Source organism: Megalobrama amblycephala, linkage group LG17, assembly GCF_018812025.1.
Source record: "Megalobrama amblycephala isolate DHTTF-2021 linkage group LG17, ASM1881202v1, whole genome shotgun sequence".
Lineage (NCBI taxonomy): Eukaryota > Metazoa > Chordata > Actinopteri > Cypriniformes > Xenocyprididae > Megalobrama > Megalobrama amblycephala.
In genome coordinates, this window is record NC_063060.1 from 48483084 (window position 1) to 48555172 (window position 72089).

Consider the following 72089-nt stretch of genomic DNA (forward strand, 5'->3'; position numbering starts at 1 on the left):
CTGAAAGTGATTCCAACCATAGTTTCTCTGTGCTGTTGTCTTTATAGTTGTGGTGTAGACTCTGCTATTCTTTTATATTTAGAACAATTTTTAGAACCATCTCTTGTACATTAAGGCAATTCTCACCTGTCCTTGGTCCATATTTACATTTTCCAAAGTTTAGAGTTCTTTGAAAGATTTTTAATATATAATGTTTTGTTTATCTTTTGATTAAGCAAATGCAATTAATTACAAAATAATTCAATGCAGCAGTTATAGCGTCATTTACGCTCCAGGATTTGCAAGGACAGATGGCAGAGCAGAGACCATTCACACTGACCAATTGGGGCCTTAATGCTGAAAGATTTGGTACTGTCTGATGACATAAATATAATGTTATGACAGCTGTTAGTATATAGCAGATACTTTCTGTGATTATACTACATTATCACATTGTCAACAAGCAAGCTTGCATGCTACTTTTTTTTTTCAAGTCAGCACCAACCTTTATAATACACCCTTAATGCAAAGCTGTTACACTGCACCTCACCATTGTAGATACTGAGTTGAACAAATGCACTGTAACACTGAAATTTTTATTGGCCAAGTGCTTTTCTGAAAGGGCTTGATTATTTTGCTTCTTTTGGAACAAGTTTTGTTGGTAGAGAAATAAAACTTATAAACTAGCTCGACAAATTTTGTCAGAAAAGTTACTCAATATTAACTTTGTTAAAGTTGTTGTATAAAAGCATATACATATTTAACCAGTACAATAATAGCACAATTTCTTGCGTGATACTGTTTCCATTTATATCTTTTCATGTGCAACAACATAGAAGTGATCCTAAAATGTCTTAAAACACCATTAAAGAGAGAGAACACACACAGCACAGATGTCTCAGCCCCTGCGAATGAGTGAAGCTGTAGAAACACTGTTTCTGGGACAGGATGAGCACTAATCCTATGCAGACCATGCTTTGAGAAACAAGCACTCACTACAAAAAAAAAAGTACAGAAAGGATTGAGACAGATGAGAGAAATGGGAATCTAAAGAATGAGAAGTGAGCAAAGACCTTTGAGGAAAGGTTGGATATGGTTCTGTATCCAATAATGCCCTTAAAACTTGTTTGAAAAATCAGTTTTATAGGGATGTAAACTTTATCATGAATGTTTAAGGTTTTAAAAATAGTTCCTGCAGATAAGTAGGCCTACCTTACAGATACAGATAGATTCATGTATGTCAGAAGGATCATGCCCATTCATAAGATGCGTGCCAGCATATAATAATGCATGGGAAATAGTTTTTACTCAGGTAATTTAATATAATTTTGACCAATCTACTACAATGTTGTACAATTTTAATCAAACAAACTTTATACTGTACTGTTAGAATCTGTATACTAATACTGTAAGAAGGTTTTAAAGTGCTTGGGCCAAACATTTGATTTTACATTCGATTTGTTTTAACCATCAACTTTTCATGCTACATTAATTTTATGAAATATAACTATACAATAATAAGTCTCACAAAAAAAAAGGGAAAAAGGTGGAATGGAACACAATTAACTCTTAAAGTATAGGCTACAATTCCTTTTCTGGAATCTGGCCATTAATAGAGTGATTAGATTTAAATAGCATGTCTAAAACGAAACTCGAGTCACCCATTTGTTCTTCTATGTAAAGATTCTGAATGCTCCTAAATTCATTTTCAAGAATTACAAACCCCTTTCACTTCCTAAATACAGTATAATACTATTTACAATGACAAAAACATGATTGAGCTCTTCCAACTTGACTAGAAATCTACATACCTTGAGTGACAGCCGTGATTATCGTTGCCAATAATATCTGCAGAATCCGCCATAGGTGAGAATAGACGCTCATTTTGGCCACAGGGGTTATCTATGATATGTCCCATTAACGTTTCTGACATTTATGAACCCTACACAGAAGAGACAGAGGAGCGCGTTTGGTCCGTCGGCATCATGATGCTGTTTTACCTGTGGAATCTTCACCTGTGCACGCGCTCCACAGACTATGAAGAGCTTCACACTTCTGAAAGATTCTTTCCAGTTGGAAGGGCGGCACGTGTGTCAAAACCTAACTGGGTATCTTTAGCGAGATGTATTAGTTTAGAACACATTTTGTTGATCTTCTGTAAATTAATGCACAGCTTTCCGTTATAATCCAGTGAAATAAAGGTAACATTTCAGTTTTCTCTTGTTTGAAAACTGTCGCTGACTTCATACGTCCTGTTGTGGTCTCGTCCGTGTAGAAACTAGTGTCCTGACAGCGCGAAACACTCCGATAATCTGTCCACCAGTCACCCATTGCGAGCTCTAGATCCTCAGCAGTTCAGAGCACGAGCGACAGGATTTACCGCTAACAGTGAATTAAACACGAGACAGGCAGTGACAGTCATGCGATTAACTGCTCAACACAGTGAGTCTACAACCAGAAAGAGGTTAAATATGTTTTTGTTATTCATATCATATTACATGACAAAATGTGTAGTGTAACAGTGTGAAATTGTACACGTAAAAACACCAAAAGTTTCTCTTAAATCACCAAATCTCTCATTAAGTCAGCCTGTGCTGTGGTTGTAGAATGACAGTGACATCCAGTGGTCATGTTTGAGACTACATTTTGTTCAGGTTTTTTTTGTTTGTTTGTTTCACGAGTTCACACTTACAAATAAGTCAGGTAAATTAATTGGTAAACGTATTTGGCGTGCTGTCCGGGGAGAGGGCTCCGAGCTCGGTAATCGGCCCGAACACAGAGTACCCCCCCCCCTCCTTTTAGATTATATGAAGTAATCCAGAGAGTGTGAGGAGACGGGGTGGTGGAGGGATTCTGGAAACTGTCGAGGATCCTTGGGTGAGTTTGACTGTGATTATATACATGCCTGAACTCATGCTGATTGGGTAGATATGTTGATTACAGATTGTTGACAGCTGGTTGAGATGACGTAATGATTAAGATGTTGTAATGATTGGGTATCTTATTTGACTTGTTCCTCCTGAACTACGTTTATAAAACATCATTTGTTGGTTTTTTGTTTAGTTTAGTTTTTTTTTTTTTTTTTTTTTTTTTACAGAAGACCTCCTAAATTAGGTTAACAAAAACATTTTGCAGCCCTGCGCTGGCAATTTGAAATCAATCCTAATAGTCCGATAAAGTTGACATTGAATTACAGAACCAGCACCACATGCAAATTTCTGGACAGATCTTTTCTGTGTGAAATTGTATCTTGGAATTGTGTTTTGTTCAATTTTGTCCTCTTTACCTACCTACTGTATATCTAATTTAATTGACAGTTTATGAGATATTCATTGATAATGTTAGACAAGGTGCTATAATGTGGTGATTTTCAGAAATAAGGGTTAAGATCTAAATGAGCTTTAAGCGGCTCTTATTCACTCATCAAAAGTGAATGTGGATGGAAGCCATATACTTACTATATAGATTTTTAGAAGCAATACAACAGTATCGTGATGAACAGAGAAAAATTAAATGTTATTCCATGAAAATCCTTCTCCTGCTGCAGCTCTCAAATGTCAAATTTACGTTATTGTCAAGTGATTCCTCAATATTTTGCAAGATTCTCAGTGTGCAGAACTCAACCTTAGAAAAGATGGCCCACTATGAGAAGAAATCAACTGGACTTCACTCACTGATCACACTTTCGCCTTTTTTCCTTTTTTTATTTAGAAAGTGTGATGCAGCGTTCATTCAGTCAGTCAGGTGAAAACCATTAAACAAATACAAACATCACTTTAAGAGCACAAGTAGATGCAGTCAAGTACAAAGTGAAGTTCACAACGTAATTTCGGGAGGAGTGAACCCATCTAATCTTTCAATTAGTGAAATTCAAACATAATTTCAAGAGGAGGGAACCCTAATCTTTCAATTACGACCAGAGCATATAAGCAGCTACTCACCCTGCTCTGGCATCAGTTGTTTCGATATCCCTCCACCTCCCCAACTCCACCACATAATTTAGGCATCTCATCTATCGTACTCCTCTTCCAGGCACTAGTAGTCCCTGGGGGGTATATCCAAGCTCGAGTTGAAGCTGCTTCCTCGAGCCCCTCCACAGCGGACAGCAAGCCAAATACGCTTAACCTTATTAGCTTAAAGATTTTATGAGGAAACGAACTCGTGAAANACAAAGGAGCACGTGACAGTCAATAACAAACAGGACGAGACGGTGAATGTAACATTAGCTCCCCCTCCGGCAAGGCACGTCCTCGCGCCGTAAAGGAACATCATAGGGGTGGCCTGAGGGGGCTCTGGAGGTGGACGGAGTGAAGGTGACGGAGTGATAAAGGGAGAACAATGATCCCCTGGTGGTGTTGATGGTGGTATACCGCTGGCACAGACCCAGAGCTCCCCAGATCCGACAGTCCACGGCTGAGTTGATGAAGGGTGGTGTCCAGATGATGTAGAGTGGACTGACGGCATCTGGGGGACGACCGACGGAGACTCAGCAGGTGGATTCAGGGGCGCAGGCGGAGAGCTTGACGAATTTCTGCAACGTCGCTGGCCTTGGAGACTGCGGCAATGTACCGGCGACGACCCGCGTAGGTGGAGATCCCGATGGCTGCAGTGATGTCGGCTCGACTGAGGACAGAGGCGACTCCGAGGGGAAGGAGGAGCCCTCTGTAACCGAAGGGGTGGAGGGACGGAGAGTAATCGACGTCTCGGTCGTGGGGAAGATACGGGCTCTGGGTCTGGCTGTGCCCTGGATCGGGGACGAACACTCCTAAACACCTGATGATGTATTCCATCCAGCTGAGTCGGAAGTGTCGGAGGTCCACGGGACGATGGTAGTTGGCCCCGATCCAGAACAACGACTTCAGCGTTTTGTCGTCGTAGGGGCAGGCAAGTGCAACACTGATGAATGAGCGTGAACATGTCTGCAAAATCCATTTTCGGTTTAGGTCCGGTATTCTGTTACGGAAGCTCTCCAGGGAAGACGAGGAAGGCAGGTCAAGGAAGATAACATAGTTTAATCTCAAGGAATAGGTAGGTAACATAGAACACATGTAACATACAACAATACCGGTTAAATAAGTACTTAAATACACAATACTAATAACAAACAGCTGTGGGTGTAATCAGTGTCCATGGTGAGTGATAAGTGGCAGGAACAGAACACAAAGGAGCATGTGACAGTCAATAACAAACAGGATGAGACGGTGAATGTAACAACGGGCAGCAGAAAGTGTGGCTTCAGTGCATATTGACTTCTTACCAAGCAGCAAATCTCGCCGATCTGTAACGTTTCTTTGAGATCTGCCAAACACCTCGCCTTGAATTTACATTAAATTAGGCGACTACAGTCATCCTCTAACCACATTTGTGGCATATGTACAACTATTGAGTGCACTTAATTCGAGCGGTGCTAGTATTCCACTATGCTGACGGAAGTGGGGATCCACTGTATCGAGTCCAAACAGAAGCTGTGTGACGTCATGTGAAAAGGGTCTATTGCAAGGACTAGAAATCAATTATTGTTTTGCTGAAACTTCCTCACTGTGGAGAGGTAACCAAGATGATGCTATTGGTTCCTCTCCCTCTGTTGCTGGCCCTTCTGATGTTGCTGGCGGAAAAAGAAAGAGAGGGTCAGGAGAGAGTGATCTTTTAATCTATCCATTATATCTTTTTTTTAATTATAATGGCATAAGTATTCGGATATAGCCTCTATCACATTCCTCCATAGTTAATATCAGTAAATTATTGTCCATTCCAATGAAAGCAGGATCTGAAAAGGTTAATATATAAATAGTATATATATTGATTGGCTCTGTATTCAGATGCTGACAATTGATAGTATGTTTTTTGTTTTTTTTTTCCCCACAACTCATTAGGAGAACCAGCCATGTGGGGTGCGTTTCTTAAAAGCATCGTTAGCCAACTAACATCACAAGTTCCGTTGTTACTTACATAGTTCAACGATTTGGTGTTTCCCGAAACCATATTTCAAATGAACATTCGCAAACTGCATTGCAAACTTGTGTGGATGGATCGCCAGCTCTCGAGCTGTAGTTAGAAGCATAGTTTCCTGTTTTTATGACATGTGGACTTAATAAATCGTTATCTTGAGCAAAATAAGCAATTGGCTGACATTAAGTACAATGTATATTTTTTTATTTCGAATATATACAAATGTCATTTATATACTTTAGTTTGTCAAGAGATTTAAAGCACCATTTTTGAAGAGTGCGCATGGTGCATACGTGCTCTAGTACATCAGAATAAGCATTTAATTTCATCTGGAAGTTAAAGCAAAGGTTAACTGAGGAAAATGAGAATTAGTCCTCTAATGCCATGTCCGTAATTTATAGCAGTAATTCTAGCATTAATTTGATCTCAAACAGATTCATTTAAAGAAGCTATTACTCCACCACATGCATGACGTCATTCACCAACATGGTTGAACGACAAGTTTGCAACAACACGGTTTCGGGAAACAGTCGTGACTAGCTAGTTGATTTGTTCAAAGGCACCCCAGGACAGGAGGAGGTAATGATTATTTGTGTTTTGCAATAATTTCTTTTTTAATACAGTCTTCCCACTTCCATAGGATTTCATGTTTCTGCCCTCAGCTATAATTTTGCAAATTTTAGAGCTATAACCAGATGTAAACCAGTGTTACTATGATATAATGAAAACCCATGACAAATTGTATGTTGATTTGAATATTTTTAATAATGCCAGAAAAATTACTATGACCATTAGTTAATATATTATGAATTTGTTTAACTGGGGGTGTGATTTATATTAGAACAGAACATTTATAGAACTTTGTAACATGTTTCTAAACATAATCATGTTCTATTAGTGCAGTATGTGGACGTGGATATCTGGTGCCGAAACTGCTGTTGCCAGACGGTTCCTAAAGGTATCCCCACACACTACTTCTCTGGCTTCGCCGTTGTCCTCGTTGACATAATCGTCATTGACTTCTGCATTCAATTATGTCACCGGTTGCAAAGCACATGTTGTTTAGAATTACACAACATGTAATGACGATGGGAGAGAAGTCTGGGCTCACCTCTAGAGTTTTAAAAAAGATGGACCTCCAGCGGGTCTTCAGCATCCCGAAGGCCCTGGAATGATACCTGTTGTAGCGGGCCTCAACTGGAGAGGCAACAGGCTCACGGTAAGGGTGTCATGATGGTAATTGGGTGATGTCAGGCAGGGGTACCCACCATCTCCCAAGATGCACCTGGCCCTCAGGTTGGATACAACTGCCTGCTGTAAATGGTACTGTTCTTGAAGGGTCCTCACGTCATGGACAGACCCAGGAAAGCCGACACAGATGTCCAGAAACTTCCCTCTGTGGTCACATACAGCCTGGAGCTGCACAGAATGGAACAGTTTCCTGTTAAAATAACAGGCTGCATTGATGGCAGGGTGCTTTATTTCGGATGTGGCATCCGTTCGATGGCTCCTGACTGCCATGTGAAAAGCAGGAGATCCTGCCAGCCTGGCAAACCCTGCACCAATCTCCTCCAGCTCTTCACCCTGAGGGAGACGCACCATATTTTTTAGCAGGGCAAGGACAGCCCTGCTGACTTTGTGCACAACCCTGTGCACTGGTTGACTTGGAGATCCCAAAGGTTAAGGCAACAACCCGATAGAATGCAGCATGGTGCCAGCCATAAAAGAAACATGACCACCTTCGATGTCTTTTGACCATCCAGGGTCAACCTCATAAGGAAGTGCAGCTATGAGGTTGACTATGGATTGTCTGGTCAGGTGCAAGATAGGGGCGGAGGTCAGATTCTCTGTCCAGAAACAGCCTCAGGATGGGTACTGTTGCATTCAGCTGACAGTATTGTGTGACATTGTCAGTCTACAAATAAATAAAAAGGCTCCAGTACAGTGTTTCCTGTCTTTTTCTTTCTGTATTATAATTATATTTCTGTTCTATATTTATGCCTATATATATATCGTGCATACTCTTTTGCTACACACTTAAATGTATGTACTTCTCATTTACAGTGTACTCTTCAGTGTTATCAATTCTCTCCCCTGCTCACTCTGTTGTGTTAATAATATCTCAGAATTTAAATCATTACTCAAAACTCACCTGTTTTCTGAATGTTATACCTCTGATTTGATTAATTGATTGCTCTGTATTATTACTAATATTTCTCTGAATGTTATGTTATGCCTCTTAAGTCCTGTTTTGTATTTTTGTACTTGACTCTATTCTTCTGTTTGCTTCTCTGTCCATTATTGTCTTTCATCATTGTCTACTTGTATTATCTCTTCCTTGATAATTGTACATTGCAAAGCGTCCTTGAGCCCTGGAATGCCACTATATAAATAACACTTATTATTATTATTATTACAAAAAAGATTATGTGACATGATATGTGAATGGCAAAATTCCACAAGAGGTCCAGTCAACACCATAAAAACAGAGACTGTCAGTGTATCAACCTATATCCTCCACATACTACTAAAACAAAGCACAGTTGTATGAGACGGTCCCAACTAGAGTAAGAACTCCTACAACATTGTCAAATTTAGGCAGTTAACCCAAGACAAATGGGTTCAAAGATGGCACAATGCTACTCTTGTAAGAAAAACATCTCAGGTTACATATATAACCATGGTTCCCTGAGAACAGGGAACAAGACACTGCGTCTAACACGCTATGGAGAACGCCTCGACAGGAACCGGTGTCTGAAACGCTATCAAATCACGGCAATCATATTGGCCGGCAACAGCCTATGACATCACTACTAGTGCGACCCGAATGCACATAAGGGGTGCCTAGAGAACAAGTCATCCATTTATCATCTAAAGGGACTATTTAGCAGGTGGCCCTGAGGCATAGCTGTGAGACGCAGTGTCTCGTTCCCTATTTGGAAGCGCTGTACTCTAAAGAATGACCCTCAAAGAGAGGAGAGTACCAACTAGACTCAACCGAGACGAGTATTAACCAAGCTCAATGCAAGTACCAGAAAGGCTCCTGAAGAGCCTACACTCTGATATGACTCTAGGGAGTCAGGATACTAACTTAGCTGGAAGTGTTAAGGACCTACTCAATGCAGAGGATCACCTTCAAGGTGGCCCGATCAAGGGCCAATTACTTGGTAGCAGATCTAGAATTCTAGGGCTAGTATCAAGGAGACTCCACTGGAGCCTGAGCTACCTGATAACTGTCTGCTCAACTTTAATGAACTTGGACACTCAGGAACCTAGCTTAACCCAGAGGATAGCTCTCAAGGAGACCCAAGGAGGATCAACTACTTGGTAGTAAATCTAACTCCAGCAGAAACAGCCACTAGAGGTATTGCAGGCTAGGAATACACGTTTGTGTTGCCATTACAAGCCGTGTACTTAGCATATCACTTTCTACCCTTAAAACAATTGGAGTACAAATCTATGTGATCGGGCCTACGAGGAGGCCTAAGTTAGGGCCTACTACTTTAGTATAACATGGCCACAGGCCTTGGGCTAATGCTCAAGCTCTAAGGGTGCGTGCTCAACTCACCCTGAAAAGAGGGAGTACTCAATACGCTCGACCTGAGTATCACTGGTGATGGGCACATATGGGGCACAGAGCTCTGGGAGCAAGGTGAGCTAAACCCGAGAAAGGGCTCAAGGGTGAAAGCCTGAGGAAAAACTCTTGCTCCAAGACAAGAACAACCATCTGAACTCAGTTCTAGAGGAATGGAGGCCTCAACAGGAAGAAATTCTACAGGAGGGCCTTGCAACACTTGACCCCGTGACTTAATAATGATGGAGCTTTTGGTGGAAAGATTGCTCTAAGCTTGAACTAGATAAAGCTACGAAAGCCTACAACACCTGGCTATTTGTATGTGTCTAACACCACTAGGGAACTTAAGCTCAGCATGTTATTTTTACTCTAAAATCAAGAGGAGTCTCAGCTCAACCTAGACTAATTGAGGAGGCCGTAAAGGCTGCTACTCACATTAACCCTCTGAGGCTGATTTGGGGCCTGGAGAAGTTTTGACATGCCCAGACATTTGTGCTTTTTTCATTTGTTCATAAACACATTAATGACACAAGTGTCATTACACTGTATTCAGCACAAACTAGGCTACCATAATATGTGAGGAACATGTATGTACATGTTTGTGTTTTTGAAGGAATAATGTTTATGCGTGGTCACTGAAATAAGGCCAAAAAAGTATATTAAATCTGTGTCCACAAGACTTCTGGGTATTGGAGGTTGTAGACCAGAGTTTTTGCTTCAGAATTATGTAAACATTATGCTGCCTACTCCTTCATATAAAACAATATATTGATTTAGTTTTTGTAAGACACTTTTTGTCAGGAAACACAGTATGCGTGGAGGCGTGAAATCATCATGAATAATGGGTCATTTACACCTGAGAAGACAAAAGAATCACATAATAATGACCTGAAATGACTTGCATATTAACCCTCTGGAGTCTGAGGCTGATTTGGGGCCTGGAGAAGTTTTGACATGCCCTGACATTTGTGCTTTTTTCAGTTGTTCATAAACATATTAATGGAAAAAGTGTCATTACACTGTATTCAGCACAAACTAGGCTACAATAATATGTGAGGAACATGTATGTACATGTTTGTGTTTTTGAAGGAATAACATTTATGCGTGGTTATTGAAAAAACAAAAAACTTAAGTCACTGAAATAAGGCCAAAAAAAGTATAGTAAATCTGTGTTTACAATACTTTAGGGTTTTGGAGGTTGTAGACTAGAGTTTTTGCTTCAAAATTATGTAAAAATTATGCTGCCTACTCCTTCATATAAAACAATATATTGATTTAGTTTTTGTAAGACACTTTTTGTCAAGAAACACAGTATGCGTGGAGGCGTGAATCACCACTGAATAATGGGCCATTCTCACCTGAGAAGACAAAAGAATTGCACAGTAATGAGCTGAAATGACTTGCATATTAATGAGGCATTTCAGTCAGGTAGGCTGTGAAAAAAACCTTCTGTGATGTCTCAAGCTCATCATGATATATGAAACATACAGAAAAATATTATTACAATATAAAGTAATGGTTTTATATTATACTTTAAAATATAATGTATTTCTGTGATGCAAAGAGTCTGAATATAGGCTTTTAGTTTAAAAGCATGCACATTTGGAGAAATATTGGATTCTCATATGCTTATGTCAATTTTCTATACAGAGGAGTTATATTTAATATTCATTGTCATTACTATGAGCGCTGGTGTTTTCAATTCATCCTTGAAGTCGGAGGGCGCTCTCTGTGCATTTTTAGTCCACAAATTCATCTAAAAGAAGAAGAGGCTATTCCATGAATGGAGTTTCCAATTCATACTGCAGCCGGAGGGCGCTAAAGAAACAAAAACTAATCTAAAATTCATCTATAGAAGAAAAGAAAACAGGAACTAACTGCATGTCTTCTAGAGCTCGCTAACCATGACTTTTACATCCAGATAAACACTTTTCAAGACAATAAATAAACGATTGAGACGATGAATGCATGTATTGCCTCTGAATTTGCGTCTGAATAGCGCTGGCTCCGTGGGCGTGGCCGCATTAGCGGATAATGAGCTGAATCACGGACTTCTGACATGTGTCTCTTTTCATACAGATTACATAAACACAGAAGGTTTGTTTTCGATTTGACTTGCACGATTTAAAACCTGACATTTCAACATTTCTTTAGACGTAAGTGTCATTTTTTTTGTCATTAGTATTCATAAGTTACAGTTCATTTTCTGAGAACTATCAGATTGGACTTCGTTCAGAGGGAGAGGAGAGATCACGCATCATGTTAGTTTTCTTTATTTTACAAAAGCACAACATTTTGTTTTTACTCTGAGTGTACACAAATAAAAGAAGATATTCTATAGTTTCAATTGATATATTACTTATGTCTCTATGACAAAAAATGACGGAGTATTTTAAGTCTGTTTTGCTGCAATGTGAAAAAAAACCTGCAAAACGCGCCGGCGCGTTTTCAGACCTCAGAGTGTTAATGAATGAATGACATTAGCAACAAGCTACTGTTTAGCTAACTTGAGCAGACCGTTTTGTAAACACTGTATTTTGAAGTCAATACCTACCATCCTTTCCAAGCTTCTCTGCTATCGTCAGCCTCTTTGTACTCTATATCTTTATAATCTGCACTTTGCTTTTCGTACAGTGCTTTATGCTGCAAGACTAAAAATATAAGCTTTTCAGACTCCATTTTCGATTTTGCCGTTCGCTTACGGTGGCTCTGAGTTATCAAAAAGTCTCTCAAAATGCGTTTTTATGGATGCGAAAAACGCAGAAAATCGAACCTGTTCCGAATTTTTTTTTTGACGGATGAAAGTTTCGGAGGCAGTGTGCAAGCGTGATTGACATAACGTGGGGTCGAATTTATTTTTTGACGTACGAAAGTTTCGCATGCGAATTTCGGACTCAGTGTGCAATGACCTTGAATCTTCATTTTCCTCCTCCAACGAGACTGGCTTATTCTCGCGTATCTTTCACTAAATGTGAATTAAATGTCACATATATCGCACACCCCTACATGTATAAGTTTGTTTGAGATGCATCTGCGCTGAGCAGACCAATCAGCGTTTGACATCAGTACTTTGATGTCATACATCGTCTGCGCAACGAACAAACCTATTATCATTCAAAATACCAGGTAGGAGTCTTATGGCGTGACATCACTAATAGTCGAACGCTGAACATGATGTCACGCCTGAGAGTATTTAAAGGCTTGAAACTCACTTGTTCATTTTGTAGGTTGAAGTTTCAGAGTATTCTGATTTCAGCATGAGTGTTATCATGGGACAACTAAGTTCGCGACCAAAGAAAGCGAGTTGTGTGGAGCATGTACATGAACAGAAACCCTGTGTACTGCTCAAATACACCACCGCCACAGCAGAAAACCATCCTCATCGGCTTCGATGAGACGGAGATTGATGAAGGGAGAAAGGAGGCATGGAGAGAGGAGAGAAAGAAGATGTCTGAGAAATTCCACCTTTATCGCAAAGGAGCTGGAAAATACGACCTGGCTGAGGCGGGATCATACCGGAAAATTACTAATCACACATGATGATATGAGAATTGATTATAGAAGATCCTTCAGTTAGCTCTACTTTTGATGTTCTTGTGGACAAGATAAATATAAATTATATATCGGTCCTGATATGGTCCTGGAACGCCCCTTGTCTTGCATGAACATTTCAAGCTTCATGAAGCTTCAAGGATGAAGTCTCGATAAGAGGACAGCAAGGCAGGTTATGCAGCAGGTCATTCACGTCACTAACATTTACTGTGAGTGTAGCAGATCCGATTCTGCACATAAGGAATTTTACTCTGGAGACAACAGGCCAGCTCCGAAACAGTATTTATTGATCTGGAAAAACATGGGACACTTGATCAGTGAAACATCAGTTGCGCTAACTTCTTCCGTTAACCGCAACTATGACTGGAAGAAGGGAGAGAGAAAAATGCGTCCTGCCTCGTCAGCGTCCACTCGCACTCTCAGGCTGCCATTACAACAATTTGTTTAACATTGAGTAATGCATTTAAACCCATAAAATAAAGAATTCAAAATAAAAAGACATAATATATCACTGTGTCAATTGTTGTCTCAATTTGTATTATTAACAATGAATGATGCATAAAATTAATGTAAACATTCTCCCAAAGCATCACACACATTCACAATGACACTATAGAAGTGAAATCAGTGCATTACACAATGCAAAGCAATTAAATGCATTATAGAAAAAGGGGATAGGAAAATAGTATTGATAATATATTCAAATTTAGTCTATAACATTATAAACCAAATTACACAAATTCTATAATTTTATACAATGAGTTAACATACCTGAAAACATACGGAACATACCTGGAAAACATGGGACACTTGATCAGTGAAACATCAGTTGCGCTAAATTCTTCCGTTAACCGCTGTGCACAAACCATGAGTTAATTAGCTCCATGTGCTTCAGGCAAGAGTGCATAAACTCGCATAAATTGATCAATGCACAAAATACATTTGTAAAACAAATCAGAACACATTTCGTTTTATATTTCATGAACTTTGACCAAATAAATAACTTTAAACATACCAACTATGACTGGAAGAAGGGAGAGAGAAAAATGCGTAGTGCCTCGTCAGCGTCCACTCGCGCTCTCAGGCTGACGCAACTCACGTACTCCCAATAGAGACAGAGCGACACGCGTCATAATCTGAAAACCACGCCCACCGGGGGGAAAACAATCCAGCCGTCTCCATTGACTTTGTATTGCGTGAGGCTGCCTCCTTGTCTTTTCTGACTTATTACAAAAACAGAACAATGTCTAAAAGCTGCTGTGTGACAAGGTGTACAGCTAACAAACTTTAAAAACCCAGAAATAAGTTTTTATAAGCTGTCGACCCCAAAAAACAAATGTTTAAGGACACAAAAGTGGAAACAGGCAGTGAGACAGAGCGCAACGGGTCATATTACTAAATGCATTGGAGGGGAACGTAATCGGCGACAGGTGAAATAATTCTTTGACATAGTTAAAAATAATGAATGGTTTGTTTTTGTTGGTTTGTTTAGCATATGTTGTCGCCGATTACGACCCCCTCCAGTGTATGTCTTATAGTAATATGACCCGTTGCGCTCTGTCTCACTGCCTGTATCCACTTTTGTGTCCTTAAACATTCGTTTTTTGGGTCGACAGCTTATAAAAACTTATTTCTGGGTTTTTTTAGTTTGTTAGCTGTACACCTTGTCACACAGCAGCTTTTAGACATTGTTCTATTTTTTGTAATAAGTCAGAAAAGACAAGGAGGCAGCCTCACGCAATACAAATAAGTCAATGGAGACGGTTGGATTGTTTTCCCCCCCGGTGGGCGTGGTTTTCAGATTAACATAATGGAATAGTGCGCAACACAGACAAGCGTCCCATACGAACAAACACTACAATGTATGGTTCCCACTCACAACAATACATGACCCATGCAGGAATCCAACACTCAGTGAAATTAATTGACTTAAAATAATTAGAAAAATAGTTTTGGGAAGTTCACTGCATAAAAATAAAATATGATAAAATAAAATAAAATAATCTTTTCTCAACAGGCTACATGAGCGCAGAGGCTTCCATCGAGATATAAACCTGGAGAACCTGCTGATAAACCAGGACACGTTGGAAGTCAAATTGATTGAGTTCGGGTGCGGTGCGCTCATTAAGGAGTCGTGCCTACATGACCTTCCTTTGTATGTATTTTGAACTATTAATTAGCTCACTGAAATAGTCATATATAGGATATGTATGACTATATATACACTACCGTTCAAAAGTTTGGGGTCAGTAAGATTTTTTTAATGTTTTAAAAGAAGTATCATCTGCTCACCAAGCCTGCATTTGTTTGATTAAAAATACAAACAAAAACAGTGACATTGTGGAATATTATTCCAATTTAAAACAGCTGTTTTCTATGTCAGTATACAGTGAAGTGTAATTTATTCCTGTGACCAAAGCTGAATTTTCAGCATCATTACTTTAGTCTTCAACTGCCCTTTCATGAGGGTGAGTAATTAATGACAGAATTTTCATTTTTGGGTGAACTATCCCTTCATCCTGATCCTTTAATAATGGCTTTCAAAGGATAGTTTGAGTTTTTGCCTTGTCCTTCTGTTCATGTGAGTGCTGTTTCTTTCTCTTTTTTCTCCCCAACTGTAGTTTGTCATGAACTGTGGCAAATTTCATGGATGGACACCAGTTGAGAAATCAAAGCTGAAAAAAGCCCTTATATATAAAAATGTTGCATGAGATCAACTTAATAGCTTAAAGATGGTTTGTTTCTTGTTGTTGTTACTTTAATACTTTTGTGTGCCCTTTAATGGCCTTTTTTGTGAGGTTTTTCTCTATTTTCAGATGTATACAGTAGCAAGACCACACTCTAGCCATTGCATTCATTTATTTATTTTTGTTCATTTCATTTATTTATTTTTGTATGATGTGTGTGTTGGGGCTTTTCCATGAGTGAGAGCCTATAATGTTCCTGATGTTAATCAAACAGACTTCACTACAAAATAAATAAATAAAAAATCAATCCGCTCTTGTCTGAATCACTTATATAGATTCATCCTTACTAAATTTACAAGTTAGTTGTTTTTATTTGTACTATTGCGTGTAGTTCGATTATGTTCGTATTTTATTACAGACTGTTTACTTTGAATACTGTTTCAAAGTTATATTTTATATTTAGGCAACAAATGGCATGGCAGTGTGTAAACCAGTACCAAACACCAAGAAAATCTCTCACTTTCATGTCAGGGTCTCTTCCAAGATCCTCACATCATGGCCAGTGGTGAGAAACTGCAAGACAAACGCCCAAAACCAGGCATTTGCGAATTGCTTCACAGGCTTGAGGGCTTTAATTTTGTGGACTTTTTGTCTGTGATCTCTTACCAGTGTCCTCCTGAGATAAGTAGAGACATTATTAAACACCCTGGTGCTGCTGAATTTCCTCAGTTGCCTGATGAAGGTTGAACAACTTGAAATTTAAAATCCAATTTTGATCTCAACTACAATCAGCAATGCCACTTACAGAGCCTTAAGATGTCAAGGGACATCTCTGCTGCTATTGAGGCAAAAACAACTCTCATTCTGTGAGAAACAGCTGCTATGAACAGCGGGCTGGACCTGGAAGTCTTTAACGCTGATATCAGGTTGGCAGAGGTAAAGAGTTGGAGATGTTTCTCAATTTATACACCTGATCACATTTCTGAAAGCATGTGAAGGCAGCATTAGGCTCACTCAAGAAAGGAAACACTTCAGACTCGTTCGTCCCCTTTGATATCAAGAGGTCCCTACAACATTTGACCCTCAGCTGACTGACTGAACCTACCATAGAAAGAGGAACAATTAAAATTCTCATACGGGCCATAGCCTGGGTGTCTTCTGTGTGTCCTTCAAGGCTGAGCTGACTGTATTTCTTCAGTGGAGGGATGATGAGCGCCACCCACAGGCTCTGCCTCCTCTGTGATGTCTCCTGGGACAGGCATCTCCTGAGATTTATCAAGGACAGCAGCCCTAAAATGCTTCCTCGCTCTCTGGTAAACATTAGAGTAGTTGTGTTTTAGGCCAAACATAATGGTGACTGAGTGTGACCTGGATGCATCAGTGAATGGTGAGATATTGAGCACTGTAAGTGAACTTCACACCTTATACCACTGCGAGTATCACTGCAAAAAACTGCTTTTCTTATTTAGTATTTTTTGTTGTTTTCAGTCCAAATATCTAAAAATTCTTAAATCCAGATGCTTTTACTAAATACGTAAAATGAATTAAGATATTTTTCTTGTAATCTGGGGGAAAAAAATCAAAACGAAGTGAGTTTTTGATTAAAACAAGCAAAATTGATCTGCTTATGGGGTAAGAAAAATAATCTTGTTTTTGTTTGAGACTGAAACAAGGAACAAGATTTCAGACAGAAACAAGATTATTTTTCTTACCCTATTGGCAGATCATTTTTCTTGTCTTAAGCAAAAAGAAAACAAAAATACTAAGTAAGAAAAGCATTTATTTATTTGCAGTGAGCTTCCTCATTCCTGGTCCTGAAGAGCCTCATTCCTGCTATGTTTTTAGTTTCCGTGTGCGTGTTCCCACACACACATTGTGTAATCAGTCTCAGACAAACACTCAAAGAATACAAGTTACAGAGAAGCAAGACAACACCCTTAAAAGTTCAGCAATTCTGTATCCTAAATACTACACTGGTACTGCAGGACTGAAAACTGTGTGCAGTTTCTTAAAGTCACCATGAAATCAAAATGGCCAAATCTTGTTTTTATTGAATATTGCAGTATCCTGAGCTCTGCACAGAAAAAAATAGTGTCCATGAATTAAAAATTGTTGATCACTTTTAATTAAATCGTTTCTTTGTAAATTAGTTAATAAATTGATCACTTTTTATTATATCATTCTTTGCCTATAAGTTAAAACTTGAGAAAATTGTATTAATTTGTTATAATCTGAAAAATAGGGTGAATAATCTGAAGAATTGAATAATAATGTTAAAAGGTGGCCACAATTTTACTACAACAAAGAATTAAAATGCAATGACGAATTCACATAATAAAACAGGATTGTGCGGTTCTTTTCCGTAAATTTGGTTATATTTTTTAAAAAATCTTATTGATTAGTATTTTTCTTTTTGCAGCTGACAGCTAATTGCGATGGTATTATAAATTTTGTGTACTTTTTCATGTGTATCAATCTATTTCACATCTCTAGGAAGAGGCTCACAAGCTTGGCAGTCAGTTTTACTGGAGGACAGCAATTCTGAGTAAATTATCTGTCATCTTTACAGAGTTGCAATATGAGGAGTGTGCAAAGTAACATATTTAGCAACGGTACAATATGCATCATAATAATGAATAATTCCTTACATTTATATAGCGCTTTTCTGGGCACATTCTTTACATATTGAAGGGGGAATCTCCTCAACCACCACCAATGTGCAGTGTGAACTGTGAACGGAAACACTAGCCATGTAGAGATGACCTGGAGGGCAGGGACTGATTTTTCTATATAGGAATCCTATCAAAATCTCAAAATGCTCACATCTCATATGCTTTGCATCGTTTATGGTTGCTCAAATCAATCCAACCCGAGAACCCACAAGGAGCTTTTATCGTTTACATAACTTATAGCGTTTTGCGTCTGCTGATATTGAAATTAATATGGATACCTTCTCACCTTAATTTGTTTTTGACTTGGTTAAATATTCACATTCTTCATGGTATCGTTTGCAGGGAAGAGAAGATATTTTATCCCATTGCATGATCATTTGGTGTTGATCTAGTTACCCTGGAAACAGTGTCACAAGCTGCTGCTTCAGCCATCATATGGTAGAAAATGTCCAAATAAATAAACAAGCTGTCAGAAGTCAATCCATTTCTTTGTTGAAAGGGAGTAAATGTAACGGTAGTTTTAAAGGTCCCGTTTTTCGTGGTTTTTTGAAGCTTTGATTGTGTTTATAGTGTGCAATATAACATGTGTTCATGTTTCGCGTGTAAAAAAACACAGTATTTTTCACCTAATTTACTTATCTGTATACCGCTGTTTCCACTGTCATAAAAACGGGCTGATGACTTACTTGTTCTATGAAGTCCCTCCTTCAGAAATACGTAACGAGTTCTGATTGTGCCAGCGGTTCCTGTGTTGTGATTCGACAGCTCTTAGTGCACCGTGCCCGGAAAGGTCACGCCTCTTACCATAACGTGGAGATGCACGCGCTCAGTGTTATTGTAAACATGTCTTTAATTTTACCCTATCAATTTGAGCGGGAATCAGACCCGGTGATTGGACTGCGGGATGAAAATAACAGCGTTTCGACGACATGGCGACAAACACACTCTACAAACGCAACTCTTGTGTATTCCTGTGGGCGGAGGTTAGTCAAAAAACTGTTTTAGTGACGTCATTAAAGAAGGAAGTAGAGGGATGTAGTCCAAACTGGCCGTTCGATGTAGGCGACTTCTGTTAAATAAAATATCTCGCTTGGCATTGAACTTTGAGCTTTAAAATTTTACAGATTTTATTTATACTCTAACAACAACATTACACACTAACTAAAGTTTGAAACATGGGATCACGAAGAACGGGACCTTTAATGTTGTCTTTATACTTACATTCCGATATGACCACGGAGGAGAATTCAGAGGGTCACATTCAGTGGACAGACACCTGATACACTGTATTTTTTAATTTTAACAAATAACAACCAAAGTCAAACCTATAGAAGCTCGTGAACAGTTTTGAAGTGGCTGTGTGCAAGTTATGCTTATTCATAAGCCGAGTGAGAGTCATACTGGCAAATGTAATGTTAATTATTACACCAAAACAAAATACAAAACTTTTGGGGTTTGAAATAAAAATGATAAATGTTGTGTTTGTGGTATGCGTCCACGGATTGGTTGCACACTGCAAACACAGCAAATGTGAAAGCACACGAGCGTGTGCTGCTCCTGCACCACATACGCACTGCAAGCGTAAGGCTGGCGTAAAGCCTAAAGTATAGTTCACTTTTTACTCATACTAAAGGGTCAGCGTACAGAGTGTGTAACGCAAATTTCGTGATCAGAAGAGTACACATGTGTACTCTACGCTTACTACCAGATTTTTGTAACTGTGCGTACTTGTATGCGCAGGTCACACATGCATTTAATATTTTTGCAGTAATTAGTTTATCAACAGGGTGGCCACCGTTTTGCCGCATCTCTTTTTTTCTGTTCTTGTTGTTCCTCTTTCCTTCAGTGATTCTGCTTGTTAACAGCAGGTGTCTTTCATAATTGTCTTCATTACTTAATGAATCACTTAATTAATTAACTGCAACATTAGGCTCATTTGAGATAAGCAAATTCTGTGCAGAACCGATCACCAGTGATCACTGCAAGATGCATGCCAGTTAGAAATGTGTCTGAGTGTGGACCGCCTTGCTCTGATGTCATGACGCTGATCTTCCAGAGCAACTTCACATCTCCACTGTTCTTCCAGAACCACGTCATGTCTCCATTAATCTTCCAGAACCGCGTCACGTCTCCACTGTTCTTCCAGAACCACGTCACGTCTCCATTGATCTTCCAGAACCACGTCACGTCTCCACTGTTCTTCCAGAACCACGTCACATCTCCACTGTTCTTCCAGAACCACGTCACGTCTCCATTGATCTTCCAGAACCACGTCATGTCTCCACTGTTCTTCCAGAACCACGTCACGTCTCCGCTGATCTTCCAGATTCTCATCCCATAATGGCCATCAAACTAGCATCTACGGACAAGATGGCCGCTCCGCCAGTGTCTCCGGACTACACTCCAGTGCCCGAGTTGTCTCCAGCCTCTGCTCCAATCGCAGAGTCATCTCCAGACTTCGCTCCAGTTGCTGACATTGCTCCAGACTCTGCTCCAGTCGCTGACATTGCTCCAGACTCTGCTCCAGACTCTGCTCCAGTCGCTGACATTGCTCCAGACTCTGCTCCAGTTGCTGACATTGCTCCAGACTCTGCTCCAGTCGCTGACATTGCTCCAGACTCTGCTCCAGTCGCTGACATTGCTCCAGACTCTGCTCCAGTCGCTGACATTGCTCCAGACTCTGCTCCAGTCGCTGACATTGCTCCAGACTCCGCTCCAGACTCCGCTCCAGTCGCTGACATTGCTCCAGACTCTGCTCCAGTCGCTGACATTGCTCCAGACTCTGCTCCAGACGCTGACATTGCTCCAGACTCTGCTCCAGTCGCTGACATTGCTCCAGACTCTGCTCCAATCGCTGACATTGCTCCAGACTCTGCTCCAGACGCTGACATTGCTCCAGACTCTGCTCCAGTCGCTGACATTGCTCCAGACTCTGCTCCAGTCGCTGACATTGCTCCAGACTCTGCTCCAGTCGCTGACATTGCTCCAGACTCCGCTCCTGACTCTGCTCGTCGCTGACATTGCTCCAGACTCTGCTCCAGTCGCTGACATTGCTCCAGACTCTGCTCCAGTCGCTGACATTGCTCCAGACTCCGCTCCTGACTCTGTTCCAGTCGCTGACATTGCTCCAGACTCTGCTCCAGTCGCTGACATTGCTCCAGACTCTGCTCCAGTCGCTGACATTGCTCCAGACTCTGCTCCAGACTCTGCTCCAGTTGCTGACATTGCTCCAGACTCTGCTCCAGACTCTGCTCCAGTCGCGGACATTGCTCCAGACTCTGCTCCAGTCGCTGACATTGCTCCAGACTCTGCTCCAGGCGCCGAGCCCGTTCCACTCCACGAGCCCGCTCCAATCCATGAGCCTGCTCCATTCCACTATCCGGCTTCAGAATCCGCTCCAGCCCAAAGAAGTGCAGACCCTCCCAAAGAAATTTCGGAGAATCTCTCCGAGGCACCCAACCCACCGTGGCTCTCTGAGGCTCCCGAACTGCCATGGCACCTAGAGTCCTTGGACCCGCCCTGGAGACCTCTGTATGAGCCTGCACCACCCTGGCCACCTACCCAGCCAACACCACCTTGGCCACTTGCTCCGCCCTGGCCAACTGCTAAGCTTCCGTTGGCAGGCCCTCTTCCACTCCATGGGCCTGGTCCTCCACTCTGCCCCCTTGTTCACCTCTGCCCTGCCTCTTGGGATTTGTTAGGAGCATCTGGAAGCTGCTCCTTGGGCATATCCTGCACCTGCTGTTTCCTGCTACTCCCCACCAGAGGTCACCAGTTCACCATTATCACCTTTTCATGGCACACGTAGTCACACATCACTCTGGACTACATTTCCCACAATTCCCCATCTAGGAACCAAAAACACACTCACACTCCCATCAGTGACACTAAACACACACACATTGCTGAGTATTGTTTAGACTTGTTTTCACCCTTGTCTCCGTGTTCCTTGTTCCCTGCCTTGCCTGTGTTTTTGACCCTGGACTGTTTCTTTGTTTGATGATTGTTTGCTGCCTGTCTTGAACTTTGCCTGTGTTTTGGATTACTCTTTTGCCTTGCCCTCCTGTATCTGTTTGCTGGTGTTTGACCTCTACCTGTACGACTACACTCATTTTAATAAAGCCTGCACATCGATCTCCGACTCCGACATCCAGTTCCCTTCGTTACACCTGCAAACTCACAAGAGATGAAAAAGGTGATGTCTACGAATATAATCCCTGTAGGGGGTTCTGGGAGAAAACATTGAGGAAGTGTCTTTCAACGGGACAAGAAGGTAAAGCTTATGGGGCTCATTACTAAAATATAATATTCTAATATAGATAACGTAATCTCATTGTGCATGCTGCTCATTGAAATGCTCATTTTTCTTTTGTGAATTAATTCCAGTTAATCATTTTTGGTCTGGAAAAATTACTACTCTACTTTAATCTCCTTGGCCAAAAATACATAATTTTCCTTAACGACATAAGCAAATGTTTATGTGAAAGACAAAGCAAATATACTTTCTATAAGGTTTTGTAAAAATTATGAAGTGCAGGCATGACTTCCCTTTTTTAACATAAAGGGTAAAGAATTTTTAGGCAAAATATTGTAAAAATTAAAATTATTATAAATATTAAAATGTGCATTTACAAATATTTATAACAAAAAAAAACAATACAATTTATATAAATGTTTTTATTTATTATGTATGAGATATATACATGATTATATGTGAGATTGAAAAAAAAATTAAAAGAATAAAGTGTTAAAGTGCTCATTATGCATGTAAACTACAAATATAATTAGCTTCTTTAAAAAAAAAAAAAAAAAAAACATTCTCATTTAGTCCATGACGAATGCAGAAAATGTACACATACTTTATAAGAAATAAACTAAATAAACAGAAGTAATACATTCTCAAGATAATGACATGTGTTCAGGCCAGCTAGGAGTTAATAGATTGTGTCCAGCCCAGCTAATTTTCTGATCTCTCCAGCAGTTTTTGCCAGTTCATTTACTCCTTCTCTCAAGAGGTACTGAGTAGAAGCAAAGGACAATCCTGCAGCCAAACCACTGCCCACACCTGGAAGGAGACTCACCAAATCTGCACAGCAAGACATTGTTACAACTGAAGCACCAACATGTATTGTGGTCACTGCTTTTTTTTGGATGGCATTAGCAAACTTTGATTTGGCCCGATATTCCAGCAAGGACATGTTCACCTTTTCTGAAAGCCTTTTCAGTGATCTGTCATCCAAACCAAATGCATAATAGCACCTTGAAAGGAAAACCAGCGCAATGGCTGCATCACATGCTACTGATGTGCCAGGAATAGGGATCACTGCTACACCAACAGAAGCAAGAGATGCAGCCCAGGTCAGTCCTTTAAATAACTTGATCTTCTTCTCAAGAGTTGCAGCAGAGCACATTGGCCAAGCTTGAAGAAGAGCAGATTGCTTATGGTCCGGAAGATCATCTGTTAGTGTGTTTTGAAGCTTCTCAAAATCATATTTCTGCCAATCAACAGACGATATCAAGAAAACTTCAGGGTTTCCCAGTTCATTCAAGTTTCTCACACAGTAATCTCTTATTGTGTCAAGAACTTTCTGCTCATTAAATCTTGCTTTCCTTTGCTCTGAAGAGATGTCGATGTCAATCTTGGAACGAACAAAGTAAAAATGTTTCTTCTGCTTTCTTATTTCTTTAGCCAGCATGATGTCATTCTCTGTGAACCTCTCTGAGTTCAGGATAATGAAAAAATCATAGATTTTAAATTGAACATCTTTAAGGTATTTCTTTGCTCTGAAATTCGGACTTCCTATTCCAGGCAGGTCCCAGATTTTCACATTTGGCATTGTAGGATGCACATATTTGGTGGGCTTCGTTGTAATTTCTATGACACCAGTAGGTGCTGCTCCCTCATCATCGTCACTTAGGCCTCGGATACTATTTACAAAGGAGGATTTCCCAGATCCGGTCTTTCCAGTCACAGCGATGTCCAGTGTGACATTAAAAAACTGGCCAATTGTTTCATTCGCTTTTGCTTTAGCCCTTTTCAGGGTGGACTTGCCTGATGCTTTTACTGCCTCAACAACAGCACGGTCTTCAGTTGCCATGTTTTAAACTGCAAAAATTATAGAAGTACCTTAAGCATTACTTTATTCTTGAAGGGTGAAGAATGTAAATCATTTCTGTTAATACAGAAACTATTGATTACTGTAATGTGATCCACATTCAACCCTGAGGCTCTTTGTTCAACAAATGGAGTCAACAGAAAGTTACATTTAAAGGCAGATAGTGTTTCGCCTAAAGGCCCACGTAACTTTATTAGGATGTATATTACAATTAAAATGATCAAATAGACATTGCATTTGATGGTTACAGTGTTTTATACTGACCTTTTGAGTGGAGAGCTTTCAACCTTTTCTTTCTTTTTGTGTTCCTCTTTCCTGTCAGTTGACATAAAACCATGTTTCATAAATAAGACAACATTGATAACTGGGGTTAATTTACTTTAACAACATAAAACTACAAATAACAAAGTTTAGGGATACAGGTGAACTGTAGTAAACCAACAATACTTTACAGAATCAGCTAAGGGTCCTGATCCCCCTGCCAGTTTAGTTTTACAACAGTTTTTTCTTTCTTTTTCTTTTCATTTTTGTGTATTCAGAAACTATCCATCCTGCTTTAAATTATATATTGGTTAACTGTAATGCGGTGTCAAATATTGCCTACATAAAGAAATGTTGAAACTGACAAATCATACAATTATTTTTATTTATTTATTTTTTTGCTATTACATTTAATAAACTAAAATAGTGTAAATTTAAAGATACTTGGTTGATACACTTGACAAGAGATATAATACTTATTAAAATAATGTAATTCAATAATGAAGTTTTTTTAAAAAGATTTATAATTACCTTAAATTCTTGGATCCAGCAGGAGTAGCGCTGACTGCTATTTTTCAGTGATTTCAATTTCTTTTCAGTGAGGTTTGAGAAAACAAGTTTATAAGGAAATATATAAGGAGTCTGACAATCCGTTTAATTGAGCTATGAGCTGCTGGAAAAGTATTAAAAGACAGAACATAAGTATGAACCAATATGGAAAAGAAAAAGAATTATATATATTTAAGATTATACAACATATGTTGGTTATATATTATAATCAAGTCATACGGTCTGGTCCATTTTGAACATACCTTAAACTTTTTCAAAACATATAGTTGATATCCATAAACGTGTCCTGTAACAATTCAAATGTAATAATGACTTTTTTAGTTCCTGCTGCTGATTTTTACCATTCAGGTACAGCTGGAAATCTTTAAAAAGGGGGCAGGCCATCCACCAACAGCCCATATGACATATACAACATATACAGCAACCAAATATCTTCCTTGCTTAAATCGACCAGAAGTACCTTCTGTGTTTCATTAAAGTCCAATACATGTCATATAAAAAATCAGACCGATTATGGCCACTTTCATACTAAAAAGCACACATACAACTTGTTGGGGATTTTTAGATCATATATGAAAACTGTAAAAAGTGTTATATGAGTTTTACATGACAACATTATGCAATGGTGTTGGGTATTTGTAGAAAATATTGGAAATAACTGATATTCATACAAATCATTTAAAGTTCTTAGATTGAATCATATGCTAGTCATAGGATTTAAATTTTGCATCATTTGTTTATATGAATTTTATGCAGATTTTATGTTTTTAATAGGGAAATGGTGTGCCTGTTCAAGCTTTATATGTTTCCACCTAATTTCTCATATTACAGCAATAATATTATATATATATAATATATATAATTATATCTCTGTATATAATTATCATACATGATCAGTCAATATTACAATATCTCTGTATATACTAATCATATAATTTCAGTCAATGATTTAAATTTGCATCAGAAACACTTTATTTCAACACAAAGAGACACAATAAAATTATACTCCACAAGAGCAACTTGATATCAAACTGAACTTTGCTGAGACAAAACACAGTCAACAGAAACTACACGCACACAACAAAATACCTTGAACGCACTGGCATGGCTATCAATCATCAAAGAGCATTAGGTTTCCGGATGTTTTTGTGTTTTCTTCTTTCTAATTTCAGTAAGTTTGGCACCAGTGCTGGAGGGCATCGCATGAGGACACTTTTGTAACGTTGTTTCTGTGAGACAAACGAATAAGAGGCAAAACTTTGCTGTTGTCAGGAAGCAAAGTGGCCCACAGTCCAGGACTACATGTCAAGTTACTATAAAGGTACAAATACTATCAAGGTTTTGGTGCAAAACAGCTGTAACAGTGGGATTTGTAGTAGTAGAGAACAGCCACACATGTGTATCAGTAAATTTGAGGTCACAGAGAAACATGTTTTAAGAGTTCCAAACACAACACAACCTGTTACACCTTCTTAAATTCTTCATTGCAGGTGCACAAATCCTGTTCTACAAAACACAAATGAATAAACTTGTAGGATCACATTTTTGTTAGTTGACGAAGTGAACTCCCCCGCATCAAAAATGTGAAGGCACAGACAAATTTTGCTCATCCGCAAATCAGTATGCGAATTCATCAAATTACAGCTGCACACTTGTAGAATTTTCTCTCACAAATGTCTTCTTTTTTCTTGGATATTTTTATGGCACAAACACAAGTACTTAAACTACCTGAACCTGCTGCGACGAGTCTCAAACACTCTTTTTTGCGTTAAAGTGACAAGTCTCCCTTTTGCACCAAATTCTATGAAAATGTGGAGCAAAATTCATCTGTGCATTGGTAATTGCTGCAGAGCCAAATGGGAGGAGCTAGAGCTCCAGCTCCAGAGATATCTGTGATCGTATAAAACCAAGTACAGGTCTCTGCGGAACAAAAGAGCGGTGTCTCCCAATTTTGGCGTGTTTTCTAACTGGGAGAGGTGTTTTTAACGATCCAACCAAAAAAGTACAGAAGCAGGGATAGGCCATTCATTATTATTTTATTTTTTTCTTGTTTTCTCATGATCACAATTACTTTTTTAATGTTTAGATCATGAGAAACAACTTATGTCGAGATAATGATGAATAAAATATTGCTGCATGCTTGACTTCCATAACAGGGAAATTATGCGTTTTCCCTGAGTGCCTGCCTAGATATGAAAACATTTTACCATAATATGAACATATTTTGAAGAGTATGAACTATTGCACAAGACCTATAGCTTATAGCTCGAGAAGGCGAGATATATGATTTATGAAAGTGTAACCGGCCCAATTCTGGCTACTGCTACGGTCTGCGTTGTGTGACAGAAGACAAGGAGACACTGGAAGTGCTGCTGCTGCTGCGTAGTTTATTATGGGCCTCTGGATGGATTAAAGAGCAGAGTGTTAGAGAGATACAGTCTGTCTGTGATTTTTTACCTCCTCTCAGCGCACTCAACGCGATCTCAGGACACACTACAGTGATAAAAAAAATGCACAAAATATATAAATGACATCAAGTGCAAAATTAATAGTTACAAACATTCAAAATAAACTCCTGCAGCTAGTTTTCAATCAATTATACATTGGAAAGAGAACAAATTAATACAAAATGAATACATTGAAAAATGAGAACAAATGTAAATTGTACCTGGATGGATTAAAGAGCAGAGTGTGAAAGATACAGTCTGTCTGTGATTTTTTTACCTGCACAAATTAAAGGCAGTTATTTAATTTGTTAAAATCACCACGTTCTGCTGGAGCACACAAACATATACGCAAATACATACTCAAACCACTGTTCTCGGTAATAAACTATTAAATCCAATCCATCCATACGTAAAACAATTCTTAATACATTTATAACACTGTGAACAACTATATTAATGCATATTATTGACTTAATCAAACTTTTAGAACTTTTACAATCCTATATTGGAAGAGCACCGCTAACTGCTTACCTCCTCTCAGCGCGCTCAATGCGATCTGAGGACGCAGCGCGGGCTGAACAGAAATGACGTCACGACGTAATAGAAATATAAATCTTTTTCCAAAAATAGTAAAAATAAGATACAAAACAAAATGATGAGGTTTTTGTGGACAAATTAATACTAAGTAAATAAATAAAAATTGAAAGAAAGGATGATTAGTGAAATACATTAAAGTACAAGTACATACTCATTAACATCGTCACACAAGTTTTAAGATTAGGCTACTCCATTTTTTGATTGCTTAATTATTTATTTATTTTATTATTATTATTTTTATTATTTTACATAATATAATGACACGGGATGTAACTTTGTCACAATATGGCTAGTACTGCAGTCTATTTTACATAGGCTACACATTTCGTCATTTATCTGAACTTATCCAATCGGCCTCTTTTGAGGTTGGACATGGCCCAGGTGAAAAAATACTATAGTAACTGATAGTAGATGTGTTTTTGAACCATATTGTAAATTGTAGTACTGTATATATTATAGTATTTACAACACTTTGTTAATGAATGCTACAGCATAGGTTTTTACTACAGTAAACTGCGTATATTGTAGTATAATATACCCTATAGTTTAAAGAAAAGGGTATTGGGCAACGTAATTTGTTTATATAGTTGTTATATTTCCACAGCAACTACTACAGTATTTTTTTCACCTGGAGGGCTACAAGAATTATCATTAGTCGATAGTTTAAGGCTAGATATTTCGCCTTCTTGTGCTACAAGTCTTGTATAATAATTGCTCTTCAATATGAATAACGCAGAAGAATACAACAAATGGCACGCGATCAACAGCCTATTTTATTTAAATCTCTTGCATGCCAAATTTCACGTGATAGTGTAAACCTTCGTCATTGTTACGAACTTTTAAAGGTCTAGGGTTAGAACGTAACAGTTATTAGTTATTAGTATTTGTGTGAATGGAGCGGGCAGCAGGAAAGACCAGACACACAAAAGCAGGTATAGCCAATTATTTTATTGGTACGAAAAGCCGAAACCAGTATATGTGTGCACTATAATACAATGCAGTTTTAGAGAAATATGAATAAATAAAGGTACAATTAACTAATGGGGAAAAGGTACTATAGGGTGGCGCCAAATTAAAGAAAAGAATAAAACAAAATAACTCATTAACTAAGTTCCCCAAAACCCTCTAAACTTGCTAACCAAAGAAAAATGTGAAAAGTAAAACCGAAATCTACGGCGCATCCGACGCCATAACTAAACCTACCCTAAATAAGAACAAAAATACAAGGAGGGTGCTCACCTCTTACCTGAGATGTCTAACACTTGATAACTGCGGGCAGTATGTATATCGCGCGACCTGCTTACCTGTTCTGTTTCCCCAAAAGGTAATAAGTTACTCTTAACTCTCAACATCTCAACATAATACAAAGTCAAGTGTTGGATTCACACGCCAAAGAAAACGAAAGAGACTTTAAGCTTTATAATCATTTTATTGACCACAGAAACTGTAGCCTCAACCTGATGGCAAAAAAAAAAAAAAAAAATCAAGTGACCAACAGATCCCAGATATTACACGTACGTCTGCAAGATGTCTGATAAAGATCACTTCATCTGGAAAGCATCTGCTGTTGACAAACATCTGATAGACGTCTTTAAGATGTCAGTTTTACATACATTCTAAATCATAAACATCTTAGAGACATCTTCTAAATGTCTATTTGACATCTGACAGGAAACATCCTATAGATGTATTGCAGATGAGCAAACACTAAAAAATACATCTTCCAGACGTAAACACACACATCAAATAGACGTCTCCGAGATGTACGTGTGCTATCAAGGATTCATCAAATAGAATAGCGAATAGCTAATAATAGTTATCGCTAGAAGTGAGTGAAAAAGTAGATTGCTTGGAGCTTTTTACAACGGGCTAGCAAGCATATTCACGCAAAGGAAACGTTAAACAACTGCTAGTTTACAACAATACACTTACATTCATATACAATATCTCTCGTTTTACCGGAAATCTCCCACTCGATTTGAGCAGATCAGGTAAAGAGGTTGAAAAACACCTATTCCCATGTGACAACACCCCAAAATTGGGAAACGCCCCTTTTTGTTCCTCCGTCTCCATAAAACAGTAGCATCTTCTCAGTTTAACTATGTGTAATGCATTCAGGTGACATGTCAGATGATTTTAACACGTCAATCATACAACAGTAGTTTGAATAGCCACAGGGACATTGCACGTGTTCGATGTTTTCATCCTCACTCATTTTGCGCTCTGGCTCAAATTAAAAAGGCTGATCGTGTTTTAAAAGGAACCCCGCGGATATTAAGACTTGTATTCGTTACTATATTACCGTCTAATCAAAATATACAGATAAAAAGACTCAGGGCTAAAGTGCTGCATTAAACGACGACACTGACACAAGCCTTGTACAATGCAACTTTACTGTGTACTGGTAAACAGATGACGTTCAGTGCATACTAAGCATGCATCATAAAAAAAGAGCATCAGTACGGGGTGTCGTAAGGACAAAATGTACTAGATTTTCTGAGTCTGGGATTCTGGAATTTAATGTAAATCTACAATGTAAAAATAAAACTTTAAATAGAGGAGAAAAGAATTTTGCAATAATAAACTTCCTAAAGATCCGTGTTTTTGTACTCTTCTCTTGTACAAAGCTTGAAATGCATACACAACATACTCCTCCCCTTTTACTTTCAACATCAACCTCAACAACGAAACTTTTTTTTTTTTACATCATACATATTTTCTTTTTTTTTTTTTTTTTACTTTAGGAACATTAACGATATAAACTACGGAAGATGATTAGGGCCAAGCAATAATAAAAAAAATAAAACCATCTCGAGATTAAAGTTGTTAAATTTCAAGAAAAAACTCGTTAAATTTCGAGAAAAAAGTCAAAATAAAATGTTGAGAATAAACTTGTTAAATTACGAGAATAAACTCATTAAATTACGAGAATAAACATTAAATTACGAGAATAAACTCATTAAATTGCGAGAAAAAAGTAGTTAAATTACGAGAAATTCGTTAATTTAATGACTTTATTTGCAACATTTTATCTTGACTTTTTTCTCGAAATTTAACAACATTTTTCTCATAATTTAACGACTTTTTCCTCGTAATTTAATGACTTTATTCTCAACATTTTATTTTGACTTTTTTCTCGAAATTTAACAACTTTAATCTCGAGATGGTTTTATTTTTTTTATTATTGCTTGGCCCTAATCCTCTTCCGTAATAAACACTTTTGAATATATATATGTGTGTGTATATATGCACATAACTTCTAACTCTAGGGAAAGAGGGTAGACTGCCTCGTTTCCCTGGCTGAACCCTGTGGATTATTCTGCCCCAACAATGTGGGTTAGCCACTAACTACAGATCAGATTGCTTTTGCATAGGAGCCTTTTTTTAATTGTCTCACTACGCAGTCCACAGATAAGGTCTCTTATTGTGTCGTTCAGTGCTGTGCCAAATTCACAATGTTCTGACAATCACTTCAATACCGCAACAAATTGTGCAATCACAATTTCACGTTTATGAAAGCGAAATCTTTCAGCATGAGGGGTTTTGGTGCATAATGTTCTTGGAGCAATGCTACAATGTCCTTAAATAAGCAATCACTGGGCTTATTGGGCTGGACCAGGCTGCACAGTAGATTACACGTCTTCCTGCCCATTACACTGAGGAACATTGGTACTAAAACCTCATCTTTTATTTCATTAGCTTTGACAAAATAATCAAACTGCTCAGTATAAAGGCAGGAACACACCAAGCTGACAGCCAGCCATCTGGCAGTTTTTGTTTTCTCAGTGTGTTCTGCACTGTCAGATGAATTTGGTCCTTGTCACCTTTTTTTCGGCAGATTCGAAATGTTGAATCGGCGTCGGAGCTCGTCGGTCTGTCAGGCCATCTAATCATTCTGATTGGCTGACCCGTCCGACCAGCACCCAACACATAAACATTATTCCACCCGTTACATAAAATTTGGCGGGGTACCCACCCGCGTCCAGGACTCTTATTTTGTTAAATTCATATGTGCTTGTTATCTTTAATCAAAATAAATTCCATAATAAATTGGACATGTTTTCACACATTTCATCAAAGTTTGGAGTCACTGATTATCATCTCTGATACATCAGAAAATTTACAGTGAACGCAATATACATTTTTAAGTGATGAACGAGGAAATAAGAATGATTCTTTCTGGTTGTTGTTGACAACTTGCCATAAAATAGAGCACACCTTCATGTAAGGTGTTACATGTGCCCGGGGTCTGTGTTCTGTTTTATTATATGGACTCCATTTCCCACAATTCCCCATCTAGGAACCAATCATGCACTCGCACCTGTTTTCCATCAATGACCCTTTATAAGCTGCACACGCACGCACATGCACACACGTGTCTGGTTCACTATCTTTGTGGGGACTCTCAATATACGTAATGGTTTTTATACTTAACAAACTTTATATTCTTTGCCCTTGCACTGACCCTTCCCCTAAACCTACCCATCACACAAAACTTTCTGCAATTTTACATTAAAAAAAAAAAAAATTCTGTATGATTTATAAATTGGTTTCTCATGGGGAACTCAATTTAGATTTCCACCGTGACACGAGTCCCCATGAGTCAGTGTGCATTAAGGTTGAAGTCCCCATCAGCATAGAAAAACATGAACACACACACACACACACACGTGTTTTATGTGTTTTTTTTTTTGTTTTTGTTTATGGGGACCCACCTTTCCCACTATCCAGTCAACTTAAAAGGCATGCCAAATGTTTAATTTAATCCACAGAAGACAAATCTCAGTTCAAAAAGATCATTTCACTTTCACAACATTCAGATTTCAAATATGTGGCATTTCACAGGGTTATGGGGGACAACAGTGTTTATGAGGTTTATGTAAAGAAAAAGTACATATTGATGCTAATTTTATTTGTTATTTGCTGGTTTTCTACATAAAACTTGGTGAATTGATTTCAATGTGTAGCATTAGGACTTTTTGAACAGGATTCTGTGATAACCGTGATCATTTTGGTCACTATAATCATGAAATGAAATTTTCATACCATTTCATCTCTAGTTATGATCAACTATGATAAACTAAAATCAACTATAATTATGTGTTTTTATAGTATAATATGCAAAGTACAATTTTCTATAAGAAAAAATTAATCTCTGATTCTGTTCTTTTCTCTGACATTTAAGGGTAACATAGGCCTACAAAGACTCTTTTAGGTCTAAAACAGTTTGGATAGTTGTTAATACAGCGTTCCCACAGCTTGGTTAACCCTCTGGGGTCTGAGGCTGATTTGGGGCCTGGAGAAGTTTTGACATGCTCTGACATTTGTGCTTTTTTTCAGTTGTTCATAAACATATTAATGGAAAAAGTGTCATTACACTGTATTCAGCACAAACTAGGCTACAATAATATGTGAGGAACATGTATGTACATGTTTGTGTTTTTGAAGGAATAATGTTTATGCGTGGTTATTGAAAAAACAAAAAACTTAAGTCACTGAAATAAGGCCAAAAAAAGTATAGTAAATCTGTGTTCATAAGACTTCTGGGTACTGGAGGTTGTAAACTAGAATTTTTGCTTCAAAATTATGTAAAAATTATGCTGCCTACTCCTTCATATAAAACAATATATTGATTTAGTTTTTGTAAGACACCTTTTGCCAAGAAACACAGTATGCGAGGAGGCGTGAATCACCACTGAATAATGGGCCATTCTCACCTGAGAAGACAAAAGAATTGGATAGTAATGAGCTGAAATGACTTGCATATTAATGAGGCCTTTCAGTCAGGTAGGCTGTGAAAAAAACCTTCTGTGATGTCTCAAGCTCATCATGATATATGAAACATACAGAAAAATATTATTACAATATAAAGTAATGGTTTTATATTATACTTTAAAATATAATGTATTTCTGTGATGCAAAGAGTCTGAATATAGGCTTTTAGTTTAAAAGCATGTACATTTGGAGAAATATTGGATTCTCATATGCTTATGTCAATTTTCTATACAGAGGAGTTATATTTATTTAAAATTCATTGTCATTACTATGAGCGCTGGTGTTTTCAATTCATCCTTGAAGTCGGAGGGCGCTCTGTGCATTTTTAGTCCACAAATTCATCTAAAAGAAGAAGAGGCTATTCCATGAATGGAGTTTCCAATTCATACTGCAGCCGGAGGGCGCTAAAGAAACAAAAACTAATCTGAAATTAATCTATAGAAGAAAAGAAAACAGGAACTAACTGTATGTCTTCTAGAGCTCCCTAACCATGACTTTTACATCCAGATAAACACTTTTCAAGACAATAAATACACGATTGAGATGATGAATGCATGTATTGCCTCTGAATTTGCGTCTGAATAGCGCTGGCTCCGTGGGCGTGGCCCCATTAGTGGATAATGAGCTGAATCATGGACTTCTGACATGGCTCTCTTTTCATACAGATTACATAAACACAGAAGGTTTGTTTTCGATTTGACTTACATGATTTAAAACCTGACATCTTAACGTTTTTTTAGACATAAGTTTAATTTTTCTGTGATTAGTATTCACTAAGTTACAGTTCATTTTCTGAGAACTATCAGATTGGACTTCGTTCAGAGGGAGAGGAGAAATCACGCATCATGTTAGTTTTCTTTATTTTACAAAAAGCACAACATTGTGTTTTTACTCTGAGTGTATACAAATAAAAGAAGATATTCTATAGTTTCAATTGATATATTACTTATGTCTCTATGACAAAAAATGACGGAGTATTTTAAGTCTGTTTTGCTGCAATGTGAAAAAAAACCTGCAAAACGCGCCGCCGCGTTTTCAGACCTCAGAGTGTTAACTTCAAATTCAAGAACCTTTCAAGGACTTCCCAGGTCCAATACCGTCTCAGGTTACGTATGTAACCATGGTTCCCTGAGAACAGGGAACGAGACTCTGCGCTGACTGCGCTAGGGGAATGTCCTCCGTGACCCGTGCTCAAAATGCCAAAAATCACCACACTCCAATCCTATTGGCCGGCGACAGCCTATCACGTCAAACGGCGCGCACCGTGACGTATAAAGGGAGCGCCTGGGGAAACAGCCGGCATCTTCTTGTCTTTGAGCGACTGTAGCAGGCATCCCGCAGCATGGCATGAAAGCGCAGAGTCTCGTTCCCTGTTCTCAGGGAACCATGGTTGCATACGTAACCTGAGACGTTCCCTTTCGAAAGGGAACTTCTACTCTGCGCTGACTGCGCTAGGGGAACGATATACCCACGCCGCCATGCTAGAGGAGAATGCCAGTCCAAATGTCTGGACACACATCCGGCAGTTCCAGGGAAAAACCGGGGGCAGAACTCCAAGGCTGTCGGTGACAGCATTCCCTACGGCCAACAGCCCAAGCTGAGCCTAAAAGAGGCCTTCCGAAAAAAGCCTACCAAGGCTGCTCGAGCATCTGGAACCAACAGCCCGAGAGGTGGTGGTCCCTTTAAGGGAATGTGGCCAAGGAACCACAGGAACCTCGGCCAGTCACTCGGGGGGAAAAATCCATCCCGCTGCCACCAAGGAGGCCTAGCCAGATCCAGCGAAGTTAAATCCGGCCTAGACAACCTTGTCTGATATACAGAATCTCCAAGCGCAAACTCCAGAGAGGAGAGCAGGAAAGAGCGACTGCGCAAGGGCAGTAAGCAACTCAAACCCACACGCAGAGATGGGCATCCTGGAGAGTGGAACTCAGCTAAACGCTCTGGACCCTCGTATGAGGGGAGTACAACCACTCATCCAAGGATCTACTCAGCTGTTAACAAGGTGCTGAGGAGGCTGTGTGCTAAAGACCCCTGACCTAGGGGAGCACAAACCAGCCTGGGGGCTGGTCTAACGGGAGACTTCATAGAAGTCTACAACCATACCAGCTTAGGGAGCTAAGCACAATTACGCAGTTAATCCCGAAGGGAAGTACAAAGCTCAACCTAACAGACAGACCGTAAAGCGGGCACATAGTCATGGAGGCCGTGAAAAGGGCCTACAACATAACCAGAGTTCATTAGAGAACTAGAACTGAAAGCAGACGGCGGTAGCCACACCCTATTGGGCCACACCCTATTGCATATCAAGGTGGAGCAAACACCAAGACATAACAGCTGCAAGTGCCCACGAGACGGCCCGTCCAACACAAACCAATGAGCAGTGCACTTGGTGAAGTACCTTCTTCTCTTTAAGCAAGAGGAGTACAACATACGCCATCATGCGCTAAGGAAAGGCCCGATGGGCCTATAATCCCAGCAGGCACGTGGCATCAGCTCGTGGCAGTGTTATTTGCTGTCAAAGGTCAGCACGCTCCACAGGAGGCCTTTACGGCCTACCTGTCACACGCGACATCAGCCAGCGGCCACTAAAGTTCTAGGAGCAAAAATAGAACCTGTTAAATAGACAGAGAAACTATTTTAGCTCGACTAGAGCTAAAGGGAATAAACGCACAAAATACTCAGTAAAAACATCTTTTACTCTCAGCGAGAGGAGTACCAAGCTAAACTCCGACATGCTAGCAAAGGAAGGCCTGAAACGGCCTGTAACCTTAAAAATGCGCGGCGATAGCTAGTGCATTAATACAACACCCAAGGGGTATGAGACATACAGAAACCCATACAAGCAGTGCCAACATGCTAGATAAAACATGAAAGGAGGCCCCAACGGGGGCCAACAACTTCCATAAACACCTGGCAGCAACAGAGTGACGTATGACTCATCATGGAATGATGCCCGTACATGACCAGCGTAGCTGGGCCAACAGGAAGCTATAAAAGAGGCCTGGAGAGGCCTGGCATTTAAAGAACCATGTGGCACTAGCCCATGGTCATGACAGGGCCCTAGCTACCAGGAAGGGCCAGTATAACCTAAAATGACAAATTTAAGGGAACTAGCTACACAACCTGAGTCTAGGCATACACATTCCAGCAGGCAATGTTAAACATGCTAAACAGCGTGAGCGTAACGAGCATTGTAAACCAACAGCACTGTATCCAAACAAGCTGCATACAGAGAGGCTAAAAACAAATAGCCAACAATAAAACAGCAACGAATCCCAGATGCTGTGGTGCGAACGACCGTGAGAAGTCGGGTAAACAAAACTGCCAACACTCATACTGAGTGTGCGATCCAACAGGTGATGCACTCAGTGGAACACAAACCCTAACCGGGGAGCACAACAACAACACCGTATTCATAAATAGAGGCCGGAAAAGCCTGCTATCATAGAGAACAGGTGTAACCTGTGGCAGCACAAACACGCTCACATAACACGCCTGCATATACTTATGAAGGGGAAATATGGGCAAAAATACAGCCAGCAACTTCCTCAGAAGGAGGCCAGAACTAGGAACTATACAACCACAGGGGAATAGTCATGACGGGGGATGTAAACAAACATACACCTAACCTAGTTCTAGCCTAGCCGCTAGCTAAGGACTGTATGTAGACCACGCTACACTCGGGCTACAAATTCCTAGACACACGGAGAAAGCAGCGCGAGCGACAGCATTAGGCGGCCGAAAAACTGGCCAACACATAACTGACAATAGTGAAAGCTAGTTCAAGCTATACACAGTATCAGCCGAGAAACTACATCAACGCTAAAACAACAAAGCGGCCATAAAGGGCCTGCCTGTCACAGTCAGCCTAACATACAGTTATTTGCCCAAATAACCCCATAAAACATGAACAGATGACAACTATATGCACGGGAAGCTATACAGGCAAAGCAAGGTCTACATAAAGAATGAAAAATGGACCTGGCTTACCTCCTGCGGCTCGTAGAATGCAGATTCCTCCCCGATACGTCACACGGAGGGGAAAATCCAAAGTTCCAAAGCCCAAAAGCACTTTCACTATCAAGCCAGACGGCGGGCCGTCAGAAAAATATTCATCATAGGCCCACTACATCAGCCCGACTGTAAAGCCCGCAGCATATAGATGTCACAAAACGCTACCGGGAGGCGAAGGAAGAGCGAGGACGAAAAAAAGCCCTCGCGAGAGAGGGGATCGATTACCGGCGCTGCTGGCGCCGCTCCTCGATCACCTCCCTCAGATCTTGCTTCTTCCTTCTAGCGTCTCGCCGTCTCTGCGACTTACTCCGAGAAGGAGGAGGCGCACGAGCGGCGACACTTTCCCTCTGGGCCTGCCTCTGAGCCTCGGCTCGAGAAGGCCCGGGACCTCCCGGCTGTCTGGGCCCAGAGCTGGATCTGTACGCCGCGGAGCGCGTCTTCGCCTCCCTGAACCTCTCAACCACCGCCTGCACGGAGGTGCCAAAAAGTTCAGTGGGCGAAACCGGGGCATCGAGGAGAAAATGTTTCTCTTTCTCCCCGATGTCCACACAGTTCACGCTCAGTGGCCACCATGCCCGCCATAGATCAACCGATCGAAGCGGCAGTTTGTTTGGTGGCCCTCAGAGCGAGATCCGTGGTCCGACGCAACTCCGTGACCGCCTCAGCGGAAAGACCTTGACCCTGATCAAAATCCGTAAGCAGATCAGCCTGATACACCAGAAGCACTGACATAGTGTGCAACGCCGCACCAGCCTGACCTGCAGCGGCGTAAGCCCTGCCATTCAAACGTGACTTCACCTTCAACGCTTTGGATGGCAGTGCCGGAGCTTTCAGTGTCGGTGCACTCCCTGTAGCGAGTTCGCAAACGTCTCTTCCACAGGAGGCATCGACACATACCCATGCTGGCCCAATCCCTCAACATCAGCGAAGTCAGCTCGCTGATACTGATGCTGATGGATTCGGGCCGAGTACGGGTTCTTCCATGCCTTCTTGATCTCAGCATGAAGATCGGGAAGGAATGGAAGGCTCGCTGGAGTTGCCGGGTTATGAGTAGAGAGAAAATGATCGTCTAACCTGCTGCGAGCGGGTTCCCTCCTCACGCGCTCCCAGGGCAGCTGCAGTCTGCTCGAGGCGCGTTCCATAACCTCCAGCAACTCAGAAAACCGCTCGCCCGCTTCTTCCACCTCGGCCATCTCCTGCTCCCCGGGGCCTTGAGCCAAGAGAGCACTTGCTCCTGTGTCTGAGGATGTTAAGGATACAACATCATCGTCATCCGCCAGAAGCACGTCCTCGTCAGCCGCTTCAGCTTGAGAAAGATTGACACCCCTCTCAAATTCCTCAGCGAGCTCCACCTGCGAGCCCCATGATTTCAATCGCCGCTGAGCCTCAGCACGAGCGGGGCCGGAACCACCAGGCAGCGGTGATGACACCTCTCCCCTCGAGAAGAGGGCCAAACGAGAACGGAGCGTTCTCATAGGAAAACGCTCACAGTTAGCACAGGCAGCACCCTCGAGTACTGTCCGTGCATGCTCCTCGCCCAGACAGAAAATGCACAAGTTGTGTGTGTCCTCCGGTGTCAGAAACCTGGGACAAGGATCAGCACACTTCCTGAACGATTTAGCAGACATACTAACTTTGGCAGAGTGAAAAAGGCACGAGCAAAAGCAGTTGCGATAAGACAAGAGGATGCCGGCTGTTTCCCCAGGCGCTCCCTTTATACGTCATGGTTCGCGCCGTTTGACGTGATTGGCTGTCGCCGGCCAATAGGATTGGAGTGTGGTGATTTTTGGCATTTCGAGCACGGGTCACGGAGGACGTTCCCCTAGCGCAGTCAGCGCAGAGTATAAGTTCCCTTTCGAAAGGGAACCTCAAATTCAAGGACTTAATGTGGGGACACATTTCGAATTAGAGCAAGGTTACATCATGTTACCTTGTAAAATACATTGTTACAGTTTTGTTACGGTCTCCAGCTTGGGATTCGGGCGCTCTAAAGGCCGGAACACACCAAGCCAACACCGACGAACCAGTGGTGACGAAAGCAAACTGTGGGGTTGGCTCACGTCGGCAGCATCTGTGTCCAAAGTTACCCTGACACCCCAAACCGACGCTCGACAGCCGACGGCCAATCGGAATGATCAGATGGCCCGATGGACCGACGAGCTCCGACGTCGATTCAACATTTCGAATCCGGGTATCCGGCGTGGGATTCGGGTGCTCTAACAAGGAAGATAAAAACTGCCTCTTGACATCAAGGGAGTGAGGTTTACTTGCACAGCTCTCACTAACTTTACTCTGTTACTCAGGCTTGTTTGATTCCTTGTCTGAAGCCTGGTTTGAGACTTTAAAATGAGCTTTTGGTAAGAACAAGGGGCTTGTGACAGAAAAAAAATATCCTCCTGCCAGACCAAAGTCTCACATAGACAACATCTCCAACCTCCAGGATCAACACAACTCCATTTGAGGAGTTTAAATCATCCTGAGCCTGATGATGTCACGATCACTAGTGAGAGTGCCCTAATCAGTCACTAGAGGGCACTCCATCCAGTTTGTAGAGGACACAGCTGTGTGCAATGACGTGGGATAATCAGTCCGGGAAGTGTGTTATGGGTAATGTAGTTCATGGGGTGAAAACAAGAGTCCAGGATGGAGTGCCCTCTAGTGGCTGATTAGGGCACTCTCACTAGTGATCGTGACAGATGATCATGTGCTATAACCACACGCTGTCCATTCTTAACAATGGATGCAGTTGATGTAGTTGAGCCATAATTATATACAGTGAATTTGAACATGTACGCTCCTTTCAGTGGGGCTGTGAAAACACTTAAACCAAATAACAAGAGACACAGAATCAGCTGTTTCCTGTATGATTGCTGAATTACCAAACACACTGTGTAATAGTTTTGAAAGATGGCAGATCATTTAATTCTCTTATACACATTACACAACTGCAGAGAGGTCTGAATGGAGCAGAAGGTTTTCATTACTATAAACTGAGTTTTATGACTCCATTTCATTGATAATTACCTGTAATTGGGTTGTAGGCATTCCCTATGTTTGTGAAGACGTTCTTGTAGGTTAGTGTGATTTCAGTGGTAAAAGGACCAACATGTCCAGTGCCAGATTCCCTCAGTGCAGCAGAAAAAGCTATTTCTCTGTCTGTTATTGAAAAACATAAGCAATATTGTGATATATTACTGTATTACACTGAGAATGAATACACTGAATTTAACATCATTCAAGCACACTTTCACCTCTATTTTCCTTTCTCAACTCCACTTGACTCAGAGTAAGATTTGAAATTTCTGTGAAGGAATAAAGATTCTGTTAAATGACATTTACACTGATTATTGTAATAGATAACACAATTTACACAGTATACACTCAACTTTACACTAACATTTACACTATACAATGTATTGCATTGGTGTTTTACTTTGAGGATCATTAATAATAGAGTGAATGTTTTGGTGAAGTACCTTCATTTTTCTTCTTCATCTCATCCCTCAGTTCTGTAATGGTGGCGGTCAGTTCTCTGATGTTTTCTTTCTGCTCTGTAACGGTGGCGGTCAGTTCTCTCAGTGCTGCATGGATGTCAGGGATGCCCAGATCACAGTATTGTTGTCTGTCAGTTGAAGCTTCAGCTCTCAAAGTGTCTGTTTGAGGTGGATTCTGTCTTCCGTCCTCAGAGCTGATCTGTTGACTGATCTCATTCTCATTGAGTCCTCCATCTACCTGCTGCTGGACGACAAACACAAAGGTTTCCAACAGCAGCAGTATACATACTAAAGCCTTCATTCTTCACTGATGTTTGTTTCCAGCTCTTGCTCTGTCATCCTCACAGCCTCTCATGTTCCTTTTATAGTGTCCTGATTTACTGTCTTTTGTACTTGATTTATATTGCTTCAGATAAATACATAGTTCAAGTTAATTGTTAATAAAAATTAAAGGAATTTTCCAGCCTCAGTAGATGTTAATCTCTATTGACAATATTTGTGGCACTATGTTGATCTGAACAAAAATAACTTTGACTCGTCTCTTAAAAAAAAGGTAATAATACAAAAATGATTTTCACACCACTTTCTGACATGTTTATATCTTACAGTAGTTACCAGGTTTATGTTATGACAAAAAAGAAAGAAAAAAAGAAGAAAGAAACACTGGTTGTAAATGTACGCAAACAAAATTATTAAGTGACATTTGCACACATAATGTTTAAGCCTTGTGGCTATACTGTTGAAACAGTGTGTAGCCTATTTTAATGTTTACTGCTTTGCCTATTTACTTCCATTGTAAGTTCCTGACATTTTTTTTAACTAAAGAAAGAGTTGACATTTATTTCTGTGGTGACTGATATCATACTATAAATGTTGCTGATGGAGTTATTTCATTAATGTAATTATTAACCTGATATACAACTTTTCTCAAGGACAAATGACAGATTTTGGGGAAGTGACACTTGCAAAGTTTGGTGTCAATCTGCCAAAGCATTACACAGATACAGCTTCAAGAGTCATTTTTGCATCATGCCTCAAATTTGTTGCTCCGGTGTATGAAAATGGTTTGACGTATCAACTTGAAATCCATAAATTTTTGTCGGCATGGTCTGAAGATGATACGGTTTAATTTTGGTGAAAATCAGAGCAACGGTCTAGGAGGAGTTAGAAAAAGTAGGTTTTTAAAGAAAAACAATATGGCGGACAGGAAGTTCAGCGGACTATGGCAAATTTGATATCTATGTTCTCAGAATGACCCAAGGAATCTACTGAGACCAGTTCCACTACAATTGGTTAATATAGTCAAAAGTTATTAGCATTTTTGTAAATTCTGACCACACTTTTGACCACAAGGTGGCGCTGCGCCAAAACTTTTTAAGTATTGTCAGGGCATGGTGCATACCGAATTTTTAACGATACGCTAATGCGTTCGTAAAATACAGCATTTAGCACAAAATTCTAAATGGCCGACGGCCAAAAGGGCCGATATGGAAAAATTGGATATCATTTGATTCGGTATGATGCCCCAAATCCAACAAGACCAAATGGAGTTACCCATCAGAAGTTATAAGCAAAAATAGCCATTTTTCATATCTCTGCACCAGTAGGTGGTGCTGCGCCAAAACGCTGCATGTTGCCTCAGGTCATGCTTGTGAGGACATGTGCCAAGTTTGGTCTGAATACAATAAAGCGTTGCGGAGATACAGCCTTACGTCTATTTTTGCAAACACGGTTTGAGGAATCGACTTGAATTCTATAACTTTTTGTTGGCATGGTCGGAAGATGATCTGGTTCAATTTTTGCGAAAATCAGAGTAACGGCGTAGGAGTTTGAAAAAGTAGGTTTTTCAGAAAATTCAAAATGGCGGAAAAATTTTCATGACGGAAAATGATGTCATAGGAATTCGAATCGGCTTGAGCCAAGGAATCAGAGGACAAAATAATTTTGTTTCTAACCCTTACGGTTCAAAAGTTATTAAAGGGATAGTTCACCCAAAACTGAAAATTCTATCATAATTTACTCACCCTCAAGTTGTTCAAAATCTGTATAATTTTTTAAGATATTTTGAAGAATATGTTAATCTGAACAGTTTTGGGGCACCATTGACTTCCACAGTAATTTTTTTCCTACTATGGAAGTCAATGGTGCCCCAAAGTGGCATGATTACAAACTTTCTTCAGAATATCTTCCTGTGTGTTCGGCAGAAAAAAAATAATTTATACAGGTTTGGAACAACTTGAGGGTGAGTAAATAATGACAGAATTTTCAGAATTTTCCCTTTAACATAAAGAAGAAGAAGAATCAAAAATAAAAAAAGAAATCTAACGATTACAATAGGTGCCTACGCACCTCTTCGGTGCTTGGACCCTAATAACGTAGCAATTTAGTATATTTAAAATCTATTTAAAAAAAATTCTTAAAGTGTATTTTAATTAAACACTAATGTACACTTTAAACAACTTGTCGTATATAGTTTTCTAGTTATGAATAAAATCTAAGTGATATAAAATACTAATTTCTGAATTACTTAATTACAATCAACACAAATGTGAAATTGGAACCCTCTAAATTTATTGACAGAACAATGTTTAAAAACAAATACATAAACAAAAACCTTTTTGTTCATGCACAAGAGAAGCTAAGAAAATCTACACAAACACAAAGAGTAACAACACTTTAAATCTCATTTGGAAAGAGTCTGGAGGACAGTAATGCATGATCATTTTCTCCCTCACAACACCTCTCTTCCTCTCTTTTACTTATACACACACACGTCTGGTTCACTATCTTTGTGGGGACTCTCAATATACGTAATTGTTTTTATACTTTACAAACTGTATATTTTTTGCCTTTACACTAACCCTACCCCTAAACCTACCCATCACACAAAACTTTCTGCATTTTTACATTTTCAAACTCATTCTCTATGATTAATAAGCTTTCCTCATGGGGACCTCAATTTAGATCCCCACAGTGACACGAGTCCCCATGAGTCAGTGTGCATTAAGGTTGAAGTCCCCATCAGGGTAGAAAAACATAAACCACATATGCTTTTTTTTTTTTTTTTGTGGTTTATGGGGACCCACCTTTCCCACTATCCAGTCCACTTAAAAGACATGTCAAAATGTTTCATTTGATCCACAGAAGACAAATCTCACTTCAAAAAGATAATTTCACTTTCACAACATACATATTTTAAATATGTGGCATTTCACAGGGTTACGGGGACCAGATTGTGGTATATGGTGACAACAGTGTTTATGAGGTCCGTGCACATTCACACAAAACTAGCCATTTACCTGTTTGTTCTGTGATCACGGTAATTGTGTACTGACATTTGCACATGCACTACATAGAAAAAAGAGACAGAAAGACGTTCTTTGGTATTACGCTAGAAGATGCGGACATTAGTGTGAACAAAAGTAGTCCCTGTTGCTCAATTGGCAGAGCACTGCATTAGCGGCACGAAGATTTTGGGCTCAATTCCCAGGGAACACACATACTGATAAAACTTGTACCTTGAAGGCACTGTAAGTCGTGTTGGATAAACAGATCTGCCAAATGCATAAATGTAAATATAGAATGATCAGTACTTCAATATCAAGTCGATACTGAAAGTGTAAAAATGTGACAATACCAGCCTTTTTTTTAGTACCAGCTCATTTAAGTACCAGCTGATAGATGGTTGCTTCAAACAGTACGCATTTGTTTGGCGGGACAAATTTAATTGATTTAATTCCAAAAAACAAAAAAAACAAAATGAAAGTAAAAGTGGCAGCCCTTCATGGACAACTGCCACACATAGCCTAAACAAAACACAACGTAAAATAGTCCAGGCCTGGTCCACTCTCTTCACTTCCCTTCACTGTCGTCGCTCCTCCTTTTATGCTTCCGTAGCTCCTCCGTTCTCACAGCTTTTTGCCTTGTCCTGCTTGACACATACCCTCATCGCAGGCCAAGGGTTACTCTCGAGACTGCCCTACTCCCCCCGGGGCCACGGCACCTGGGGGTAAGGACAGACAAGGCGAGAGAAAAGGAGATGAAAGCATGAGGAGAGACAGAGATGAGAGAGAGGGGAAAAAAATCTTGGTCCGGTTCCCGGACACACTGGCGCTCAGTCTTCAACCAGCTGAGAGACTCTCATTTGCGGTGACTCCTCCTCCCCTCCTCGACCCAGGAGTACAGCAGCGAGATACTGGATTGTATACTGTAGAAGTGGAAGACCTTTCCCTTTTGTCCCACAGTTCCCTGATGGAACCAGGTGTAACCCCTCACCGAGGTCTTACTCTCCCCACTGTGCGGGTCTTGAACCCGGGTCTCCAGCGTGGGATTCGGGCGCTCTAAAGGCCGGAACACACCAAGCTGACGCCGACGAACTAGTGGTGACGAAAGCAGACTGCAGGGTTGGCTCACGTCGGCAGCATCTGTGTGGGGGTCATCGCTGCGGCTCCGTCGCGGTCTTCAGTGTACTGTTGCAGCATCGGATCTCTGGCTATGAGGCGGGCTCCTCAGCCCACGTTGACATCGCCATGACGTCATCCAGCTGTCTTCCACCATGGCTCCTCCATCCAGCGCCGCCGCTGTGGAGCGCAGCTCTGGTTGTGCACTGGGATACCATTTGCCTGTCCCTGTTCAAGGCCACCCCTTGGTTTACACCTCCTGCACCACCCTGGACTCTTACGTTCTGCCCCCTCCGGGTTGGCCGTCCCCCTCCTGAACCACCACCATTCTTCGCCACGATCCAGTCTGCCGGCTGTTGCCATCCCCCCCGTCCCGAATTTTAGCCAATCTCATCTGGTCACCCTAGTTAAGAAACCTCAAACCTGAAAGATTCGGGGCTTGACTCAAAACATTCGGGGCTGAAGCTATAACTGCTGTACATATTTCTTTCAATTAATATGTTATATAATTTCCATACATATTATTTCTGTCGTTTTTAACATGTTTTTTTTATGTTTGTTTAAATTAATTCATGCATATTGAGTGCTTATGTAAAGTAGGAACTAAAGTACATATGCGTTACACACGGAAGTTTTCGAAAGGTGCAACAGGAAAAAACGGACTTTTGGCGAGAAGTTAATATCTCTGCATGTGGATGTAAAGTTACAAAGAAGTTGCAAAGAAGAAAGGATGTTTTTCATTTTTGTATTTTGATCGGGGTATTTCAAGAACTCATTCCCTCTTGGTTATATGCAGCCAGCGAGGTATGTGAAGTATGTTTGTGTTTCCCGAGTGTATTTGTATAGAGTTTTTGCAATATATGTGAATGTGTTTATGTTTTACATTGTCATACTGTAGTTTGACGGTGGATTTCATTGACGATGTACGTGATAGCGGAGAAAAGAATGAGAAAGGCAATAAATCCATCAGTATCCAGAACCATGGCGTCGTTTATTTCCCGGAGGGAGTGATAGAAGCCCCTGCAAAATCGGCTGGCGCCGCCCCGTTGCAAGCCCCTCTAAATTTTGCAAAGTTTGCTTGATTTTGCGTTAGATTCTGCGATTGCGGAATCCTGGAGGAACTGCTTAGTAATCGGGTCATTCTACAGAAACGTCCACTTTTATTTCCCCAGACCTTACAGAAATATTACACTTGAAAAACACTTTAGGATTACATTATATGAAACAATATGTTATTTGAACAATTAAACCTTCTTGAGCCATCAATGTGGCAATATTTGTTTTTTAATTAATTATAAATATTCCAAGCGCCACAGAAGTGCTCGTCCCCACAGTCATGTACAGAGGGAAAGGGCTTTATTTTGAGCTCAGAAACAGGGTTTCTACCATTTCAAATACAATAATGTATGCATAACTATCAAATATATAATGTAAATGACATAAAAAAAAACAAATGCCAAATAAATATTATAAAATATATAATAAAAGTAGTGGTCCCCTGGTGTTGTCTCACCCAGTGCCGAAGGAAGTCGACCGGAAGTTGAAGTCGGCCGCGTGCCGCCATCTTGTAGCAGAACTTCACTTGCGTTAGCATCCCCATTGACTCCCATTCATTTTGGCGTCACTTTGACAGCGAATAACTATACATCTGAGGCGTTTAAAGACTCCATTTGTCCATTATTTATTTCTAAAGATACACGACAATGTATAAAGGGCTCCATTACCTTCTATGTTACATTATGGCCCCGTAGAAACAGTTTTTGTAAAAATAGGCTAACGATTGCGTCATAACCACTCGACTCTCTGTCGCACAGTAGAGAAATTACCGTACAGACAGGAGGAGAAGCTCGCAGGCAATAGTATGCATTAACTTAATATGGCGTACTGGCGTTACATTTTAAAATACTATACAAAATAATTAATCAGAATACTTACTCCTGCTCACTCACGCCAAAGAACTCCCCGCTCAAGCTCGCCGTCTCTGCAAGATTAACGATGGCAGTTTGCACGCACAGCTACTAGAAGATTTACATCTGTCAGACAGGTTGCTGACGTCACCAAGCTTAGTTTGAGTCTGCGCGTCAGAAACGGAAGTGCTAAAAATCGCTAAAAATGGGCTTCACTTGTCTCAATTGAGTTCCAATGGGGTCGCTGTGTCCATTTCTTTTACTGTCTATGGTCTCACCTTTAACAAAAATCTCTTATTTTGAAAAAAAAAAAAAAAATCACACTGATGACATCACTTGACTTCCTTCTTCCTGTTTCCTGAAGATCAATGAAGAAAGGCCAAAAAGTCCTCTATCTCTTTTCAGTTATCCGAAATTTTAAGTAGAAAATCATAATTTCATATGAAGCTAGTTTAACTCACTGGTGTGACCTACTTTATTGTTAGGGAATTTTAAAAAACTAGAATATGTGACAGATGTTAATGAGTATGTACTTGTACTTTAATGTATTTCACTAATCATCCTTTCTTTCAATTTTTATTTATTTACTTAGTATTAATTTGTCCACAAAAAACCTCATCATTTTGTTTTGTATCTTATTTTTACTATTTTTGGAAAAAGATTTATATTTCTATTACGTGGTGACGTCATTTCTGTTCAGCCCGCGCTGCGTCCTCAGATCGCGTTGAGCGCGCTGAGAGGAGGTAAGCAGTTAGCGGTGCTCTTCCAATATAGGATTGTAAAAGTTCTAAAAGTTTGATTAAGTCAATAATATGCATTAATATAGTTGTTCACAGTGTTATAAATGTATTAAGAATTGTTTTACGTATGGATGGATTGGATTTAATAGTTTATTACCGAGAACAGTGGTTTGAGTGTGTGTGCACCAGCAGAACGTGGTGATTTTAACGAATTAAATAACTGCTTTTAATTTGTGCAGGTAAAAAATCACAGACAGACTGTATCTCTCTTGCACTCTGCTCTTTAATCCATCCTGGTACAATTTACATTTGTTCTCATTTTTCAATGTATTCATTTTGTATTAATTTGTTCTCTTTCCAATGTATAATTGATTGAAAACTAGCTGCAGGAGTTTATTTTGAATGTTTGTAACTATTAATTTTACACTTGATGTCATTTATATATTTTGTGCATTTTTTTATCACTGTAGTGTGTCCTGAGATCGCGTTGAGTGCGCTGAGAGGAGGTAAAAAATCACAGACAGACTGTATCTCTCTAACACTCTGCTCTTTAATCCATCCAGAGGCCCATAATAAACTACGCAGCAGCAGCAGCACTTCCAGTGTCTCCTTGTCTTCTGTCACACAACGCAGACCGTAGCAGTAGCCAGAATTGGGCTGGTTACATTGGTGCCGTGACCCGGATGGAGATCAGCTCGCTTCGGATTTTCGTCCAAGGATCAATGTCGTTTGGTCGCCGGTGGGCGCTGCACTTCAGTCAAGGTTTCAAAGAACAGTAACACAAAGTAGTGCATTTTTGCTGAATTGGACATTTCACTACATGATTAGTGTCACTACTTTTACTTTTTCTCATTTTATATCTTTTAATCATTTTGTTGTGTTTACAATGAGTTTTTTTTCTTTCTCATTTGAGATTTACATTACTCATTGTTTGTTGAATTACATTAATGAGAAAAGATGGCACATGGTTACAATATGGACAATTTTAATGCTGATGGTAACATGTCTGATTCAAGTTTTGGTAGAGGGAGACTTTTCAGTGATCGTACATTTACACCTGTTACTGGGAGGGGTCATGTAGAACAAACGCCACCTGAATTTTGTTCCACACGAGTAACTGAACAAACACCTAGTCAGTTACGAGCAGGGGCGCCGTTGGCACGGGGGACAGGGGGGTCAGGACCCCCGCAGTTTTGAAAAGATAGAAATCGACCCCCGCACTTTTGATAAGGGCTGCTTCAATTAGTCACACTATATCATCTTTTAGCTTAGGATATTTTCTTTCAAATGAGACCATTTTCACGTTTCTGTGAGCTTCCGTTCGTAAATAATCAGCTGTTTTGTCGCGGATGTGAACAGGAAATGCGCTCTCGAACGGAGAAACACGCGATCTCCAAACCATCGATCAAAGCGTGCTAATGTTTTAGGACAGGTCGATGGTATATAAATCATGCCCGAACGTTAGCGTTTGTCAATCAAGCCAAACCGTCCATTCAGAAACCGAGAAATTTGACACTTTAAGGTAAGGAGGCTGATCTCTCAGGTTGATGCGCGAGCTGGCTTGACTGAAGATTTCGTGAGGATTTATAGTTTATGGACCGTTTTGATTTCGGTAATTACATCTTGAAAGGCAAAAGCATTGATGGCATCTATAAAAGAGATATCTGAAATAGAAACGAAAGTGATATTGCCTCATCCAGTGGAGGACGCACGAGAGGAGATCTGTGCGTTTAATTGGTATGTGTATACTGTAATACTTAATTTGCAATGCTCATCAGTGGCGTGCACTTTGATCGTGAAAGTGAAAGTGCCTTTTGCGGTCGCATCGTGGTGCTCCCGTCAGGGACGTGCACAGGGGGGTTGCTCAGGTTGCCCGGGCAACTGCCCATATGCCCTTCTCGACTCACGTTGCCCTTCCGAGGTGGAAAAATAAATAAAAAAAATCGTACAATGGATGCAGAATTTCACGTAGGCCTAGATAAAAATAAATAAATAAATAAATAAATAATAATAAATCGCAAAGCCTCATTCACTTCCATATTCGGGCACCCGTTCGAAAGTGAAAGTGAGTATGGGAAGGGCAAACTTACGTGGCTGCAGCGCTGCATGCGACCGGCACCTGAGTTGAGCCTGCATGAGCGGCACTAGAAGGAGATTGTCGCGGTTGTCGGGTGAGACGACTTAACGTTGTCGGAAAGGTGAGTAAGGTTATAATCGTTAATGAAAACAAACGAAAAAACGAAAACTAGTTGGGAAAAAACATTGTCGTTAACTGAAATAAAAATAAAAACGAGGCATTACAAAAAAACGATAACTAACCAAAACTGTAATATGTGTTTGGCAAAACTAACTAAAATAAAATAAAATTATAGATTAAATGTCCTTAGTTTTCGTCTTTGTCAATGTCTTTCATAGAGCAAACGTTCAGCTGCATTTCATTTCCCTGCGTCTCTCACTCACGCGTCTCTCTCACATACTCGCGCGCGCACAGCCCCTCCCCTCCGTGCACACCGCGCCTCCATGAGAACCAGTGTTGGAAGCAAGTTCGCGAAAGGTTGGTATCTCGTGAAAACCTTTACACAATTACACATTAAAAAGTGGTATAAAAATATTTTTAATTCTGAATATAATTTTGTCAGTGTGTTAATGTCGACCCGAGAAGCGATTTGCTACTTTAGAAAATTAACTAGACGCAAGTTTGAGGTAAAATGCACTTGGGTTGTCGATGTCAAAACACTATTTAACCCTCTGGAGTCTGAGGCTGATTTGGGGCCTGGAGAAGTTTTGACATGCCCTGACATTTGTGCTTTTTTCAGTTGTTCATAAACATATAAATGACAAAAGTGTCATTACACTGTATTCAGCACAAACTAGGCTACAATAATATGTGAGGAACATGTATGTACATGTTTGTATTTTTGAAGGAATAACATTTATGCGTGGTTATTGAAAAAAACAAAAACTAAGTCACTGAAATAAGGCCAAAAAAGTATAGTAAATCTGTGTTTACAATACTTTAGGGTATTGGAGGTTGTAAACTAGAGTTTTTGCTTCAAAATTATGTAAAAATTATGCTGCCTACTCTTCATATAAAACAATATATTGATTTAGTTTTTGTAAGACACTTTTTGCCAAGAAACACAGTATGCGAGGAGGCGTGAATCACCACTGAATAATGGGCCATTCTCACCTGAGGAGACAAAAGAATTGGATAGTAATGAGCTGAAATGACTTGCATATTAATGAGGCATTTCAGTCAGGTAGGCTGTGAAAAAAACCTTCTGTGATGTCTCAAGCTCATCATGATATATGAAACATACAGAAAAATATTATTACATATAAAGTAATGGTTTTATATTATACTTTAAAATACAATGTATTTCTGTGATGCAAAGAGTCTGAATATAGGCTTTTAGTTTAAAAGCATGCACATTTGGAGAAATATTGGATTCTCATATGCTTATGTCAATTTTCTATACAGAGGAGTTATATTTATTTAATATTCATTGTTATTACTATGAGCGCTGGTATTTTCAATACATCCTTGAAGTCGGAGGGCGCTCTCTGTGCATTTTTAGTCCACAAATTCATCTAAAAGAAGAAGAGGCTATTCCATGAATGGAGTTTCCAATTCATACTGCAGCCGGAGGGCGCTAAAGAAACAAAAACTCATCTGAAATTCATCTATAGAAGAAAAGAAAACAGGAACTAACTGCATGTTTCTAGAGCTCGCTAACTATGACTTTTACATCCAGATAAACACTTTTCAAGACAATAAATACACGATTGAGACGATGAATGCATGTATTGCCTCTGAATTTGCGTCTGAATAGCGCTGGCTCCGTGGGCGTGGCCGCATTAGCAGATAATGAGCTGAATCACGGACTTCTGACATGGCTCTCTTTTCATACAGATTACATAAACACGGAAGGTTTGTTTTCGATTTGACTTACATGATTTAAAACCTGACATCTTAACGTTTTTTAGACATAAGTTTAATTTTTCTGTGATTAGTATTCACTAAGTTACAGTTCATTTTCTGAGAACTATCAGATTGGACTTCATTCAGAGGGAAAGGAAAATCACGCATCATGTTAGTTTTCTTTATTTTACAAAAAGCACAACATTGTGTTTTTACTCTGAGTGTATACAAATAAAAGAAGATATTCTATAGTTTCAATTGATATATTACTTATGTCTCTATGACAAAAAATGACGGAGTATTTTAAGTCTGTTTTGCTGCAATGTGATAAAAAACCTCCAAAATGCGCCGGCGAGTTTTCAGACCTCAGAGTGTTAAGCTGTGATTCAAGTAAGGAATAATTGACGACGGGCCGTTGAATTATTAGAAAAATAATGCACACCCGAGGTGGTGATTCGATCACGACTCGAAGCGGAGTCAATTATTCCGCTTATACCACGGTTATTCTCTGTCCTGGGGGGTTGGTAGGGGAGTGCCCTTTTTTTTTAGGTCAGAGCAACTGCCCCTCAAAATTCCTGTGCACGTCCCTGGCTCCCGTGTTCCCGATGTGAACGTGAGCTCCAGTCCATTACAATTTAGAGGTGTTGAGGCCCGGGTATACTTCATTTCCCGCGTTCCGTTCAGTCTCGCGTGAGCCTTTCAGAGAAACTCCTTTGCCCATGAGCGAACACAGCCCCCCCCCCCCAACACAGTTTGGTCCCCCTCACTTTGAAAATGTCTCCTGCGCCCCTGGTTACGAGGTAATCCATTATCAGTCTGCCCAGACTTAAGTGATCCAGCATGGTTTAATCTCATAACGCACATTGCCCAGGAAGTAGGACAGACTATAATTTCTGCTCAAAGTGGGGTAGCATATGGGGAAAGAGAATCCAACAATGCACAGACTTGAAGTTTAGGTTCAGGTCAGTCATTTTCAGAGGCACCCTCTCTTAATTTGACGGGAGTTAAATTAGTCATGCAGTCCGAAGCAAAAGAGCCCCCTGCCTTCCGAGGAGATGGAACAGATAAGTTCAGTGTGCATGAGTGGGAGGATTTAATGGACACTTACCTGCGGAAAAGAGGCATTCCAGTGTTGGAACACTATAATGAAATCCTTTCAAGACTTATGGGTAAAGCCAAAGACATTGTTAGAATTACCCTGCGCAGTAACACTTCCCTGAGACCCTCTGAAAACCCCAAAGTGATATTTGATATCCTGAAACAGCATTTCAGCGAGGTCAGATATTCTTTCATGCCCTTAGCTGATTTCTACAGCACAGTACCTGTTGCAGGAGAAAATCCAGTTGAGTACTGGGTCCGTCTAAATAAGGCTGTCGATGTTGCAGAGGAGGCTTGACCAGGCTTGGGCGACAGATGGATAATCCGTGCCAGGAGGCAGCCATGATGTTTGTCAAGCATTGCCCGGATCCAGCCCTGTCAGCCATTTTCCGCTTAAAAGCACCTGATAAGTGGACTGCGAGTGAGGTACAAGAACATCTTGACAGATATCAGACTGAACAAAAGGAACAGTTAGCAGTCAAATCCAAGCGTAACTTTGCTGTGAGAAATGCTGCAGCTCACACTCAGTCACCTATGGAGGGTGAGGTCGCAACCAGCGCTTTTACTGTTGTGTCATCTGATAACACTAACTCTAGCACCCCATCTCATCTACAGAATGATGATAACTGCATGAAGATGCTCATCAGTCGACTTGATCGTGCTCTTTCCCAGAATAGTCAAGCAGAGATGAGGCACTCTCGTCCAAGCCAACCACCTATGAGAGCATGTAAGGTGTGCCATTCCTCTGAGCATTCCACTCTAGCACATTGTCGACGGCACAGACTTTGCCTTGCCTGTTTCCAACCCGGTCACATACAGAGAGATTGTGCAAAAATCCAACCCAGCAATGGCAAGCAGTTTGTACAGCCGCCTCAGAGTTCACCGACTTTAAAATAGTCGGCCCACACCTGGAGATGGGACGTGTGAGTAGAGTGGAACAAACCCTCGAAAATGCAGACCCTAAGAAAGTTTATGAAAGTGCATGTGCACAAGCTCCAGCTGAAGTTAAAGTGATTGCACAGAATATGCAAACTCTTGAAGTGTTTGATGAATTGTTTTATGCACCCGTCTGTGTCGACAACAAATTTCAGATGATGGGAATGTTGGACTCAGGATCTATGGCATGTACTTTCAGTGAAGCAGTAGAGAGCAGAATGCTGAGCAAAGATGTGTTGCCAAAGCCTACACCATTGCCACAGGAAATAATGTTAATAGGATGTGGAGGTAAAGCAACTAAACCCAAATGCATGTATGAAGTTGAGCTGAAAGTGTATGGTGAGAGATGTTTAGTACCTGTTCTAGTTGTGCCAGGACAAAGAGATGATTTGATCATTGGTACCAACGTAATTAAGTTCCTCATGCACAGGATGAAGATCAGCGATGATTACTGGAGGATTTTGTCTAACCGTGTCTCGGAGCCATCATCATCGTGCGAACAATTCTTGGATGTCATGGCAAATACTTGCCGTTGTAGAAGTGGAGATCCACCCGACAAGGTTGGTACTGTTAAGCTTCAGCAGTCAGTTACACTAATGGCCAAACAAGAGCACCTTGTCTGGGGACGGCTGCCGAGTAATGCTGCTATGTCACCAGGAAGTACTGTAATCGTGGAGGCCACTTCTTCTAGATCCATGCCACGGGACATCATCATTGGCCGTGTTGTTACACCGTTGTGGGGAGACTGTTGGGTTCCTCTAAAAGTTACCAACATTTCAGACAAACCAGTCACCCTCAAGAGGAATCATAAGCTTGCAGATGTGTTCCCGTGTCTAGCTGTAGAAGATTTTGACCTGTTGCAGGGATTCAGTCATGTCCAAGTGCCAACATCTGAGAGGCCTTCTCAAGCTAGTGTTTCAGCTGATCTTAAACAGAGACTAAAGGCTGTAGGCCTCAGTGACATTGATATTGACTCATGTTCTGTCAAGACTACAGTAAAAGAAAAGCTTCTTGAGAACTACAATGATGTATTCTCCAAACATGCTCTGGATTGTGGGGAAGTCAGGGATTTTGTCCATCGCATTCGCTTAATAGACGAGCGTCCATTTCGACTGCCATACCGTCGAGTACCACCTGGTCACTATCAAAAGTTACGCCAAGTTCTTTCCGAAATGGAGGAGCAAGGAATAATTCGGAAATCAGTGAGCGAGTATGCTTCGCCTTTGGTTCTAGTATGGAAGAAAGACGGCGGCTTGAGGATTTGTACGGACTTTAGATGGCTGAACGCCAGAACTATTAAAGATGCACACCCACTCCCACACCACTCTGACTGTCTGGTTGCCTTGGGTGGAAACACTATCTTCAATACTATGGATTTGACATCAGGCTTTTATAACATCCCCATGGCTGAAGAAGATAAGAAGTACACAGCATTTACGACTCCAGTAGGACTCCATGAGTACAACAGGATGCCTCAAGGGCTGTGCAATAGTCCAGCATCTTTTATGCGTATGATGTTGAGTATCTTTGGAGATCTGAATTTTAGTAGTCTGCTGTGTTATTTAGACGACCTACTGGTGTTTGCACCTGATGAGAATGCAGCTCTGGAGCGGTTGGAGGTAGTATTCCAACGATTGAGGAACCACAATCTCAAGTTAAGTCCAAAAAAGTGCCATCTGATGCAGGCCACTGTTAAGTTTTTAGGCCACATCATTGATGGGAATGGCATTTCTGTTGATCCATCAAAGGTTGAAGCCATAGCCAAACTGTCAAAAGCTGACCTCATGGATGAAGATGGCTGTACTCCATCTGTGCGGAGGATTAAGTCTGTTCTGGGAATGATCCTCTATTATCAGCACTTCATCCCAAATTGCTCCTCCATAGCCAAATCACTCTTCTCCCTAACAGCTGGGCAGAAAAGGAGGGAAAAGATCAAAACTGAGGCTAAGGCAGGCACATACAGAAAGCTCAAGCCAACGGACTGGACTTCAGAGTGTGACGATGCCCTCTCTAAACTAAAAGAGAGCTTACTGCATATTGTGGTTCTAGTACACCCCGACTTTTCTCTTCCATTAATTCTGTCAATCGATGCTTCTCTTGATGGACTTGGGGCTGTGTTATCACTGATACCAGCAGGCGAGGAGAAAGCCCGTCCCATTGCATTCGCAAGCAAATCTTTAAGCAGTTCTCAGAAGCGGTATCCGGCACACAAGCTCGAGTTTTTAGCATTAAAGTGGAGCGTGTGTGAAAAATTCAGTCATTGGTTAAAGGGCCACACATTCACCGTATGGACGGACAATAACCAGCTCACATATATACTAACGAAGGTGTAAGACTAATGCCGGATTGTCTGGACTGAGAAAGGGCTACTCGTTGAGAAAACAAAGGAAATTAACATTCGAACTCTCTCTTGCAAAATTAGCATCCCCATTTGAGACGTAATCACACCGAGTCGATCACACCTCAGCAATGCCTTAATCTACATCTCCCTTCCTTCACCCCCTCTTCTCTCTACATGCAAAGGTGACCTGAAATTCACCCAAAATATATATGGTTTAATGTGAACAAGTTATCATACAACATTATACATCTTTGGTATCATTTGAAATGTCTCAGTGCGACTGGTACAAAGGTCTCATTCCCCACAGAAGTAAATCAGAAGGTAATAAAGGTTTGAAGATTTTAGAGATATTTTGCTCTCTGTAATGGGTGTGTCCACCTTCACAGGGTCTTTCATGCAAATGGCCTTCTGTCCCCAAAAAGGTGTAAACTACTCAGTCTGGGACCCTGATTAATGCAAATTCCCATTGTGAACTCATGTTTCCATTTGAAATAAGTTTCTGTCTTGGTCTGGGTATTTAAAGAGATGTTGCAGGAGGCTCAGGGCTCGATCCTGTGATCAGATCAGATCAGCCCACATTGCTGAGTGTCCTTCAGACACTCAGCAATGTGTATTTTTCTAATGTCAGGTATGCATCTTTTACTCTGTTTCTGAGCATTTGATGTTTTGTATTGATCATCTTTAAATTGATTATGTAATTGGCGTGATACATTACCTGACTAATAAATTGTTACATTTGGCTTTATTCTGACTTACTCTGAAATTATTGACTCTAGTAGATTACATTAAGTCCATAACCCCACAAATCTACGCTCAGGTTAGTAACGGACTAAAGTACAGTTTAGGTGGAGCAGTGGGGCACACCAACTGATACTTTAGAGCTCCGACTAACACATTGGCATTAGTTATGTATACTTAGACTGTGTAGGCCAATAATGGGTTTTTTCCTTTTAGAGCAACAGAGTGTTGCTAGACCAATCTAAACAGGGTGGGCCTCAACCTCTGGTTATGGTGAGATTATTCTAACTAAGTGTCTGTGGGTAAACCACTGCGTGATTATGTAAAGTTACCACTAGAGGAAGCTAAATTGGTCAGCCTGATTTTATGGTAATGGTCATGGCCCCTGGTTAAAAGTAACCTTACCTTAATTCGGTGTGTTCAGATCTATGGGGACTAAATAAACGTATTCTAGAATGAGCAAAGTGGGTACGGCCTCTAGAATGTTAGTCATCGCCTCTGTCTAATGACCAAGACTGACGAGATTGTGCGTATGAGATCGTATGCCCGGCCGGTGCGAGACTCAAAGCGTTGTAGGAATCCGAATGAACGAGAACAATAAGAGTAAAGAGTTAAACTGAATAATCAAATGTATGGCTAAATTATCGTATAAATGGTCAATTATCAATTGGCATTCTAACCTAAATTAGAGGTCATAATAAAATGGAGTCAGATAAACATTAAATTGGAATTAAACTACTTTGCCACACTGAAAAGACCGAACGCGCAAGAAACCTTCCCCACCCGGTGGGAAACCGCCATTGGGCCGATTGGGCGGGCCTTACAAAGGCTAAACTCGATGCTTGTGAACAGCGCTGGGTGTCTAAGCTTGCGGCTTACTCCTTTGATCTTAAGCATATTGCTGGAAGAAAGAACACTGTAGCTGACGCTTTGAGTCGGGATCCTTTCACAAAAACAGTCAGTCACAGGCTCATTACCGAACAGTATGGCAGTTTACTCACTGAGGCTGAAGGTATTAATGAAAATGGAATTCAAGACACTTTCTGTTTGCAAGTGAACAGTCTCATTGTGTCATCGCAGTCAAATTCTCCGGTGTCTTATGATCACACAGTAGTTGGAACTCATTTGAACCTCCATAATCAGTGGGAGATGGTAACTGAGCTAAGAGCCATCCAGGCAGTTCAGTCCATTCAGGATGCAGTAATGCCTGGATGTGACACAATTTCAGCAATCCCTCTTGAGGAGATCCAACAGGTCCAAGAGTCAGATCCAGTAATCTCAAAAATTATGCCCTTCCTCAAAAGTCAAAAGAAGCGACCATCAAGGCGAGAGAGGGCTGGAATGGATGCCAGGGCATTAGTTCTTCTTAAGCAATGGGATCGGCTGAAGATTCAAGATGGAGTAGTCTATCGTGTCTCTAAAGATCCTCTAAGCCATCACAAGAGGTTTCAGCTTGTACTTCCTTCTAGTTTCAAGACCAAAGTCTTAACAGGTGTGCACGATCTTGCTGGACATCAGGGACAGTCAAGAACTCTCCAGCTAACCCGACATCGCTTTTTCTGGCCTAGAATGGAGCGTGACATAAGGGAGTATGTCAAGTGTTGCCAGAGATGTATACTGGCCAAAACACCAGAGCCATCTGCTCGAGCTCCACTTGAGAGCATAAGAACTTCTGCCCCTATGGAGTTAGTGTGTTTGGATTTTTGGAGTGCTGAGGACAGCAAGCAGCGTTCTGTAGACGTATTAGTTGTGACGGATCACTTCACAAAGTTGGCCCATGCCTTCCCGTGTGTAAACCAGAAAGCAAAACAAATTGCGAAGAAGTTGTGGGATCACATCTTTTGTGTTTATGGTTTCCCAACACGCATTCATACGGATCAAGGAACCAACTTTGAGAGTACCCTCATAGCAGAACTGCTCAAGTTGGCTGGCATTGAAAAGTCACACACTACAGCGTATCACCCGATGGGAAACGGTGGGACAGAGAGATTTAATCGGACCCTGGGTAGTATGCTTCGCTCTTTGCCTCTCAAAGAGAAACACAAGTGGCCTGAGCAGATACAGACTCTGACATTTGCATATAATGCTACAGTACACGAGACCACTGGTTACGCCCCATTCCAGCTGATGTTCGGCCGCATTCCAAAGCTTCCTGTTGATGTCATGTTTGGGCAGGTGTTGCATGACCCTGTGATTGTTGACCATGGTAGCTATGTAAAAACACTCATGTCTTACCTTCATGAAGCAGCACACATTGCCCAGAAACACGCTGAAAAGGAACAGAAAAAGCAAGCCAAGTGTTATAATCGGAAGGTATAGGGTACATATTTGAACATCGGAGACAGAGTGCTCCTTGCAAACAAGAGTGAAAGAGGAAAGAAAAAGCTTGCCGACAAGTGGGATCCAACTGTCTATACTGTAAAGGATCGGAACCTTCAAACCAACATATATAAACTCATTGACGAGGAAGGAAAATCCAAAGTGGTGCATCGAAATTTGATTCTTGATATCAGCTTCCTGCCTGTTGAATCACCTCAAGATGACAAGGACATACAGTCTAATGCCGTGAATATGGAGAGTGAATCTCGTGTGTCTGAGTTGTCTGACTCATTGGAAGAGGAGAGTTCTTTTGAAAGAACGAGGGCATGGGTGCTTGATGATCAAGAAGAGATTGGAGGTCAAGAGTTTATGGGTGATGATGTCCTGGAATCTGATCATTCAGTCCACGGTCTGAGTGTTTGTGACCAAAATCCCAGTGAAAATGAGGCTGTTGTGGGTTCTGATCAAGTATCTGGCATAGAGACTGAATCCCCTACTAGTAATCCTGACCCTCAAATAGAAACCGTGAACGACTCTCATGCTAACAGCATCCCTGACACACAAGCACAAATTTCTACTGACACACAGGGTGTTAGGACCCGTGCAGGGAGGGTGGTCAAAAGGGTTAGCCGTTTAATTGAGTCAATGGCGCAGAAACCATTTTATGGTCAGAAAGTGGGGTCATCTGTAGCAAGGAGATCAGGATCATTTCTTTATTTTAAAAGATATTTGTTCCTATGAAAAAACTGTAAGAATATTTACAAAATATGAATTTCATGAAGTGTGATATAGACCAGATTGTATGTTGTACAAGGCAGCATACTGTTCTGAGAATGTCTAAGACTTGATCAACCTTGGACTTTTCTTGACCTGTAAAGCAGGTAACTTACTATGTTGAATGAGATTCATTGAAAATCTGGTTCTCTGGGATCAATTTTGTCATTTGGTCAGGATATTAGTGAAATTCAGGAGAGGTGAATGTGACGGATGTTAATGAGTATGTACTTGTACTTTAATGTATTTCACTAGTCATCCTTTCTTTCAATTTTTATTTATTTACTTATTAATTTTATAAATTAATATTAATTTGTCCTCAAAAAACCTCATCATTTTGTTTTGTATCTTATTTTTACTATTTTTGGAAAAAGATTTATATTTCTATTACGTGGTGACGTCATTTCTGTTCAGCCCGCGCTGCGTCCTCAGATCGCGTTGAGCGCGCTGAGAGGAGGTAAGCAGTTAGCGGTGCTCTTCCAATATAGGATTGTAAAAGTTCTAAAAGTTTGATTAAGTCAATAATAATGCATTAATATAGTTGTTCACAGTGTTATAAATGTATTAAGAATTGTTTTACGTATGGATGGATTGGATTTAATAGTTTATTACCGAGAACAGTGGTTTGAGTGTGTGTGCACCAGCAGAACGTGGTGATTTTAACGAATTAAATAACTGCTTTTAATTTGTGCAGGTAAAAAATCACAGACAGACTGTATCTCTCTTACACTCTGCTCTTTAATCCATCCAGGTACAATTTACATTTGTTCTCATTTTTCAATGTATTCATTTTGTATTAATTTGTTCTCTTTCCAATGTATAATTGATTGAAAACTAGCTGCAGGAGTTTATTTTGAATGTTTGTAACAATTAATTTTGCACTTGATGTCATTTATATATTTTGTGCATTTTTTTATCACTGTAGTGTGTCCTGAGATCGCGTTGAGTGCGCTGAGAGGAGGTAAAAAATCACAGACAGACTGTATCTCTCTAACACTCTGCTCTTTAATCCATCCAGAGGCCCATAATAAACTACGCAGCAGCAGCAGCACTTCCAGTGTCTCCTTGTCTTCTGTCACACAACGCAGACCGTAGCAGTAGCCAGAATTGGGCCGGTTACAAATACAAATGGATTAAATTACTTGATTTAGTGAATATATCATGATTGACAACATGTGGGTTGACACTTTGCAGCAGCCATTGTGTAAAATGCATTTTTCATGAAAAATGTCACTGGTGTTACTGTCACTGGTGTTACCCGTTTATAGATAAACTTCATTTAAAGCTATTCATTTAGTTCTTTTGCATAAAATAGCACTAAGATTATGTGATTCTAAATTTTCTTTCTCATTGTTAATCCTCCTTTGGGCAGATATGGCTAAATTCAGTGCAGCGACTTTACGGACAGCGTATTTTACAGACAGTTTTAAAATGTTGTTTATGATCTTTTACCGACTGCTTTCACTAAGTGTCAATGTTAAGTCTTTTATTGTACACCAAATGTAAAAATTTAGTCTCATCTTCTTAATTATAGATGAAGAATAAGGATCTTTGGTCTTATGTATACGTCACTGGTGATTTATTGTGTCACTGGTGATACTGTTTTTTGTCTGGCACATTAAATAAAATGTATCATATGTGACATGATAATAATTTTACATTGACTAAATTCTGCTATACTCAAGAATTAAGATTTAAAAGATTGCATCATTACTTTTTTATAACTGTTTTTCAAATTTTTCATTGTTATAACAAATACATGGTTGCGAAATTGAATTAACATAATTCAATCACACTTTTAACTAACCTGATTAAAATAAAAATAAAAAAAACACAATCTCCGTATTTTTTGCATTATCATTATTTTTCTGTAACTCTGACTGCATGTGCTGAAACAATTGAGAAATATTATTTTATAAAAACGTTTAAAAATGCCAGAGAAGTAAGGTAACACCAGTGACAAAAACATGGGTACATGCGGTCTTTAAATAAATGTACAAAAAAAAAAAAAAAAAAAAATCATTAACCTGTCATTTATGTGTATTCATAAAGTCCAAGTGTAATATAATAATGTGGTCTAAGTTTAAATGTTAAAAAAAGAAATACATTTTAAGACATTTTGTCATACCAAAAGTGGACGTTTCTGTAGAATGACCCAATCCTGAAGAAATTGATTAGCTTGTTCAGCTAATCAAAACCTGAACTTGCCTAACCCTGACCTAACATATTAATGGATTGTAGGGAAAATATTCATGAGAATATGAGGAAAATAAAATGCCACAAAAGTGTCTCTTTATTGTTTTATTTATTTATGTAGGATGAAGAGATACAGATCAAGGATCAGTACAAGATACACTTAAAAAGGTATTATTTAACATTCTAGATTTACTACTTTAACAAAACACTTTTGAGTCACATGTGATATTCATGGGTCCTGTCTGTCTCAGTGCTGAAACTCTTTATACAAACTTACATGTACAGACAGATCAGAACTTATGATTATAGTGTATTATACTGACTTTACACAGTAATCTATCAAAAAAGTCAAACACACATTAGTCCTCATTAATACAGATTCATATGTTAATGATTCTTCATGATTTTCATCTTAAATCATACAGTGAAAGTTCAGAATTATTGGAATCACATTCTTCAAATCTCCTGTTATCTTAAAGGAAACAGTAGGAAACCACTGAAAGTGTTGAGGTTATTCTCGTTATCATATATCCTCGTGTTAGACCAAAGTCTCACATAGACAACATCTCCAACCTCCAGGATCAACACAACTCCATTTGAGGAGCTTAACCGATCCTGAGCCTGAACATCATTTGCCATAACCACAAGCTCTCCATTCTTAACAATGTAGGCAGTTGATGTAGATCCACCAAGATCAAATACAGAGACTCTGAACATGTACGCTCCTTTCAGTGGGGCTGTGAAAACACCTAAATCAAATAATGAGATAAACACATAAAGACAAGACATATTGCTGTATGATTGCTTAATTTTCAAAAACACTGTGTAATAGTTTTGATAATTACCTGTAATTGGGTTGTAGGCATTCCCTATGTTTGTGAAGACGTTCTTGTAGGTTAGTGTGATGTTAGTGGTAAAAGGACCAATATATCCTTTACCAGATTCCATCATTGAAGCTGAAAAAGCTATTTCTCTGTCTGTTATTGAAAAACATAAGCAATATTGTGATATATTACTGTATTACACTGAGAATGAATACACTGAATTTAACATCATTCAAGCACACTTTCACCTCTATTTTCCTTTCTCAACTCCTCTTGACCCAGAGTAAGATTTGAAATTTCTGTGAAGGAATAAAGATTCTGTTAAATGACATTTACACTGATTATTGTAATAGAAAACACAATTTACACAGTATACACTCAACTTTACACTAACATTTAAACTATACAATGTATTATATTGGTGTTTTACTTGGAGGATCATTAATAATAGAGTGAATGTTTTGGTGAAGTACCTTCATTTTTCTTGTTCATCTCAACCCTCAGTTCTCTGATGTTTCCTTTCTGCTCTGTAACGGTGGCGGTCAGTTCTCTGATGTGTCCTTTCTGCTCTGTAACGGTGGCGGTCAGTTCTCTCAGTGCTGCATGGATGTCAGGGATGCCCAGATCACAGTATTGTTGTCTGTCAGTTGAAGCTTCAGCTCTCAAAGTGTCTGTTTGAGGTGGATTCTGTCTTCCGTCCTCAGAGCTGATCTGTTGACTGATCTCATTCTCATTGAGTCCTCCATCTACCTGCTGCTGGACGACAAACACAAAGGTTTCCAGCAGCAGCAGTATACATACTAAAGCCTTCATTCTTCACTGATGTTTGTTTCCAGCTCTTGCTCTGTCATCCTCACAGCCTCTCATGTTCCTTTTATAGTGTCCTGATTTACTGTCTTTTGTACTTGATTTATATTGCTTCAGATAAATACATAGTTCAAGTTAATTGTTAATAAAAATTAAAGGAATTTTCCAGCCTCAGTAGATGTTAATCTCTATTGACAATATTTGTGGCACTATGTTGATCTGAACAAAAATAACTTTGACTCGTCTCTTAAAAAAAAAGTAATAATACAAAAATGATTTTCACACCACTTTCTGACATGTTTATATCTTACAGTAGTTACCAGGTTTATGTTATGACAAAAAAGAAAGAAAAAAAGAAGAAAGAAACACTGGTTGTAAATGTACGCAAACAAAATTATTAAGTGACATTTGCACACATAATGTTTAAGCCTTGTGGCTATACTATTGAAACAGTGTGTAGCCTATTTTAATGTTTACTGCTTTGCCTATTTACTTCCATTGTAAGTTCCTGACATTTTTTTTTAACTAAAGAAAGAGTTGACATTTATTTCTGTGGTGACTGATATCATACTATAAATGTTGCTGATGGAGTTATTTCATTAATGTAATTATTAACCTGATATACAACTTCTCTCAAGGACAAATGACAGATTTTGGGGAAGTAGATATATTCACTCATGACAATGTTTACATTGACTTGTTTTACAGTATCATAATGTGAGTTGTGTTTTTACCTTTGTTAATTATTACTTACTCATAGGTTCTGTCAGAGTCCCTTGTGAAAAAGAAGTGCACTTTAGTATACTTTTATAAAGTGTAATTATTATACAAATAATATACTTAATAAACACACTTAAGTATGAATTAAATGTAATGTTTTCAACTAACTAAATCCATATTATTTGTCATTAAATTCAAATGTATTATCATTTAAATGTATGTTATATGCAACTAGTTGAACTTATGAGAGATTTTTTAACCTGCTTAAGTGGGAATTTAATACATTTTTATATGGACTGGGAAATATGGTAAAAGTTCTGAATGTACCACAAGCAATTAATGTGAACTAATATATACTTTAATGTCAGTTATATGTACACTATCATATAATTAAACATATTAGTAAATATAGCTGCAAGCAGCAATTATGGGGCCAAGTACAAAAACGGCACAAGAAGCCAGCCAACATGGCTGTGAGCATCAGACCAACTGCAACAGTGAGCAATTAAAGACCTATTAAGATCATTTTAGGCAAAAGAGCTAAAAAATGAGGATTTACTGGTTCATCACTTTCAAACAATAGGTGGCGCTGTGACCAAATTAATGTCAGAGTGAGGTGACAATGACACTTGCAAAGTTTGGTGTCAATATGTCAAAGCATTACACAGATACAGCTTCAAGAGTCATTTTTGCATCATGCCTCAAATTCATTGCTCCGGTATACGAAAACGGTTTGATATATCAACTTGAAATCCATAACTTTTTGTCGGCATGGTCTGAAGATGATACAGTTTAATTTTGGTGAAAATCAGAGCAACGGTCTAGGAGAAGTTAGAAAAAGTAGGTTTTTAAAGAAAAACAATATGGCGGACAGGAAGTTCAGCGGACTATGGTAAATTTGATATCTGTGTTCTCAGCATGACCCAAGGAATCCATTACAATCGGTTAATATAGTCAAAAGTTATTAGCATTTTTGTAAATACTGACCACACTTTTGACCACAAGGTGGCGCTGCGGAAAAACTTTTTGAGTATTGTCAGGGCATGGTGCCGAAGATGCATACCGAATTTTGTAACGATACGCTAATGCGTTTGTAAAATACTGCATTTTAGCACAAAATTCTAAATGGCCGACGGCCAAAAGGGCTGATATGGAAAAACTGGATATCATTTGATTCGGCATGATGCCCCAAATGAGACCAAATTTATAATTTTTGGACAAACCCATCAGAAGTTATATGCAAAAATAGCAATTTTTCATATCTCCGCACCAGTAGGTGGTGCAGCGCTGAAACGCTGCGTGTTGCCTCAGGTCATGCTTGTGATGATATGTACCAAGTTTGGTCTGAATACAATAAAGCGTTGCGGAGATACAGCCTTACGTCTATTTTTGCAAGCACGGTTTGAGGAATCGACTTGAATTCTTTTTATTGGCATGGTCGAAGATGATCTGGTTCAATTTTTGTGAAAATTGAAAATTGTTCACTATCTTTGTGGGGACTCTCAATATACGTAATTGTTTTTATACTTTACAAACTGTATATTCTTACACTAACCCAACCCCTAAACCTACCCATCACACAAAACTTTCTACATTTTTACATTTTCAAACTCATTCTGTATGATTAATAAGCTTGTTTCCTCAGGGGGACCTCAATTTAGATCCCCACAGTGACACGAGTCCCCATGAGTCTGTGTTCATTAAGGTTGAAGTCCCAATCAGGATAGAAAAACATAAACCACATATGCTTGTGTGGTGTGTGTTTATGGTTTTTTTTTCTTTGTGGTTTATGGGGACCCACCTTTCCCACTATCCAGTCAACTTAAAAGACATGTCAAAATATTTCATTTGATCCACAGAAGACAAATCTCACTTCAAAAAGATAATTTCACTTTCAAAACATACGTTTTAATTATGTGGCATTTCACAGGGTTACGGGGACCAGATTGTGGTATATGGTGACAACAGTATTTATGAGGTGCGTGCACATACAAAACTAGCCACTTACCTATTTGTTCTGTGATCACGGTAATTGTGTACTGACATTTGCACATGCACTACATAGAAAAAAGAGACAGAAAGACGTTCTCTGGTATTACGCTAGAAGATGCGGACATTAGTGTGAACAAAAGTAGTTCCTGTCGCTCAACTGAACACACATAGTGATAAAACTTGTACCTTGAAGGCACTGTAAGTCATGTTGGATAAACACATCTTCCATATGCATAAATGTAAATATAGAATGATCAGTACTTCAATATCAAGTCGATACTGAAAGTGTAAAAATGTGACAATACCAGCCTCTTTTTTTTAGTACCAGCTCAATTAAGTACCAGCTGATAGACGGTTGCTTCAAACAGTACGTATTTGTTTGGCGGGACAAATTTAATTGATTTAATTACAAAAAAACAAAAAACAAAATGAAAGTAAAAGCGGCAGCCCCTCATGGACAACTGCCACACATAGCCTAAACAAAACACAACGTAAAATAGTCCAGGCCTGGTCCTCTCTCGTCCTTCACTGTCGTCACTCTTCCTTTTATGCTTCCGTAGCTCCTCCGTTCTCACAGCTCTCTGCCTTGTCCTGCTTGACACATACCCTCATCGCAGGCCAAGGGTTACCCTCGAGACTGCCCTACTCCCCCCGGGGCCACAGCACCTGGGGGTAAGGACAGACAAGGCGAGAGAAAAGGAGATGAAAGCATGAGGAGAGACAGAGATGAGAGAGAGGGGAAAAAAATCTTGGTCTTTAACCAGCTAAGAGACTCTCACTTGCGGTGACTCCTCCTCCCCTCCTCGACCCAGGAGTACAGCAGCGAGATACTGGATTGTATACTGTAGAAGTGGAAGACCTTCCCCTTTTTCCCTTATGGAACCAGGTGTAACCCCTCACCTAGGTCCTACTCACCCCACTCTGTGCGGGTCTTGAACCCAGGTCTCCAGCATGGGATTCAGGCGCTCTGTAATACAGGGCCGACGCATTAAGGCAGGAACACACCAAGCCGACGCCGACGAACTAGTGGAGACGAAAGCAGACTGTGTGGCTCACGTCGGCAGCATCTGTGTCCAAAGTTGCCCTGACACACCAAACCGACGCTCGACACCCGATGGCAAAAGTAGCACGTCCGTTCTGCGCCTGCGTGAGATGATATGCCTTTCTGTACCAGCAGGTGGCAGTAGCTGAATGGCCAATCAGAATGATCAGATGGCCCGACGAGCTCCGACACTGATTCAACATTTCGAATTGGCCGAAAAAAAGCCGACGAGGACCAACTTCAGCTGACGGTGTGGAACACACTGAGAAAACTTAGTCGGCCGACGAATAAAAACTGCCCAACGGCCGACCGTCGGCTTGGTGTGTTCCTGCCTTAACAAGGAGGCTAAAGGCTGCAGCCTCTAGCGTCAGTGAGCTTTTGGTAAGAATGAGGGGGTTGTGACAGAAAAATAAACTTTTATTATTATTATCCTACAGTTGTAGATTTTAGATGTAAATTACATGAAAACAAATGTCATGTCACGGAATACAATAAAGTACCATTACTATGGCAAATTTGAAATCATGACTTCAAAGCAATCATTGTTGACCTAACCTGAACTACTGTCCTGTAGAGTTTGTTTCCAACCCTGAAAGAAACCCTGATTTCTGCGGCCTAAAATGACTGATTTTGCTGCGGCTTTTCTCAAAATTTGCGGCAATATTTGCGGCATTTCTTGTGTAGTTTTTTTTTGTGAAAATACACCAGAGTCAATATTCTAACATTTTTATTACTTTTCTGAGCTCAAGAACCACTGGACTCTGTAATTTTAAGAAGGAGAACACTGATAATAACTTAAAATATAATTTCAACATTTTATTTCATATGTAACACCAAATAAAACAAACAAAAAAAATTATATAATGTTACATTGCAGTGTTTCCCACAGGATTTTGTTAAACGATGGGGGCATGGTTGTCATTTAGAAGGTTTTGTATATTTTATCAATCAATTTTGTATATTTTATGTATCAAATATGATACAACAGGCTTTGAGGAACATTTATTTGTTCATCTATCAATCATCATTGTATGCATATTGCATTGCATTGTGTTTTGCCCCCACAATAAAAATGATACAACTTTCATCATAAAACTAAGCAAGTCTTCTTACCAATACATATTATAAGAGATATAGAGTGAAAAAGTATAGTTATATGCATTTTATGTAAGTAGTCTGCTGTACTGTTACACAGATCTCATTGATTCACATTTTTTATAAATAACAACTGCAACAAACTTCAATTTTTGGTCAGTTTTGGCCTCTGAATAAAATAAAGCTGTTTCCCCCTCCATACTCTCACCATATCATACTATATGGGCCATAAAATCCTGGTGTATCAAATGTATGACAAAACATAAAACACATGCAAACTTCTTTTATATTTTGTCTAAAGGTTTAAAAAAACCTGTTTTGTTTAAAAAATAATTTTATTTTCTGACTGTTATATTATTTCAAGCTTTACAGAGTTGATTAGTATTTTTTATAATACAACAAAAAAGAACCTTAAATATAACTTGGCCTACTTTTGAAGAATACACAAAATGTATAAATCAAACAAATGTTTCAAACAGATTAAAGTGCAAAAGAACATAAGTTATAAAGTACGAATGTTAACAATCAGTACACAAGCAGTGCAAGCCCCTCCAAATTTTGCGGAGTTTGCTTGATTTTGCGGTAAATTCTGCGATCGCAGAATCCTGGAGGGACTGCTTAGTAATCCTGAAGAAATTGATTAGCTTGTTCAGGTTTGTTTGATTAGGGTTGGAGTTAAACTCTGCAGGACAGCAGCTCTCAAGGCCCGAACTTGCCTAACCCTGACCGAACATATTACTGGATTGTAGGGAAAATTTTCATTAAAATATGAGGAAAATAAAATGCCACAAAAGTGTTTCTTTATTGTTTTATTTATTTCTGTAGGATGAAGAGATACAGATCAAGGATCAGTAACAAGATACACTTAAAAAAGGTATTATTTAACATTCTAGATTTACTACTTTAACAAAACACTTTTGAGTCACATGTGATATTCATGGGTCCTGTCTGTCTCAGTGCTGAAACTCTTTATACAAACTTACATGTATAGACAGATCAGAACTTATGAGTATAGTGTATTATACTGACTTTATACAGTAATCTATTGCAAATTTCAAACACACATTAGTCCTCATTAATAATGCAGGTTTATATGTTAATGATTCTTCATGATTTTCATCTTAAATCATATGCTGAAGGTTCAGAATTATTGGAATTACATTCTGCAAATCTCCTGTTATTTTAAGGGAAACAGTAGATAACCACTGAAAGTGTTGCGGTTATTGTGGGTATCATATATCCTCGTGCCAGACCCAAGTCTCACATAGACAACATCTCCAACCTCCAGGATCAACACAACTCCATTTGAGGAGTTTAACTCACCATAAGGCTGATATTCATGTGCAATAACCATAGTCTTTCCATTCTTAATAATGTCTGCAGCTGCTGATGGTGGGGCAATACCAAATACAGAGATTCTGAACATGTACGCTCCTTTCAGTGGGGCTGTAAAAACACCTAAATCAGATAACAAGAGATACAGAATCAGCTGTTTCCTGTACGATTGCTCAATTACCAAACACACTGTGTAATAGTTTTGAAAGATGGCAGATGATTACATTCTCTTTTACACATTACACAACTGCAGAGAGGTCTGAATGGAGCAGAAGGTTTTCATTACTATAAACTGAGTTTAATGACTCCATTTCATTGATAATTACCTGTAATTGGGTTGTAGGCGTTCCCTATGTTTGTGAAGACGTTCCTGTAGGTTAGTGTGATGTGAGTGGTGAAAGGACCAATATATTCACTGCTCGATTGTGTCAGTCCAGCTGAAAAAGCTATTTCTCTGTCTGTTGTTGAAAAACATAAACAATATTGTGATATATTACTGTATTACACTGAGAATGAATACACTGAATTTAACATCATTCAAGCACACTTTCACCTCTATTTTCCTTTCTCAACTCCTCTTGACCCAGAGTAAGATTTGAAATTTCTGTGAAGGAATAAAGATTCTGTTAAATGACATTTACACTGATTATTGTAATAGAAAACACAATTTACACAGTATACACTCAACTTTACACTAACATTTACACTATACAATGTATTGCATTGGTGTTTTACTTTGAGGATCATTGATAAAAGAGTGAATGTTTTGGTGAAGTACCTTCATTTTTCTTCTTCATCTCATCCATTAATCGCGTCTCTAAAGCTCTGATGTTTTCTTTCTGCTCTGTAACGGTGGCGGTCAGTTCTCTGATGTTTCCTTTCTGCTCTGTATCTGCGGCGGTCAGTTCTCTGATGTTTCCTTTCTGCTCTTTAACGGTGGCGGTCAGTTCTCTGATGTTTGCTTTCTGCTCTGTAACGGTGGCGGTCAGTTCTCTGATGTTTCCTTTCTGCTCTGTAACGGTGGCGGTCAGTTCTCTCAGTGCTGCATGGATGTCAGGGAAGCACAGATGGCAGTATTGTTGTCTGTCAGTTGAAGCTTCAGCTCTCAAAGTGTCTGTTTGAGGTGGATTCTGTCTTCCGTCCTCAGAGCTGATCTGTTGACTGATCTCATTCTCATTGAGTCCTCCATCTACCTGCTGCTGGACGACAAACACAA

The 72089-nt window shown here is 39.8% G+C and overlaps 2 protein-coding genes across 5 annotated transcripts in view; both read right to left on the reverse strand.

Annotated features, from left to right (window-relative positions):
* Nucleotides 1-23099: 23099 nt before the first annotated feature.
* On the reverse strand, nt 23100-28457 carry LOC125250809 (interferon-inducible GTPase 5-like). The gene is made up of 5 exons (XM_048163585.1): nt 28029-28457; nt 25603-27853; nt 25322-25463; nt 24794-24844; nt 23100-24519 (listed from the first exon to the last, which is right to left on the reverse strand). Exon 5 carries the CDS (start codon nt 24509-24511, stop codon nt 23348-23350), a length of 1164 nt encoding a protein of 387 aa, XP_048019542.1. The 5' UTR covers nt 24512-24519; nt 24794-24844; nt 25322-25463; nt 25603-27853; nt 28029-28457; the 3' UTR covers nt 23100-23347.
* A 34747-nt stretch (nt 28458-63204) lies between these two features.
* The window catches only part of LOC125250819, a 9021-nt gene continuing 136 nt past the window's right edge, over nt 63205-72089 (reverse strand). Inside the window, exons 1-5 of one of the 4 annotated variants that reach the window (XM_048163601.1) lie at nt 71872-72089; nt 71652-71703; nt 71427-71477; nt 71200-71331; nt 63205-63807 (exon numbers count right to left, since the gene is read on the reverse strand). The exon at nt 71872-72089 is cut by the window's right edge and continues 136 nt beyond it. In XM_048163601.1, coding sequence (XP_048019558.1) covers nt 63527-63807; nt 71200-71331; nt 71427-71477; nt 71652-71703; nt 71872-72089 — 734 coding nt within the window. In that variant the 3' untranslated portion in view covers nt 63205-63526. Of the gene's footprint in view, nt 63808-63903; nt 64036-64130; nt 64182-64355; nt 64764-70357; nt 70997-71199; nt 71332-71426; nt 71704-71871 lie in introns of those variants that run through there. The other 3 variants (XM_048163602.1, XM_048163600.1, XR_007180868.1) reach the window with 3 other exon arrangements.

Coding starts and splice junctions, on each gene's coding strand:
- LOC125250809 (XM_048163585.1), bottom strand. CDS start 24,511: ATGGCAACTGAAGACCGTGCTGTTGTTGAGGCAGTAAAAGCATCAGGC.